This window comes from Halichoerus grypus, chromosome 5, assembly GCF_964656455.1.
Source record: "Halichoerus grypus chromosome 5, mHalGry1.hap1.1, whole genome shotgun sequence".
Taxonomy (NCBI): domain Eukaryota; kingdom Metazoa; phylum Chordata; class Mammalia; order Carnivora; family Phocidae; genus Halichoerus; species Halichoerus grypus.
The window spans coordinates 141,106,559-141,178,647 of record NC_135716.1 but is presented as its reverse complement, the minus strand read 5'-3'; the positions used below and the strand labels follow the sequence as shown (position 1 = coordinate 141,178,647).

The following is a 72,089-nucleotide window of genomic DNA, read 5'->3' as shown; positions in this document are numbered from 1 at the left end:
GACAAAAAATAGATATCCCCCAGCAGGTGTCTTGCAGACCGTTGGGTTCATTCATTTGTTCATTTATACTTTCATCTGGTCCAACCACCTGTTCCACATATAAGGTACCTGAGAGCCAAGGAGATAAAAGGATTTTCCTGGATTCATACAGCAAGATGCTTAAATTTGAGAGTTCTTTTCTTTCTTTCTTTTTTTTTTTTTCCCATTATACCTCAGATAGAGGACTCAGTTTTCTGGATTTTGCCATTGCCCCAAGTAGTTATGTTTTTACAAGATTCAGCATGTGAATGCCAGTTAAGAAACTGCCCAGAATTTCCCCCAATTCCTGGCTGTGGCCTTTCTCTGTTACTTTCCAGAGACTCCAAGTCAAGCTTTCTTGTCCTGGCTTCGATGCTGCTGCCTGAGCTCAGTTTCTCCCCCAGCGGCAAATGGGCTCGGGAGGCTGTGGGTGTGTTACGATGTGTATCTCAATAATGATAGCCCAGAACTTTGGAAAAGCAAAAGGCTCAGGGAATTACTGTTATTAGTCCTTCTTCAGAAGTCGGAGGAAAGGGATGTTATTTCACTGGAGAAGTATGGGCTGTGCCAGGAAGATGGTCAGAGATGATGAGGAAGAGTTCTTTCAACAAGTGAAAATTCTGAGTTTGCAAAGGGATATAAAGCCCACTGGGCACGGGAGTCCCACAGCTGTGCTTTGAAGCTCGTTTTCATTCCTCAACTTCACAGAGCAAGAGCCTGAAACTCAGAGATATGAAATGACTTCCCCAAATGCCAGACCCAATAATTTACAGAGCAGAATTCAAACCCATGCCTTCTGATTTTTAATCTTGGGCACTTTTCTCTAGGACAGCAGGTTCCAAACATCAGAGCAAGGCTGTCTCAACAGGAATCTCTTGTGGAGTTTATTAAAAGTGCTTTCTCAGCTCTACCCGGAAAAGGTTCTGAATCAATAGATTTTTGAAGCCCCTGAAACAGTATATTTATCAAACACCAGTCTTAGTCAGATTGAGCCACCATAACAAAATGCCATCAAGTGGGTGGCTTAAACAGTGGACATTTATTTCTTATAGTTCTGGAGGCTGGGGAATCCAGGAGCAAAGTGCGGGATCCATTCCTGGAGAGGGCCTGCTTCCTGGCTTGCAGACATGGCCTTTCCTCTGTGCATGTGCACGGAGGAGAGAGATCTGTTTTCCTCCTCTTACAGGGCACTAATCCCATCATGGGGATCCCACCCTCATGACTTCATCTAAACCTAATTACCTCCCAAAGATGTGACCTCCACAGACCATCTTGTTGTGGGTTAGGGCTGCAACATGAATTTGGGGCTTGGAGCACAAATAATCAGCCCATTTCAGTGCTCTATAAAATCTCCTGTGCAGCCAGGATGTTAACTAAGCCCCCACCATGCATACATCTATGTATATGCTACATGGGATCTAAGAACTATGCAAGGGACAAAATTATAATGAGCAATTGTCTTCTGTGTGTGTGTGTGTGTGTGTGCCCCTCCGGGGAAGTTTTATTGATGCCATTTGGAAAAGGCTTTTCCCATCAGCCCGCATGGTTTTTTGCCTTCCGTTTGTGAGAAGGCAGCCGTGCTCTGGGCCTGGTCCCCCGGGCCACGGCACACTCGGTCTGCTGCAGCTACAACACGTGTGTGACCCTGTGGTGCGGGTCCATGTGCAAGTCTGTGCCCAGCCCTGGAGAGCAGGAGAGGGTGAGGAGAGCCAGGTCCAGGTGTGGAAGCTAAGCAGGAACCTGGCTGGCCACGGAGATGTGTGGGCGCAATGAGCAAGCCCTGTGTACACCCCAGCCCCAGTGCTTACTGCTGTGGCTAAAGCTCAGGGGTGGGGATGGTACAACCAGAGATCCCTGAGGCCAAAGAAGCATGTGGAGCAGGCAAGGGCAGGAGCCCAGGGGTATTTCAGAGGGACCAGTGTGTGTGTAGACAGTCCAGGGTTGAGGGTGCCATGTGCAGGGGGGCCTTTGGTAAGTGTATGGCTGTGTCTTCCTTCCTTCCAGGATCTGCCCGCCTGAGTCCCTGCTCTCCTGAAGCTGAGGGAACACACCAGGGGGTGGTGATCCATAGTGGGGGGAGGTTGGGAAAGAGACTCAGCTGGAAGTGGTTTAGGCCTCAGGCCTCCTGTGGGAGAAGCTGTCAAGGGGCCAGGCTGTCTGTCACAGTCCTCAGAGCTGCTAGAGTGACAGTCCTTTAGGGGCAGAGATGGTTGGGTCCTCCAGGAGGTGGGGTCAGTCCTGCCAGATCCCTGGTTGAGCACCACCCCCAACACTGCCATCCTCCTTCATTGGTAGCAGCAGGGAACAAAATTGACAGTTTCTACACTTTTAGTCTTTTAGGTGAGGTAAACACATAACAAGCATAAAAATAAATAAGATAGTTTAAAATCGATAAACATAAGAAGGAATAAAAGATGATTAGAAATTTAAACTATCTGATTTAGGTAAGGTCAACGGGGAAATTTCCCACAATAAAATGACATTTAGGAAGAGACCCAAAAGAATGAAATGGGTTAGCCAGGTCAAAAGGGAGGTAGGGATTGATCAAGGCAGAGAGAAGAGCATGAGCCCATGGCCCAAGGTAGAAAGAATTTAATGTGTTATAGAAACTGAAAGAAGGCCAGTGTGGCTGAAGGCTGACGAGCAAGGGGAATGAGACTGAGGTCATCACAGCGGATGAAGACTGGGTAATCCAGGGCCTTGTGGACCATGGGCAGAGATTTAGAGTTTTAAGTACAATGGGAAACCGATTGAGGATTACATCAATAAAATTTGCATTTTCAAAAGATTTGGGTCAAGAATGAGGAAGGGGGGAAGGGTAGGAGGGGGTTCGGGGAGGTTTGTTAGGTAGTTACAGCAGAAACCCAGGTGAGAGACAATGATGGTTTAGACCAATGTGGTTAAAGTAGAGGTGGAAGGAAGTGGGTGGATTTCAGAAGTGTTTTGATGGGAGAATGAACATGGTTTGGGCAATAAGGGAATGGGAATTATCAAGAATGGCCCTGAGTTTTTATCATGAGTAACTGGAGTGCCTGCCAGTGTTGAGAGCCCCTTGTTGAGCTGGGCCATTGTGGAGAAGTTTATTTAGGGACATAGGAAGATAGAGAGTCTGGTTCCTGACATACTACATTTGAGATGTCCATTGAACAGGAGGTCAGGTCTTGGCTGGAGACACGATTGGAGTTGCCAGCACAGAGATGTGGCCGTGGAAGTGGATGAGATCACTTGGGAAGACAGTGCATGGGGAGGACAGGGGAGACATGACAGAATCCCAAGGAATGGACTCATGGAGGGCTCCAACACGTGGCTCCCCACTGAGTGGGGTGACGTTGCTTCTTAATCCGGAGAGGCCAAAGTAAAAACAACTGTCACAGCCCTTGGCACCCTACAGTTAACTGTCTGTTTATTTGTCTAAATTGCCCAATAGACTTTAAGTCCTTCAAGGGTGAAGGATGGGAGCATGGGGTTTTTATTCTGAAAAACCCAACACCTAGCACACTTGGCACCTAAAACGAGCCATGCACGCTGCTAAGGGCTTTATATTCATCGTATAATGTAATGCTCTAAAATGATCTTAACTTCATTTTATAGAAGAGGAGACTTGAATTAAGAGAAGTTAAAACATTTGACCACACTACCATACCCAATTAACGGCAAGGCCACACTTAGAATCAGTCTATCAGACTGACCAACACAATCTTCAAAGTCCAGGAGAAGAGAATTTTTGACAGGACCCTGTGCTAAGTGTCTTTTGCAGTACAGAAAATTTGCCCCTGATGGTGTCCATTTTACCAGTCTTCATGTTGAGGTTTATGCATTGTGTCCTATTTAATTCATCCTCTCCTACTCTGATGTCATATAGATATTCTCTTGTATTGTCTCCAAAAATTTTTAGAAATTTTTATCTTTAGTGCATCTGGAATTTGTTTTTGTAAATTGGATAAAACAAGCAACTAGTTTTATTATTTTCTTGTGTGTATCAATACTAAACTGTCCCAGGACCATTTATTAGATGTTCTTTTTAAAGGACTCTCTTCCTCCAATGAATTAAAATGCCGCATCTGACACTCATTCATTCAACAATTGTGTGTTGAGAGCCTACTATATGCCAGGTACCCTTCAAGTCTCTGGGGAAAATGTTGAAATGCATAAAACGAGGGAGAGCTAGACACAGTTGTAGAAACTGGAAGGATTTCAGTATACCAGAACAGTTATAAGTATTTTGCAAAATATCTAGATCCAATTTTTAAATTACATAGTGTATAAATAAATAAACATGCACTCTCATTGTTTAGGCTTCACTTAGGCAGGCCAATTCCAGGAAGCCTTCTAAGAGCTCCCCACACTAGGTTAAATCCTCTTTTGGGGGAGTGGGAATGTTCTTTTAGCACCGTATCAAGTTCCTGCTATAATATTAATCATGTTACATCACTGCCTGTTTACTTATTTTCCCCAACAAAAATCATCTTGAGAACAGAGCCCCTGTTTTACTGAGTCAGATCCTTGGACAGGGCCTTGCTTCCAGTCCATGTTTGTTAGGTAAATGGATTAATATCTAGTACTTTGGATATACCTGTTTAAACTCAAGGCTGTGAAGTACCTTACCAGGAAGAAAGCCACCTGGCTATTGGCTAATCACAAAATATGGAATCCAGAGGATGTACAGAGAAAACTTACACCCCTCTCTGCCAAGTTCCTTCTTTAAGGATGTGCCCCAGCAAAACTAGGGAGACAGAAATAGAGGGTTTTATCCGGAAGAGCATCAAAGAGCATTTCTCCTATGGTAGCTGTGCAACAGGCCCAGAGAGCAGTCCATGTAGTCTGAAGCCAGAGGACAGAAGCTTCTGGAAAGAGGTCTCCATGTTGGAACAAAGAGAGGAGGTAATGAGACCAATGAAGTACCCAGTACGAGAATGTTTGAAAACCATAGTCAAAGGATAGGTAGATGGAAGATCTGATGAGGAGTTCGAAAAAAAATTAAAGAACTGGATTACATAGTCATTATAACGTAAACCCTGATTTTTCGATTTAACTGAAACTATGGGACAGATGGGAGATGGGAGGTTGGTATAAGGAATGCTAAATGTTTAGATCATGATAGACAATAGATAATGTCTAAATTTGATAAAATAGGAGATAGTAAAATCAGCACACTATTTAGGAATACAGAGGTAACTGTCCGGTGAGACAGCTCCATGAGACAAGCAATGTTGCCTTTGGAATGTGGAACCAAGGGATGGTGAAGGGCTTGCTGTGTTTCATTAGAAGCCTTAGGCTACTTTTTTTTTTTTTTTTTAAACTATGTGCCTATATTAGTTCAATGAAATATTTTAAAAACAAAGTGAACCACTGATCCACAAGAAGAATATCTGAATCGACTTCGCATCTGGCCACCTGGAAGCACACTGACAGAAGACTTGCTCATCTGGGGAGCTGGCTTCTCCTGGCATGTTTACTTTGGCCCAGGGAAGTCATTCCTCTGACTCCCTGCTTCTGTTTAGAAGTGGAGGGAATGTCAAGTGACCACTTTTGGCTAATGACAGTGGCCCCTGTGAATGGGTGTCTGATTGACTCGTGTCTAATCTTGACAACAGCTCTTTAAGGTGGGTATTATTATTCCCATTTCACAGATGAAGAAACAGATTCAGAGACATTGCCTTGCCCCAGGTCAACAGGCTAAGTGAGAGGTGGAGTAGGGACTTGAACTCAGGTTTGCTGACTCCAGAACACAAGCAACTCTGGAGAGCAAGCTATCTCTAAGGTCACATCCAGATGTGTCCTCCGCAGTGCCACCTTCCCTATCAAATCTGCTTCGACCCCTTCTCTGTCCATCCCGGCACATGGAATCAAGGCCAGTTCCATCCAGCCCTCGCACTGCTCCAGCATTGCCTGGGCCCCATCAGCCCTGTGGACTCCTGCCCACACAGTCCCCACTTGGATGCATATCCTTCCACTTACCTTCTATCCAGATGCAAACAGATGTCTTTTAAAATAGGTGATATCACATGATACATATTGTCCTACCCTTTGCTGTTTTTCTCACATGTCTAGTCTCTCCACATCAGTTCAGGTCATTCCAGATCATTTCTTTTTCACACACAATCTACACTATTCCACAGCATAGATAACCTTACTTCATTTAATCTCCCTTTACATTTCTATAGGGTCATTTATCACCATTTTATCATTCTGATTCTTATAGCAACACTTTAGGCAGGGCTATTACTATCCTGGCTTGTAAAGATGAAGAACACAGGGTTAGGCAGTTAACTCTTTGGTTTCAGCCACTGGCTTGACCAGAGAGGCTTGACAGGAAATACCCACGGTCCAGAAACAAACCCAAGACTCCAAAAAGTGCCCCTCACTGGCATCGCCCTTGGCCACACGGAGCTGCTTCCCTCCTTCCCGGCGGTAGCCAAGGGCTGATGTCTGGCTGATGCAGGGATACAAGAGTCCAGTCCCCTTTGCCTCAATTGGACAACCTTGAAGAGTTGCCTCGAGTGCAAACTCACTGGAGTATCTGCTGGGGGCTCAGATGTAATCACAGATCAGATGTTCAACCTCCTCTCTGCCCAGTCCTGCTGTCCTCATTTTCTCACGGGTGTATTTCCTCTGAGCACCTCCCCATCAACCTTGTGCACTCAATCTCAAGCGCCGAGTGAGTCTCCAGGGCACTGAGACTAAGACACTACTGTTTTGGAATTTAGATGCCTCCATTCTTTAAATCGTTCTTCCTATACACTCTCTTTACCCTTGTTCATAGCATTTACCAATATCTGATATATTATGTATTTATTCATTATTTGCTTTCCTGTGTCCCCAGAGCATATGCTCCATGCAGACAAAGACTTTGTTTTGTTCTCTATTGTATCTCCGGCACCTAAAACTGGCCTGGCACTATTTAACAATAAAGGATTTCTGGGGCGCCTGGGTGGCTCAGTCGGCTAAGCGACCGACTCCTGATTTTGGCCCAGGTCATGATCTCAGGGTCGTGAGATGGAGCCCCGTGTTGGGCTGCATGCTGAGCATGGAGCCTGCTTGAGATTCTCTCTCGCCCTCTCTCTCTAAACAAAACAAAACAAAAAAACCAATAAAGGATTTCCAAATTAACTGAATAATTGATTCCTTTGAGAGTTGTGGAGGCAGCACAGAGAAGTGGGTAAGATCATGCTCTTCAGTAGCAGACAGACTGCTCTATTTCAACCCTGTGACCAAGGGTAACTTTGGGCAAGATTCTTAACCCATCTTAGGCTCAGTTTCCTCATCTATAAAATACGGTAAGTAGGACCTACATCACAGTGTTTTTGAGATAACCAAATGAGATAATGTACACAAAGCCCATGGTGCCAAACTCAAAGTTAGCTCTGAAACCTGTGAAGTGATAATTATAATTCTGAACAGATTTCTCAAAAAATGGTAATTATAAAAATCACATTTCTAAATTATTTTTCTAGACCATTGTGTTAAAATACTGGGGAAAAATACAATTAGGCAGTAATTATCTCTCCAACCTGGTGCAGGAATATTTTCCCTAATTACAATGTAGATTTCATAGCTGGTTCTGCAACATTCAGTCCAGGACACAAAAACCCCATTGGACAAATTACCACCTTGTACTCACCAGGCACAGGGCCCTTCATCTGAGCAACTAGAGCTCTCCAGGTATATCATCATCATTGGTAGCAGCCTGCAATGGTAGGTGTAATTTGGGAAATCTGGGAGCTTGGAGAACTGGTTTCAAAGCTGGGTAATACAGAAGTAAGAATATGGAAAGAAGGTTTGACTTTGAGTCCTTGTTACTTCATCTGTGGGCCATGCCAACTTGAACAGGAGACCTATCCATCCATCCACCCATCCATCCATCCACCCATCCATCTACCCAACCCTTACTAAGCACTTATACGTGACAACCACTGTGCTAGACCCTGCAGATAGGAATGAGCAATTTCAGCCCTCAAGGAGCACACCCTCTAGTGAGAAAGAGAGAAAACAACTTCACATCCAGGGAGTAAGCATTGTAATTAAGTGGAATATGCCATGATGGGGCCTAGTCCTGTGTTGGGACCAGGGAAGTCAGGTGAAGCTTGCTGGAGAAATTGATATAAGTCAGTCAAGATTCCAGGCAGAGAGAATGACACAGGAGTAGGGATGGAATCTTGAGAAATGAGGCACATTAGCAAACTCTGAATAGTTGAGTAAGACTGGGATATAGAATGCCAGTCAGGGAATGAGGGGTGATGGATCCAGAAAGAATAGCTGAGTTAAAGACAGAAGGGAACATGATAAGCTAGGGAATTTGAAATTTGTGTTAATGATAGGGGGATATTTTGTGGTGTAAAGGAGAACAGGGATGCCATGCAATTGGTATTTATAAGGATCATGCTGTCAGCACAGCAATGTCTGGCCTGGAGGGGCAGGGAATTAGAGCCGGGGTTGGAGAGGAGCGAGGCTGGCAACACAGGAGGATGAAAGAGCATCCAGGCCACACATAAGCCAGGAGAGGTGATCAGGGCCTATGCCAATGCAGGAAGAGTAGTCTGGAGAAGAGAGGCAGAAAGGTACTCAACGGACTGGGGCACATGGGACAGGAGGGGTAGAGGCTGTCCTGCAGGTTTCTGGGTGGGTGATGAGGAGGGTGGTGGTGCTGGGAACAGACATGGGCAAATCTGGAGGGTGAACAGGGTCTGGTTTGGATCAGTGGGGATGGGAGCTCGCTGAAGCCCTCTCTGGATGTGTGGTGTCTGGAGCCCTTCCTTGTGCGTGGTCAGAGGAGATGCTCTACAGTTGTGGGAAACACAGAATGGAGCTCAGAAGAGCAGCTGGATGGGTAAGAGGCCCTCATGGACAAGGAGGAGCAACAGTACTTTTCTCGCCAGGTCACCTTGAGGATTGAACAGCACAGGGGATGTGAAGGCATGTTGGAACGTGAAAGGCACTCCGCCATTTTATGAGAATGAATAACGGGCCGCTCAGTGTTAGGGTTACTTTACAGACCATAACTGGGATCTACAAGTAATGACAACCGACTGTGCTTCGTCCTCTACAGGGTGGACCCCAAGTCCCTGTCCTATTTCTTTCCCTGGGGGAGAAATCACTACTTGCGGTGACATTTTCTCGGGGTCCCTGTAGGTCTGAGGGAGCCAGGACACAGCCCCACTTCTCGCCTTCTCCGCCTGGGGTCGGCCTTCATCTCCGCCCGCCTCCCACCTTGTTGCCCCCTTGTCTACCTCCTACCAGTCAAGGCTTATGGGGCTGCGCATGGGTATTGGGACGCTACCACATTGGGGGTTTTGCCCCCCCCGAGACTGCCATCTTCCAGATCCCCACCCTCCGTGCTCCCTGGACGTTAGAATGAGGGGTTCTCAGCTCCTGCATGGGGGATGTTCCTGCCCTCGGTTTTGTCAGGCCCCGGGTGCATTCGACTGTGTGGGGTGCCTTGATCTGCACATTCTCCTCTGGGCACCAGGCTCCCGTTACACGTGCCTCGGCTGCTTTCGCCCCGCTGCCCCGACCGCCAGCGTGGCTTCCAGCCTCCGTTACGGGAAAGGTGGTCAGCTCTTACCTGGTGGGCGCCAGTCTTACACTGGGTGCTTTCCTTGACCCCATTTATGCATTTCATGCTCTGGCCCCTGGCTTCTGGCCACACACCGCGCACTGCAGCCTCGCAGAAATCTTCCTTTCCTCCCACGTGGGCTTCTCTGGTCACCGCTCCCACTGCTCCCCCAGCACCTTTGGCCCAGAGCACCCTTCTTCCCTTCTCCGACTGTCCAAACCCTGCTCTCCATCTCACAGGGAAATTTCTTCTCCAGAAATCCGGGGCTCCTACCGCACGGCCCCGCCTCTCTGCAAAACCAAAAGACCCCGCCAGCTGCATGGCGCCTTGCGGGACGCGGGGCTGGGCTCGGTGCGCGGGGCTCCGGAGGAAGAGCAGGTGCACACCCGAACCATGGGGCGGGGCAGGATCCTTTTCTTTTTCCTCGACAGCCAGGAGAAAAGCCCTCCAGATCTGCAAAGGCCTATTTTGGTTTGGCTGTTCTGGTTTTTTGTTGCTGTTATTGTCTTTCCTGAGGAGGAGCGGCTAACTCCGTCCGGGTCCAGAGAGCCGGGTGGGCCCAGAGCACACGCATGCGCTCCGTGCACCGCTGGGCAGGGAGGCCGGGCGGGGTGGACTGCCCGGCTGAAAAGCTGGTGCGCAAGCGCATCGTTCACAGTGAGGAAGGGGCTTGGACGGGAGCTGCGGCTGCCTTTCCTCGTCTGCTCGGCCAGCTGTGAGGATGCAGCCCTCATGCTCCCCGTTGGCCCCGCGTGCTCAAAGAAGGCAGAGCCCATTTCACTGCCTGACCTCAGATGACCGAGGCACCTTTGTCATCTTAAAGTGGGCGCTACCTCAATGCCTGCTTTTTAATTCACGTTATTTTCTCTATGTGGAGGTGCCACAGGAAGGAACGCAAGGTGATGGATGAGCATGTCGGAGCACCTCCCTCCCCCAGCTTGCAGTGATAAAAAGACCCAGGAAGTAGAGTGCTAACACCACGGGAGCCTCAGAACTATCCAGCTGACGGCGCACTTTTGATTAGAAAGCGCCACTACGTCATAGCGTTCCCATGCCACCTGCCTTGGTGATTTTGAGGAAACAGCAGAACACATCTTCTGGAGCAAGCTGCCCTCGCTCACCAGTTGAGTAAGTACCAGAAGCTCGCACTGCTCTTTCCCTAATGAAGACCTGCTGCTTCTCCCAGGCTCTCCGCTTTTGCCCTAACTTGGGGGCTGGTTTTTCAGAAGAGAGTCCTGCTGCAGTTCTCTCCTCCTTTCGGTAGGAAACGAGAAAATCTGACATCCGAGTGTAATACAACTGGTCTTCCCCCAAAGGATCTGTCTTCTGTTCTTTTTGTTTTCTGTCATTCATTCAATGATCAGACTGCCATTAAATGCCTTCTTAACCTACGCTAGGTATACTGTTAGGCACTGGGGATACACAGTTTTAAACGGCAGGATCCATGCTATTCAGAAGTTCATAGTCCAGTGAAGGCAGCAGAAACATAAAGAGACAAGGAAAAGCCAGTGTGCCCCGGGGCCGCGATGGAGGGCTCAGCTGAAGGGATCTAACCCAGTCTGGAGTGGAGAGTCAAGGCAAGCTTCTAGGTGGGAGGGAGGCTTGAATTTTGAAGGTCACACAGAAGACAAGGGTGGAACTAGGGGACGTGTTCCATGCAAAAGCAGAGGAGTGTATAAGCCTGCTGGGCAGAGCTATGTGTGTTAGGAGTCACCAAATAGTTCAGTATGATTAGAGCAAAGAGTGCATGTGTGTGCATGTGTGTGTGTTGGAAGGGGAGGAGGACTAGCATGAGGTGAGACTAGAGAACGGATGAGACACATCCTAAGAGTCTTCTAAGCATCTGTGTTGGACCTGGTGCAGAAAGCTTGGCGAGCCTTTGGAGAATCTTCAGCAGAGTACTTAGATGCTCAGATTTGTGCTCCATATAGCAAACAAAACAAAACAAAAAACACCCACATCTGGCTGCAGTGTAGAGGGTGGAAGGAGACCTATTGGAAGCAGAGAGATTACTTTTGAAAATGCGAAGTGTTCTTCCTACGAATTCAGTTCTTGGCTTGGTCATAATGGGAAAGACAGAGAACCACGTTGAAGCAAAATTTCTATCCGTAGGTCCATTTCTTCTGTCTAGGTAATAGACTAATAATCCCATGGCTTCACCTACTGTGTTGGGGTATAGCATGGTGCAGGATCTATGAGCACAGGAGTTTTGGGGGTTTCCCAGAGGAGGCAGGGATTCCCATGAGGTGTGATCCAGGAGCACGGGCAATGGGAAGATGCTGATCTTCCCATTCTGGCCTTGACTGAGTCTGTGACTTAGACAAGTCACTTCTCATCTCTGAGTATCAGTTCTCTCGTCCAAAAATGAGGAGATTTGAACTAAATTGTCCCTTAGGTTCTTTCCAGCTTGAAACCAATACTATGATAGTTTGGTGAGCTGATTTTAGAATCCTATGGATCTCAGTCTGAATTCTGTATCTGTCACTGCTGGCTGCATGACCTTGGATTAGTTACTTAAACACTCTGAGGCTAAGTTTAAAATGGGGATAATACAACTTCTTGCCGGGCTCTTGTGGGGATCAAATGTGATACTGTACATAAAGTGTTTAGCACTGTATTTATCTATAAATGGATGGATGCTATTAGGATAAAATACCTTCACGAATGGAAATGGCCGACCCGGAGAGACCATGAAACAAGGAAACTCACCCCTAGACCACACAACGTCAAGGAACTAGACAACAGAATGTTTCACAACGTTCACAAATTCATCTATCTGGGCAGTGTTTTCTGATGGTTGGGCCGGTCAACCTTACAGGGCTGAGATCATCGTGCTCATACACTGTGACAGAGCGCCCTCTGGTGGTCTCGGATTTAACATTTTCATTAAGATGACTGAAGAGCAACTGTAGTTTTGTGGATTTATAAAGCACACAGCAAGGATTTGGGGATTCGTTAATTTTAGATCGAGCTAATATAGCTAATCTTAGATAAAGCTAGTAAAGTACCATTAATTATATCCCTTCTAATAGTAATTCTTTAGTCAACTTTTCCATAAAAGTCATGTTCCAGGCATTTATTAGATCTTGCAGTTCTAAAAGACAAAATTACATTTTAAATTAAAACATAAATTATATCAAACATTTGAATCTCACATAAAATCTTCACAGTAGTTCTTTGTGCCATGAAATTAAAAATAATTTGGCATCACTCAAAAGGATGGTGCAGTAGCAAAACTGGGGTTGACTCGGGGTAGTCTCGCTACAAAATGGGCTGTGTGACTTTGGGCAAGGTGCTTCATTTCTGGGGACCTGTTTCCTTATATTAGGATATAGGACTCTAAGCTCAAACGTTTCCAAGGCCCTTTCCAGCTCTCAGATTCTTTGATTTGAGGAAGATATGTTTTCCAATTTCTTTTAATATTAGGGCTCTGGCTTCAAACAAACTTGATGTCAATTTTTCTTTATGAACTTGTGGGGGGGTCTCAAGCACAGTAGTTTAGGGCCCATTTGAAGATGAGTTTATAACATTTTATAAAATCAGCTCTAGCTAACTGTAGCAGAAATGGCTGGTCATTAGCCAAGATTCATGTTCTCCTTCCATCGGGTAGAATTTTGTGCAGAAGCAGCTGCCCCATCAGGACTCCGCCGAGCAGTCCCTCTTTGCATCCAGGTGGGACCATATGATTAGTTCTTGACCAAGAAATTATGAGCAAAAATGATGTGTGTCCTCCAAGCCAAGGTAGTTAAATATCAAGTGTGTTCCCCCATTCTTTCTCATTCCGCTTGTCCTCAAAGAGATGACACTTGAGCTACGTGGAGTCACAAGATGACCAAGCCACATGGGAAAGTACTTGGGTACCTGAATTACCTATTGGAGATGTGCTGCCCAGGAGAGCCACCCAATCAGATCACCTGCAACAGACTTCATGTGAGTGAGGTTTTACTATGTTCAGGCACTGGAAATTAAGGGTGGTTTGGTATAGCAGCTAGCTTTAATTATCTCAACATATTCTCCAGTTGCATGATGCTGAAATCTAATTTGAGGCATTGTATCAGAGCAAACTGATCTCATAAAAGCTCTCTCTCTCTCTCTGTCTCTGTGGGGGGAGGGATGGGGGGAGGAGAAGGAGTTAGGAAAGACATAGAATTAGTTCACTCAACATTTTTCTGATTAGGAAAATGGTTCTGTTCTGAAAAAGGTCTTTTCAAGATTTCCTTTGAACTATTTAATTTTGTTACACAAAATGGGCCCGATGTAGACAATCTTTTGGTTATGGGTGGGTCTAGACACTGCAATTACTGCTGACTCATATCTGTCAGGTGTTTGGGAACAAAACGAAGTCCAACAATCACTGATCTAGAAAAAATTAACTAAGTAGTTAAACTGCTTTCTGAAACTTTCCAGTTCTTCTGAATTTTGAAGTGAAAGGAATCACTGATTATACCCAGTAACAGGTATCAGAGTAATTAACTGATAAGTCTTGTATTTGATAACAGGAAAGATATGGGAAGACAAAAGCAAGGGTTTTTAATTTTTTTTTAAGTAGGCTCCACACCTACTTAAAAAGGTGGAGCCCAATGCAGGACTCAAACCACAAGATCAAGACCTGATTGAGAGTCAGATGCTCAAATGACTGAGCAACCCAGGAGCCCCCAAAGCAAGTTTTTTACTCAGCTATATCTCTCTGCAAACACTGACAATATTTTATTTAAGCTAGCACTCTGTGGGAAGATAATTGAGAATCAGTGATGTAGAAACACATCAGCAACAATAAGAAAACCCATTACAGTACAAATAGGATTGTGGGACAATGTTGGTCTGCAGCTATTGGCTGAGCATGATGCTGGTCACAATCAGAAAATTAGAGCAAATGTTTTTAGCAAGCATCCATAACAGCTGCACAAAGGAATGAACTTCCAATGAAATAAATGTCTTGTGGAATTAAAACTCTTAGGATTTTATTGTACTTTGCCACCTAAATTATATCATTTAGGAGCCTTGAGTTCAAACTGATTCTGTAAACAAAATGATAAATGTGGCTGTATTACTGTGAGGAAAATTAGTTTATAGAAATGGAAGATTTTTCTGCAGATACTAACAACATTTAAAGGGTACATAGATCTTGATCTGGCATCTAAGCTTCTAGGAATCTATTCAGAGAAATATTAAGTGTGCGAAAAAAAGAGAATTATTTTTCATAGAATAATGGAAACCACCTAAAGTTCATCAATTAAAAACTGATTGAATCAATGATGGCAAATCTGTACTGTCGAATCCTGTGTACCTCTTACAAAGAATGAATAGATATTTATGTGCTGTTATAAGAAGAAGTCCTCAGTGAAAGGACAGAAACCGAGGATATTTGGTATGGCCCTGTTGGTCCTTGTTATTTTGTGAATAGGTAGTGTAACTGGGACCCAAGGGTGCAAGAGCACCTGGCTCAGGGGCCCCCAAATACATCAGGTTTGTTTGGCTACTCGCCACTGACAAAATCCAAAGGCAGAGAAATGGGTGGTGGTGAAACAAGAAAGGAATTTATTTCTGGGAGGCCAACACTGGAAAGACAGTGGACTAAAGTCACAAAGGCTCTCTCCAAAGTGCTGAAAAGACTTCTAGGTTTATATAAGGAAAATTGGGACAAAGGCAGGTGGGTGCATGCAGCTGAGGCAGTAAAGGTCATGTCGATCGCTGCCTTGGGGTCAATCACGTGGGGCCTTGCTGGTGTCGGGGCAGTCCTTATTATTTGAGGGGTAGTTTCGGTCCCCATCATGGGATGCTTTGTCCACAAGGTCTTTTGCCTGAGTTAAGAAATGAGCGAGAAAGAAGAACTTCATTAATTAGAAAGTACAGATCGAGGTCAGGTTGGAGGGAGTTGATGACGTCTTTCGAGGGCCCACTGTCAAAACACCATTCCATTTCTACAGAAGGAGAAGGGAGGACAGCCATGTCTTCTGTAGCTACTTTCTGCTGACCGGGATGACGTAGGGATTTTGGAATGGAAGACTTTGACAGGTAGGAGAACTTCATTTCTTGAGTCTCTCCTGAAATAGACACTAAGGGCATCTCCAAGCTTGTGTGAATAGCTCAGGCTCCCATTTAACAAATACACAAATTCAAACAACCACCGAAAGGAAAAAGAACAAGAAATACAGCAATGCTTAGCAGAGCATATTTCCATTTGGAAAGAATCGAATTTAGCCAACTGCTAAAAGGATCTCGAGCTGGGGCATCTATAGCAGTGATGTGTTTAAATCTTTCATGGCTTCAGTTCCATTTTTCGAGTAATTTGGAATATATACACAACATTCTGTTTTAATGAGAGCACCGCTTCTTCTTCGGACTGCAGTCAAGATATTGTGGGCCATTTGGTGGTGGAGGACTAGTTTTCGAATTTGTGTGGTTGCCTCATTTTGGAGGGTGACTGTATGCTGGGTTTGATTAAAGGTGGCTACTGGATGCTTGGCTAAAGCCTCTACATTCTACACCAGGAGAGGCGGCTCCTTGGACAAATATGGTTGAGGGATAAGACCATCAAGAAGCCTTCTTTGCCTCCTGTCTAGCTTTTAACAATATCGCATTACAAGGAACCACTGGCAAGTGGGAGATGACTCATCTTGGGGGCTATCTTCAGTCTGTACTTTCTAATTAATGAAGTTTATCTCAAGTATCATCCAATCTGATCTTCCATTCACTATTTTCATGAGTCCACAGTGAACCCCATAAAGTGGGGGTATGCTCTGAATTTTAAGGAGTAGTTTTGCCATCCCAGCCACATAGAATCAGTCAAGGTGACAGCTGAGTTACACCATTGGGGGAGTCGATCTCATAGTCCAGCTGTTGAAATAATCATATGCCCATGGGGTCCTTTTATTATCCCGACAGAGTAACGGGGATCATCTTTACATGGACTATTGTGGCAATTTCTCTGGAGTTTACCTCAAGTTGTCTAGCTTAGGCAAACAACAAACATTCAAAGACAATTAGAACTAGCATCTGACTTCCACAAAGGTGTGTGTTACTGAAACATTAATTTTTCTCTCTAAAATCACCCTCATTTCCATCAAAAATAGCCAAATTATGACTAATTCGTTGTAAAACAAGTCCAGTTTTAACAAACTTGGCCTAATTATTTACATATCACAGCAAGATTAGTGATTGACGATGTAAGTTCTTTTTAAATATGCTTTGCTGGAACTTTTTATAAGGAATTTCTGATTGAACTTTTAAAAGCCACTCAAAGCCAGAAGCCACGCCAAATGCTTGCCATCAGATTTGCCTGCAATACCTGTAGATTTGGGTGAATTCCTCTTCTCGAGGTCCCCCAGAATATCTTGAGGTTCCTGCACCTGCCGGGAAGTGACATTCTTTAGTCACTGGTAGTCACTGCTGGGAACCCTGTAAGCAAGGTGTCAGGCCGACATCTCGACAGGGCTCTATTGATTCCATAGAGTCAACCTTAGTTCCTTAAAACTGTCTGGTCATGTCTGTCTATGCACGTCTCTTTCAAATATGACTTTCCAGTCAAAGCCTTGGTAATATAACCAGTGTTTCCAATGGTGTCCTGTTACAAGGAGAACAGATTCTTATTGAGCTTAGGCAAATAATTATAACTGTCATGAAAGAATACTCACTGAGAGTTTCTGAATTCTGGAGGGTTCAAGTAGGGAGAAAAGTTAAATGTTTCAATTTGTTTACAAAGGAATATTTTATCATATTTCTGTAAATCATAGATATCTTAAGAGAAAAAGTTTCCTTTAATCTGGAATCTGGGAGAGCAAACATTAGAGAATCAGCAATGTTTCACACAAGAGTCACAAAAACAATAATCATCTTCCTCAATTCATTCAGTCCCATGTTCCTAATTCTTGTTCTGGTTGAATGCAGCTTTCCCTCTAGTTTTGGAAATTCTTACTCAGCTTAGTTTTACCATCTTAAAGGTATCAGAAAACTGTATTTGTCAAAAGTCCTTTTCATGCATCTCCTTGAGGATGAAACATAGTTTGCAAGAGCATCAGAACAAGAACTATAAATGACAAAAGACCCAACCATGGGCATGGTTAAAGATCTGATGAGAGTTTATTATAATGCAGTTGACAAGGAAGTCCGCTTACTTCTGTGACACGCATTTCAATATTTAGAATGTCAAGTGACCTTAGATCAGGACCTATTAAAACTTCAGGGATTTCATATACTTTCTAGAACAGTTACAGCATTTACCCATAGAATATAACCCAGGAAGGTTTATCACCATTTGTTTAACAATGTTTCCATGTAACTTAACATACCAAATAAACAAGCCTCATTGGTCAAAAAGACTCCCTTTAGAATTTGAAGCTTGGGAAGTTTGTTAAAAACCTCAGAAGGTTTTAAAGCACATGCTTACATAGGATTCAGAGAATTATAAAACTCAATATTTAATTATTTAACCAAGGTGGCAATAAGAGAGAGATTGTAAAGATAAATACAGAAGGTTACACAGTTGTTAGCAAAATGTAGCTCTTTCAATACAGAGCCGTTTTAACTTTTTTTAAGGAATCAACAACCTGATAAAGACAACATAGAAACTTTGGTTTTCTAGGCAGATAAAGAAAAAAACTTTGTTTACAATTTCTTATCAAGAACAGACCAACAATCCAAGAGAACTTTGTCTTTTTAACCGAGAGAAAAACCAAATCCCAATCTTATACTAGTGTATTTTTAAAAATTCATTCATTTCAATCTCAGTCCTGGCCACACATAAAATTCTTTTCCAGAGATTCCCCTTCACAAACCTTCTACAACATTCTTTTTCATTCAGATTTTGTCCTTTCTCTCTCTAAATAACCAGTCTCATTTTAGGACAAAATTACTTTCTTTTCAACAAAAATGTATTCCCGTTCCTCATGCCTTTCTTATCAAAATCATAGCTTACTTTCCTTGCATACAAAGTTGCTTTCTTTATAATTTTCTGGCAGTCTTAATTATGTTTATCAGAATTTTTACTTAGAAACCTAAGTTTCCAGTGAAAACTAAGTAGTGACCGACTGTGTACTATTATACCAGAATTCTTTAGATCAGAAGTTTATGAATACATTTCCTAATTTCTAGAAACATGTGCTTCTCCATAATATAATCTTTCAATTAAGCATAAAGCTGAATGCAGTGTCTTTGATTTCTCTGTAATAAGAAGCCAAAAGCAGATAAAGCTATGTTTAGTAATGAATGTTTCAGTATTTTATCTTATTTGGAAAAGATTTAGCTATCCACTGAGTTCAAACCAATTTATTATTTAACCTAGCAAATCTTCAAAGTTTTAGGTTACCAAAGATGTTGAAAACTATAAACCTTTTGTCAAGCTACTTGCTCTTCACAATTACCCATGAAAGCTTTATGAAACACACAAAGTCAACCATCATTTTAAGTCAAATTGCAACAGATAAAACATGAATTTAGTTCAGGTAGAAGAGAAGTTGATTCTCTGTATTATATTCGATGTTGATAACTCCAAAAGGCATGCCTATTTTAATTAAACCAGCAAAGTTAAATTAACTTTGATGCTGATTTGTTACACCTGTGTTCAATGTAAGTCAATCTATTCTCCACTGTCAATTTTACCTGGGGCCCTTGCGGGGTAATCTGAAGTGGGCAGTTTGAGCCCCTGGGCCCCTTCCTGCTGACTTGGGAGGTGCTCCAGTCTGAACCCCATAAGGAGGTGGCCTGCCAGCTTGGGGTGCTTTTGCTCCACAATAGTGATGGCAGGAGGAGCAGGAGTGATCGTGCTGGGGGCACGGAGGATGGCAGAGGGGCCAGCTGTGTGAGAGGCACAGGTAGGAGTGCAGACACAGGGCGAGGGGCAAGGGCGCCACTGACAAGGCTGGAGGTAGATTCAAAGTTTGGAGCGACACTCCTTAGTCTGTCTCCTGTCTCTCCCTCCTGCTAAAAAGGCTGTTTCTCTGGTTGATTTTAAGCCCTTTGCACCAATTATTCAAAATATGTCCTAATGCACTTTCTTTGGGAACAGAAGGCATATTCCCCGTCTTCCTAGGCAAAAGTTCAGGAAGGACACAGAAGAAACACGATTATGACTAAATGAAGCTCAGAATACCTGTGTTAGCATTCATTCTTCCCCAAAAGTCAGAGCTTCACCAACTGAACCGAACGGCTTCCTAAACAAACTAAGAGAGCCAAACCAACCCTGCCCACCCACCCATTTGGAGGTAACTGAATGAGAGGAAGGAATACCAGAGAGCCATTCAGTGGCCATCCTTCCTCTGAGCTTCACATACATGGGCCAGGCAGTGTTGCAATAAAAAAATCATCTTCTTAGTCATAGGGTTATAACTAAATGTAGACCAGTCAGCCAGTACTCTCCCCAGAGGGCTTTGGGAGGGGATAGTTAGCATCTCCCATCTTGTACACACACACACACACACACACACACACACACACACACACACACACACACACACACACACACACACTCACTCCAACAGAGATCTGCCCAAATGCGTACCCTGGCTTCCCGTTAATCTCCCTCACGTCTATTCCTTTTCCCAACGGTAACTTCACAAATTAGAACAGCCCCTGCCACAACTCAACCGACACAAGCCTGGACAAATAAGTTATGAAAACCCGAAACAAATGGTTCTTTTGAACCAACAGCAGGGAACCAAGGAAGGATGGGATCCAGTGTGCACTTATGGGGGGAACTTACCAGGAGACAAATTTCTAGGGCCCACTGATTCTTCAACTCGTATCTTCTGCTTCACCAAATGCAGTGAAGGCAGTCGATGCAGTTCAGGGCAAGCAAGAAAGTCCTCACAACAAAATAGGTTTCAGCAGCTGCCCAGGACTTCCTGTCCTCCGCATCTGGGTGGACTCGCCATGAGTAGCTGACTCTGACCAACCACAGCCAATGGCTCCGTAAACAGCTGAGCCTGGCGTGCTGCCAGGACCCACTTCCAGAATCCCCAGGGGGCTGGGCAAACTGAAAATACAGCTCCTGGCTGGCTTGCCAAGAACTGCAACTGTGGGGGCGGGGCGCCTGGGTGGCTCAGATGGTTAAGCATCTGCCTTCGGCTCAGGTCATGATCCCAGGGTCCTGGGATGGAGCCCCACGTCGGGCTCCCTGATCAGTGGGGAGTCTGTTTCAGCCTCTCCCTCTGCCTCTCGCCCTGGCTTGTGCTCTAATAAAATCCTTTAAAAGAAAATTGCAACTGGGGCACAGGGGTGCAAGAGCCCCGGGCTCCGGGCGCCCCAAACAGACCAGGTTTGGCCACTCGCCACTCTTAAAATCCAAAGGCAGAGAGACAAGTGGTGGTGAAACCAGAAAGGAGTTTATTTCAGTGAGGCCACCACGTGGAAGACAGCAGACAAGCGGCTCAAAGTCTGTCTCCAAAGTGCTGAAAATACTTCTAGGTGTCTGTCAGGAAAATGTGGAGCAAAGTGGGTGGGTATGAGCAGGTGGGCAGTAAGGGTCAAGACAATCATCATCTTGGGGTCAATCATGTGGGGTCTTGTTGGTGTCAGGGCAGTCCCTATTATTTGAGGGGTAGTTTTGGTCCCCATCATGGGATGCTTTACCCACATGGTCTTTTGCCCGAGTTAAGAGATAAGCAATGAAGGGACAACATCAATTAGAAAGCACAGACTGAGGTCAGAATGGAAGTAGTTAAAAGTCCTCCTTCAAGAGGTTTTGTATTTGCTAGGAAAAAAGACTGGAAAGTTAAAGACCAGTCAATGAGTTAATTCTGATTTTAAGGTGAGATTTTCTCTTATTTTATACCTTCTGTATCCTTAGTTGACTCAATGTGAATTACCTAATGAGCATCTCCATATACTCTACCCTCTGGCCAAAGACTCACCATTCTCAAGTATTTCTCACTCCTTATCTCCATACTTGTGCTAAGGACACTTCTCTCTGGAACATCTCTCCCCAAATGTCACTTAACTAAACCCTGCTAGGATGTTTAAAGGTAGCTCTCTTCCAAGAAATCAATCTCACCCCTCACATTCTAGAGAATGATTTCTCATTTGTCTAAACACCTATTCCCGGGGCGCCTGGATGGCTCAGTAGGTTAGGCATCTGTCTTTGGCTCAGGTCATGATCCTGGAGTGCCGGGATGGAGCCCCACGTTGGGCTCCCTGCTCAGAGGGGTGTCTGCTTCTCCTCCTGCCCCTTACCCCGCTCATGTTTTCTCTCTCTCATTCTGTCTCTATCAAATAAATAAATAAAATCTTTTAAGAGAAAAAAAACCACCTATTACCCTTGAAGTCTTTTATAGGCATTTATAATCAATTCCAGTTTGTATCTTAGTGTCTTATGTTGGGTTTTATGTGTTTCCCACTTACTTATTAGGTAATGGGCTTCTTGTGGGAAAAAAATCAAGATTTACTCATCTTTGTGTCCCCTACAATGCTCAACATAATAGACACTAAACCAATGTTTGAATTAATGGGGCATATTTGCAATTCAGTGTGTATGCTGCTAAAAATTTAGAAAAAGACCAAATGATTCACCACTTTTTTCAAAATTTTATTTATATAGAATCTTCAGAATGTTTCTCTTTAATTTTTACCACAAGCTAAAATCTCAAAGCTTAAAATCAGATATTTTATGTCATTGTTTAGTACAAGGAGAAGAGTTCAACCATTTCAAGGAAAAGCTTTCATAACTGTATAAACATTAATATTTACAATATTCTTTAATATAGATTTAGACAATGTGGCATCATATTTAAATGTACAAAATAGTTTAAGTCATTATATTCCATTACAGAACATTTCAAAATTCAAAGTAATAAAAGAAATCCATAAACACTAGTAACATTTGGGGAAAACAACAGCAACAGGTTTATCAATAATCACAGTAAACTTATATACTTATACATAATACACAATTTACAATTTACACGTCAAATCCACAAATTTAAAGATCTATGACCAGTCTATTTAAATCATGCTGGATTCTAAATACTATTTTATAATTCATAGCTCAAAACAAATGTTCTGTGGCAACCTATGAAACAGGAGTACAAACTATGAAACCATATTTAACATTCTTCTTAAATCCTAAGAGACTACTCTAGGGAACTTCAAAGACAGCACATAAGGCATTTTTCCCTGAAATTAAAGTTCTTATGAATATATTCATAAATATATTCAAAGGAAGAAAATACAAAAAACCCAGATATCATGAGTTAATTTTACCTTCTCGAAATTAGTTTGGTATACAACATCTGGTATAATCACAGCTTCTCTGAGAAATTTTTATTTTCTCCTGATTTAGGGGGCTAACATATTTATTCTCTGCCTTGTTCCAGAAGGAATTTAAGGTGGCTTACAAGATTCAGAAAATGCTGGAAAGCACAAATTACAGGGCAAATGAAAAAACAGAGAAAACAGTTTGGAAGAATAGCACACATAAAACCATTTAAGAAAAGGTCAGGAATTGAGTAAGTTAAAGTATATGACATTATTCTCCACAGTGATTTTCTGGAAGTATTGTAAAATATGATCTTAATTTTTAAGAAAACTATTTAACAGCTGGTAAACTGGGGATACTGATCAAATCTGTTAAATTTTGTATTAATCCTGATAAAGATGATGACAAAAATGTGCTTTTTCCTTTGTGCTTGGGTGAAGTTAACTTTTCCTAAATACCATGATGTATGACTCCGGACTTAAGTCTCTTGTTATTGGTAGAGGACAGTGTAGGTGAAAAAATACAAAATTTGGGTACCCTTACTTAATTTCTGAGAAATTCATCCACCGAATGCCTGTTGCTGACCCGAGGATAGGGAGCTATATGTCAGGTGGTCAGGTGTCCCTAGGTCTCCTTGTCCCTATGCAAAGCATCAATCCTGGAGCATCCTGCCTACAGCACTTCCCCCAAGTCCTCCAGCTCACCTCGTTAGGACCCAGCAAGACAAACAAGAAGGCCAACTGAAGAGCAGGAGGCCTGCTCAGGCTGGCTTGTCGAGGCTGCCATTGCCCTGCTGCCCAGGCAGCTGCAGAGGTTCTGACCCTGCTCAGTCTGCACATTACCGACCTCACTCCACTTCGGTGGGGGAGGAGAGTTTTGGAGAAAAGGCTGGGGCAGCATTAATCGACTTCCATAAAATACGAATGGATCTGTTCAACTCTATCCTTCCGACCTTGCTTTTACTAAATGCTAAATGAACCATCTTGTACCTACATTCTGAGAGGTAAGTAGAGGGAGTGGGGAAAAAGTAGGGAGCGGGGCTTGAGGGAAATGAAAGAATAGGGGTGGTAGGATATGTGGCATGAGTTTCAGAACTATAAATTATGGGTCAGAACAAAAATATCTACCTGAAAGCTAAAACTAATCACGGTCTATCTTTTTTTTTGAGGATGACTGTTTCCAAGCAACACTCCTAAACTGTGGTCAGGTCAATGAAGAACGAAGTTCAAGTCTAGAGCTCTAAAGCCCCAGGCATTGCAATGTTCTTGGCTGGGGTGGCAAAGCGGCCCTAGGGTTTGTGAGATAGGTTTTACAGGGGACAGGGTCATGACTGCCGTTTTTCCAGTGATACCCTTCAGAATACAGGCAGGGCCACCTTAGCTTTCAGACACTGTGCCTCCGGCCCACAATACTTTGAAGGCCCATAAAAATGTTTTCATTTCTTTTAAATTCAGAAGGAAAAAACACAATAGGAAGTTTTCAGAAGGAAAATATACAATATTAGATTCATTGTATACAAATGCAGTTGTAATGAATTAATTTTTAATATTTTCTGAAAGAAGACATCCAAGAAGGCATAAGTGTCTAAGTCCTACCTAATGTGGCTTTGAAAATAGTTCAAGAAAATAATGGAGGGGTAAGGAGAGTCTGATCTTGTTGATCTTATTCCACTGATTTTTCTTTTTTGAATTACTTTGGGATTAGATTTTTAAAAGAGCTAAGTCTAATATTGGAGAAGTACTAGTGTCCATTTCCACTAGCCAAGCAGGAAAAGGAAAAAAAATTAAGTTCATTATTTTATTATCATTGTGCAATCGTAAGAATCGAATCAGGATGAAGAGATCTGGGTGTTTGCAGGTCCTGTCTCCACTCCTGTAAACAATACCAGAGGTAGGTTTTCCTTTGGGTCTCTGCCTCCGGAACCTCCTATATTACACTGCCCCTCAGTTCCAGACTTCTGTGCTTCTCCAAGGCCCTAGCTCTGACTACCCTAAGTAGCCGAAGTTGGCAGTGACAGGAATGTGGGCACCTGCAGTGGCAAAAATGTTTTAAGAATATGATAAGAGAAAAAAGGAAACAGGGAGAATGTACAAGGGAGGAGGGGGGTCCAAGGGGCACCTGGGTGGCTCAGTTGGTTAAGCGTCTGCCTTGGGCTCAGGTCATGATCCCAGGCTCCCTGCTCAGCGGGGAGTCCGCTTCTCCCTCTGCCCTGCCCCCTGTGTTCATGCTCTCGCACCCTTTCTCTCAAATAAGTAAATAAAATCTTTAAAATTGCGGGGTGCCTGGGTGGCTCAGTCAGTTAAGCGTCTGCCTTCGGCTCAGGTCATGATCTCAGGGTCCTGGGATCGAGCCCCGCATCAGGCTCCCTGCTCAGTGTGGAGCCTGCTTCTCCCTCTCCCTCTGCCTGCCTCTCTGCCTACTTTGCTCTCTCTCTCTATCGAATAAATAAATAAAATCTTTAAAAAAAAAAAAATTGCATGGTCCAAGAAAAAAAAAAGGGGGAAGAATTTATACTAAAATGTTACCTGTGGTTTTCTAGATAATAAGATTTATATATTTTTATTTATGTTTCTGTTTTTTAAAAAATATTTTGAGATAAATCTATCATCAGAAAAAAACACTCAGTAAATATTATTTACAAAATTGTGCTCTCCAAACTCTAAACTCTGAGGATTACCATCTTTGAGTTCCTCATGGTATGGCTTAGGTTAGTAAATATGGTTAACTACCGGCATGCAGGGGACCCAGATTTGAGAACAGAATTTTTAACAATTTCCATTATTTTCTATCACCCAAATTAATCATTATAGGGAAATGTCAATCAAGAGCTAATTCATACCAACTTCTAGGATGTGTTCCCCATGTACAATGAGGAAAACATGTCAAAAGGAAGAGTACAAAGGAATCAATTACTACCTTTTACAGAATTGCAGACTTTCTGTGCTTGGAAGGAAAAACGAAGTCATAAAATTTAGACCCGTGGATTACGGGTGAAGAGCCTGAGGTCCAGACAGATTATGTGATGTTATCACTGCTACAGAGCAAAGCTGATAACAAAATTAGGATGAGGACGAGGACTCGGGTTTCCTGATGTTTGGTCTGCAGCTCTTACCACCCCCGGTCCCAAATCCCAAAGGTAACTGTGTTATAAGTTATGTGTCATTGTTTATCCTAACTACATATAGAAGAAATGCATTTTAGACCTGGAAGGTTGTTAGGAAGATAACTTAGACCTCATTTACACAAGAATTTAGGTTCAGAGGTCAACTTATATCCCCTACCCTCCACCCCCACCCCCAAGTCACAGGGTTGAGCCAAGATGTAGGCCATCTAGAACTGGCTCACTGCTCCCTCAGACACTGCCATATTCTTCCATGGCTAATGGTTACAACCAAAAAAGGTAAAAATACAGAATCATATCTAGATAAGGTGTAATAAAACTGTTATTAGTAAGAGTGCTTGGAGAATGGGTGTAAATCAGTTCTATGGCTCACAGAAATAAACTCAAATCTATCTGAGTAAATCAGGCAGCATGACTGCTAATTTTACTTGAAAATATATTTAAATGTAAATCATAATTTTAAGTTTTGTTGTTGTTTGAAGATGATGTAAATAAGGCCTTTCAGTGTCTCAGGTTCATATACCTGAAAATAAATTATAAATGTTTGTAATTCTCTAGAGCAGAGGTTGGAAGATAATGGCCAGCAACCCATTCTCTGTGAGGCTCTTGAGGTAATAAGAATGGTTTTACATTTTTAAAGGACTGTAAAAAAATACAACAAGGAATGCCTGATAGAGACAGTATGTGACCTGCAAAGCCTAAGTTTTTGACTAACTGTCCCTTTACATAAAAAGTTTTGCTCACTTCTGTTCTACATTTAGAAAGTCTATGAAACTGGACTAGATGTGTAATATGTCCTGGAAGGCTTTTTTGTTTTTAAAATTAAACCTCTGATTTAATATTTAAGCATTATTAAAATTTGCCTCTTTCTCCTGATAGCAGGTAGTAGAAAAAAAACTAGTTTGAGAGTTATGATTATCTGTGTTCCAATTAAATGAGGTTTTATCACACATACTAAGTGGACATATAGTTGAAGCTAATTATTTTATGTATCCAAAATCCATATTAAATGTTTCAGCTAGCTGAGAAAATGGCACAGCCTGTAGTATTATTGCTGTAAAATAAAATGGAAACAAATATCTATAATGAAAAACTGGCAATTTGATTCTCTCCATTGGTCTCTTCTCTATGTTTAAGATTTTCTCCTTAGGCCTCCCCTGGCCTCCTACAGCGTGTTGTTAGATTTATTACACCACTAGTTCTCAACCATGTTCATTACCTCAGTGACCATCCGTCCACATCTCATTTGCAACCATAAATAATATTTCATCAAAAGACGTGGAAAAAATGGAAGTGCTCCTAATGAGACACAGATGTGAGGTACCGAGAGTAGGATGACTAGTTTGGAGAGAAATAAATATTAGAGATATTGCATTTATCAACCTGAATACAACAAAAAAGCAGACAGCCCCTCAAAGTCTCCTGCAGCACTCACTGGCCGGTTGGGGGGCGGGGGAGGACCGCAGACTGCAGCAGACCCTGCTTCACACCACACTCTGACAATCACTGTGTGAAAACAAGTGTCATAGGATTTATGTGGCAAAGTTTGGATTTTGTGAACTAGAGAAAAAATATTAAAGTTGTGCCACTATTAGCTAAATTACAATAATTTCAAGAAGGACCTACTGTGTCAAGATTAAAAGGTCTTCCTTTAAAATAATTACATTAACAATTCCTTTGGACCCACAGCACAGTTCTCTTCAGCCACTCCATTCTCTTGCTTGCTTTTATAATTGGAAAGGAATAAATTTTCTATTTGAGTTAAGAATTCTTCAGCAATGAAGCAATTAGTCACTTTGCTCAGAGTTTTCCTCAGACACTCCAAAAGCTAGTTGAAAACAAAAATTTTATATTTAAAATACACAAAAAGTATAAGAGGGTTTGCATTACTATCATTATTGTATCCCTTTCCAAATCTCACATTTTCTAATATGCAAATGAGAAACAGTCTCCTTAAATGTGGTTTAAGATAAATTTATGATCAATAATCATACAGCCAAAGTGTAGAAGTCACTGTTGAGAAATGTTTAGGCTAGTTCCTTTATGATTTTGTATGAAGACACAAACCTGAGATATTAAGTGTGATGCTTTCTACTTTGGACAAATTTGTGACTTTGCTTCTTTTTTTTTAGTAGTTACATTTACAAAGCAAAATAATCCTGTAGAATAAAAATCTGTGTACATACACAGGACTCTACTATTTCAAAATTAGGATGCGAGATAGAGTCTGTTTCCTAAAAAATATGCATATTAATCTTCCAAAAGAACAAAGAGAAAGTGGCTTTAATAGAAGGGGGTAAAAACTATTAAAAAGAAACTTAGTATGTTTAAATTTTCTATTCTCAAATTGCTACCAAGAAAAAAAAAAAGGTGTTGCCATACTGGTCTTTAACTCTTTATACTCATGGAAACAAGAAGTGAAATAAAAGAACTCAGGACTCTTATATCCTACCAGAAAGTTCAATAAAATGACCACTTAAATGTAATTATTAGATTTGTAATACTGTTCTTGAAAATGATCAATTGTTAAACCTAAATGGAAACATGGCGCTTCTGAATTTAATAAAATCAGAAAAATGTTCTCTACTGTGCACATTAATCTGCTAAGAAATTTATCGGCCAACACAAATTTATTCTAGAATAGTATTATTTCTATATGCAAGTGTGGGCAACAAAACGCATTACTAATGATCTCTTAGAAATTAATTTTTGAAAGGAAAAAGCAATAAAGAAATACACAGAAAATGTATCCACAAAGCATCTGGCATCATGGGAAAACACATCAAGATGAATAGCTTTAGAATCCATGAACAATAGAACCAATTAAAATGAAACCAGCTTACTTTCTGCAAACAAGTCAGGTCAGAATCCCGGCGAAAGATTTTATCCATAGGGACACTGCTGTTGGAAGAAATATGAAGACAAACTGGTGAAACAAATACCATAAACTAATCAGTTTTGTAATAAACTGTCACTGATGCCATATATCATAATTTTATATTTAACTTGGGTTTTCTCTAAAACCTAATTTAATGAGAAACGCTGCAGATGTGCAACCATCTCAAAGCACAGTACATACCTATGGGATAACCGATATTTTTCTATTATCCATCTCGTCTTTTCAAACACTAATCCCCACTGAGGTTCTTCCAGCATCTGTTGTATTTCAAATTTGTAAGGTAAACCTAGAAAAGCATAAAGAAGCAGATTGTCATCAACTATTTCTTAAATCCCCAATCTCCTTTTAATTACCTAAAATCCTCACCCCGCAACTTGGCAGACCAGCTGAACAGCACTTTAAACATAGTGGGCATTCATTAAATATTTACTGCCTGGCTGAACCTGGTCCATCAAGCACATTAATGCCAAGCAAGCAATTAATAATAATAAAGAAAAGTAAAAGTACCATTTGCATGACAATTATATATATATATATATATATATATATATATATATATATATATATATATTGTAAGGAACTGAGAGGCAGGGTGATTACATAATTTATATCCAAACCAGGAGACTTTCTGAGTGAAAGGGGGCATTGTTAAAGACTGTGCCAGAACCATGGGCTTAAACTGACACTTAGCTATGCAAAACAAGACATAGTCCATCCCAGTGATTTTTATTTTTACACAGATTAAGCTTGCAGCAATGCTATAAGGTAGGCAAGCATTATTCCTATTTAACAGACAAAGAAACTGAGGCTGAGACCAGTGAAACAACCTGTTTAGGCTGGTGAAGTGGAAGAGCCTGGGTTTTAAGCCCCAGCAGGTCGGCCTGGCTTCTGAGCCCACATTCACTTTACCACCCTGTAGGTGCTAATCTAACAACAGCCAGGGAATAGGATTAACTCTGGAGAAGCAGCAACTGCACTTCTCTGTCAAGCTAAACTCTGGAGGAAAGGAGCCCAAGGGGTGGATACCATGCACACAGCTACAAAGGAAAAATATCAAGGATGAGCCTACTTGGAAATTTCTCATGTAACCTTCAAAATCCCCCTGTAACTTTATTTGTAATGTATTAAAAGAAAAGCTCAGCTGATTCATTACCGAAGGTCAATACCATAAAAATAATAGTAAAACTTACATAAGGCTTACTACATGGCAGGCTTAAGGTGCTTTATATACGTAAGGCCACTTAAGTGAACTAGCTACCAGTACTGTCCCCCCATTTTTTGGGGGGGAGGGGATAAAGACATAACCTGTTCATCAGCATATATATAATTATGAAGAGGTAGAGCCAGGATCTGAACCCAGGCAGTCTGGCTCGAGTTTCTGTTATTAACTTTACAATATACTGCCTCTCAACTGGGTTTTTGTTAATATAAGGCTTTTCAAGTAAATACAATGCCAGCAAATCAGAAGGCATGAAAAAAATGAAAGGAAAAAACATCACGACTACACTTCCTTACAATATAAGCATACTTTGTCAGTATGTTCTAAAAAGGCCTTTACCCCCATTTTTTTCAGGTTGATCTTTTTTTTTCATTTTTCAATTCTCCTCCATTTCACTTTTTCCCTCCAAAAACTTAAGAAGAGTGACACATTACAGCACACAAGATAATAAGCAAACTCCTTTTGGTGATATCAATAATTTACTTGATATGCTTGGATTACTTAATAAGCACAGACAACAGTATAATCACAACTACCTACTGAAGATCTATTATTTCCTAAGCACCTGACATATATTACCAGCAGTTTTTACAACTCCCCTGTAAGCAAGGTAGTAATTTTTATTAAAGAGAGCGTGAGCGCACGAGCGGGGGTGGGGGGGGCATGACGGAGAGGGAGAAGTAGACTCCCTGCTGAGTGTGGTGGTGAGGACGCAGGTCTCCATCCCAGGACCCTGAGATCATGACCTGAGCCAAAGTCAGATGCTTAACTGACTGAGCCACCCAGGTGCCCCAGCAAGGTAGTAATTTTTTTCTCATTTTATAGATGTGGCAAAAGGGAATGAGCAAGGCTAAGTAATATGCCCAAGGTAAAATAACCAATAAATGTCAGAGCTGGGGTCTGAATCCAGGCAAGCAACTCCTACTCTTAATGAAAGCCAGAAATAAGAATAAAGAATAATGCATTTCCAGTCTGTGCTGGTGGAAAACCATGAAAACACACACACGCACATACACAAACTATACAGCTGTTTGGTATTAAGAATATTTTTCTAAGTTAAAAAATGGCACTAAAATCAGTACACATTTCCTTTTGTACTGAATATTTTTAATCCATTAAAATATCAGAAGAAAACTAGTCACTAAGTATATTTCCTGACTAATACAAGTATAGAAAATGCTTATCCATTAGAGACATTTTAAAGGTAGAATTTGGGTATATACCTAACAGGAAAAAAGAAAGGACAGGCCACGCCAGGAAAGGCGAGGAAGAGAGAACCTAGGTTAAAAGTACAGTAACACAAGGCATCCCCTGGTTTCTAGAGAACTTTAATTCTTGAACCAGAATGTTTCCAAGAAGAGCAAAGTGAAGAGCCTAGGACTAAGACCGAGTAAGCAGTGTTAAGAGGCACTTCGGCGACAACTCTGCCCAACAGAACTTTCTGCAATTATAACGTTGAATCCTGTGTGCTGTCCAATAGCAGCTTATGAGAGCATCCAGTACTGTCCTCTCTCATCCTTTCAAGTGGTTCCTGCCCCTGACTGGGGTACTTTCTTCCTCACATGCACTGGTCTGTGTTTTCTTGCAATACTAAATTCGTACCTTTGACAAATCTCCAGAGCCGGGCTCTCCATGTACTTTTCTGCTCTCGGGTCCCCTGTCCTGCAAATTTAGTTGCATTTGTCTCTGTCACCTCAACTCAGGCTGCCAGCCTCTGGGTAGGGTTCTCCTCCTTGTGTCATACCTGGAAACTCTTAAGTTGGTAAGCAAGCTAGGGTAATTCGGGGCTCTCCTCATTTGTTTCCCGTCTCTCAGCAATCATGTCCCCTCACTGCCTGACGTTATGACCTAAACACCATTGTCTTATACATTTGTCCAGTTTTGTGGTTGTTTCAGGGAGGTCTTTATTACTTCCTTTGGGCCAGAAGCAGAATTCTAGGAACTGAATTTTAAATTTCATTTAATTCTAATTAAATAGTCTTATGTAACTGGGAGCTACTGTGTTCTCTGTAAACTCATACCATCAGAGTACAGGCTCACTCCCTAAATCTAGCAGACTGTGAGATTAAAAAGATGACTTAAATTGAGAATAAATTAATTGTGATTACTCCTTTTGTAACTTTTTATAAAACTATATTGGGCTAAAGAATGTTGTATACAAATGTTATGTTCAAAATGGGCATTTTGAACTGAAGTCAGTGTCAATACTATTCATTCAATAAAAACCAACAGAGTGCTGACCACTTCCTAGGTTCAAGGCAATTGATGAGGTGTTGCTGGGGCTACACAGACAAAGACAGTTTGGGCTCTCTGAGGTTCACATTTTAGTGAGACATGCTAGAGAGATACATTAAAGGACAAAAGCACCATGAAGGCAGGAAACAAGTATTGCAGGTGTACAAAGAACAGAGCAACTAATTGCAACGACATGGGGATAATGGTAGGGTCTTTACCAAAGAGACGGGATCTAAGTGACATCATGAAAAACAAAATTAATTTGTTAAACAAACATTCACTCAGTACCTACTTTATGCCAGGTCTTGTGCTAGAGACCGAGGATAGAAAAACCGATCTGGCATCACGCCTACCTTTAAGGCGCTCACGAGCTAATGGGGTAGAGTACGGTGTGCAGTGACAGCACCAAGAGAGGACAGAGAACGAGCAGTGGTGGTAAGGACAGAGAAGAGAGGATAAATATCCTACAGATGTCACTGTTTCTTCTAGTCTGTTCCTTCCTGTACACACTCGCCTCTTCCTCTCCCCTCCCTTCCCTAGTCTGCCACACCTATTCCCTGTCCAGCCAGAGCTGACTGGACCACAAGTGAACATAATTCCCAAATGAACCGAATCATATGATGGCCTAAGCCCAAGAAAGCACAGTCTTTCTTGGGACAGAATGGAAACTAAGAGAAGGAAACCAGTCAGGCACTGTTAAGCCTAAAACTGAGAGGCCATGGAGAGCTGGTGACAGGGTGGTCATTTTTCATTTTTTTCCCCATTTGAATGCCATTGCAGAGAAAGTCAGTCTGCATTCATAAGAAATTTCCTGAAAACAGAGACTCTGTGTATTTTGCTTACAGGAGCATCTCTAATACAGGCATACCTCAGGTTATTATGCTTCACTTTACTGCACTTCATTTCACAGCTATTGTGTTTTTCATGAACTGAAGGTCTGTGGCAACCCTACGGTCAAACAAGTCTACCAGCAACATTTTTCCAACAGCATTTGCTGACTTCGTGTCTCTGTGTCACATTTTGGCAATTCGTGCAATATTTAAAATTTTTCATTATTATTATATTTGTAATGGTGATTTGTGATTAGTGATTATGACTCGCTGAAAGCTCAGATGATGGTTAGCATTTTTTAGCAAAAGTATTTTTTAACCATAGTACGGAGTAAACATAACTTTTATATACACTGGGAAACCAAAAAATTCATCTGACTAGCTTTACTGTGATATTTACAATATGGAGCCAAACCTGCAATATCTCGGAGGTAGGCCTGTACTTAACATGGACATTGCTTGGCCCAAACTTTTCTCCACGTTGTAATCCTTTTGCCCAGTGGCCATGGTAACAGAGTAGGGGCTTGAATCTAGAAGGGTATCACCAAAGGGAAGAGGATGGCTGCATTACATGGTGTGCAAACAGTGATCCCTAGTTGAGGGTACAAACTTTTCCATCACATAGTTTCGCATAATTATAAATTCTTTAATATGTAAGATTCAAAGAAATGATGGCAGAAATCAGGTGAAGTTGTTTTTGTTGAAAACTTACGGTAAGAGCCATCTGAGCTAATTTCATCACTTATAACCAGGCAGGTAATCTGGGAATAAGGTAAAGGATTGCTCTGATTATAAGGACTAACAATCATTCCAATGAACTTTGCACCGCCTCTGGAGAAGTAACTCTACAATTAAAAGAAAAATATAATTAGTCTCGACTGCGTAAGTTTAAAAATCAGTATTTACCCATACCAACATCTTAAACACCTAATGGTTCGGGAAAAAGGAACAAAAGGTGTGTTAAAAACTTCACATCCAAAAAGCAACTAAATGAAATATGTATCATTCCACACTCTAAATTTTTTAGGCCAAAATGTGCTCAACCCAACCAGAAGTGACCAGAAATGACCCCTTTTAAGGGTCATCACCTGGCCTGCAAAATCTGTATTTGCCATGAACATGTTTACAAATTATTTTCACTATGCTTCAGCTATAATCTTTATCAATATGGTAATAATTTATTAACAGCTGCTGACAGCAAAAACATTCATCTATTTAACATAAACTGTTAGAATCAAACAAAACTTCATTCTTCCCAGAGATGTAAAATAGACTGGTTCTGATTATTTCACTTATACCCAGTCCCTATCCTAGCCAGTCCCTATCCTAGTTGTTCCCATCAATTTTTTTTTGAAGATTTTATTTACTTTAGAGAGAGAGAGAGCTTGAGCAGGGGGAGGTGTTGAGGGGGAAGGAGACAAAGAGGAAAAGAATCCCAAGTAGACTCCACGATGAGGGCGGAGCCCGATGCAGGGCTCATCTGAGGACGCTGAGATCATTACCTGAGCCAAAATCAAGAGCCAGACACTTAACCGACTGAGCTACCCAGGTGCCCAGTTCCCATAAATTTTTAAAGGCTCTGGCAGTACTTATCACTGTTACTTAGATGGTTTGTCTGAACTAAACAAATAGCTCATCTCCCAAATGTTTAAATAAACACGTATTACTCTTGTGATCAGAAAAAATGCAAAGTTATTTCAAAACTCCAGATGTAAATAATATTAGAATTGCAATACTTTGCTAGAAATGTTAAAAATACATTTATTTAATAGAAAGCAATGAAGGAGGAGAAAAAGTACAATTATTTACATACAACGTACACATAAGACCTAGAAGCCCACCTGGTATTTGGCTTGAGTGTCAATATCTCGTAAGGAAGGATTTGGATCAAAGGCAGGATGAGAATGATACCACCCAATAACACTATAACCTCTCACAGCCAAGGTCTCTGAGGCCTGTGTTTGTGAGACAGGATCCATCTCACACTGCAGTCCTGTACTCAGACTGTTACATGGCTCTGCTGCACAGACCTATAAAAAGATTAATCCTTATACGGTTACACTGAAATCCTGTTAATTCTATTACTTAAAGTTTTAGTTCTTCATACGTAGATACAGAAACTTTTTTAAGCCAATGAAAGTACTTGACAGTATCACAAGCAGCCTTTAACTTGCAATGAATGACACTTTCTAAAAGTGCAGTTGTATATAGGAACTCAGAATCCATTTTTCTACTCAAACAAGGCCATAATAATTGTTGTTCTCCAAGTTAGCCCATATAATATCTGTACAAACACAGTCTTCCAATGACTCCCATTACTTATGATAATAATTGCAACAGAGAAGTTTCAACTATAGGGTAGGTGCATGTTTCCTGGCTTTAAAGTAGTTGTAGCTTTTTATTGGTGAAGGCAATGAGGAGGCCTGGCTGGCAGTGCTCCCTCTTTCTTGATGGTAAAAGGAAACTGGTGCTCAATATAATGCTAGTTTACTCCTGGGAATATCTAACCCACATTTGCATAGTCTCATTTATATCACAGGTAAAAGTCTGTATTTTAATTATATCCACTGAAATCTATAAAAACATTTGGTATGGCAGCAGTACTAAATAATTAAAAAAATTTTTTAAAGGTGAGAACTTACTTCAACTATCTTATCAACTTCTGAGTATCTTCCTCCTAATAGACCAATCACTTCTGCCATAGAAACATGAGCATGCTAAAAAGAAATACAAAATAGACTTAGCCCAAACATACAAATCCATCTGACAAAAAAATCAGAATAAAACTCACTTATCACACGAGAGTCATTTATAAGTACGGTGACTATGCTTTTCTAAAATAAAGTAGCATAGTGGAGGAATCAGATGCTAGGCTCAGTGCAAAGAAATTTAGGATTTCAGATTTATCTTCACTGCCAGCTGAGAAGCTTTGAACCAAACATTCAAACACTCCAAGATGCTATTTTTAAATTTACAAAATGAAGATACCATTTGTTTTCCTTACTCAGGAAAGGTATCATATGGATATAATAGAAAAACGTCCTAAACAGACACAACTATTGGAGGTCTCTGGAATTTAGTGCAAACAAGGAGCCTCCAAATTGTAGTTGTGCTTTGTTGCAGTTATCTAGAAGGCAGCAGACAAAGGATACCAGGAAATGAATATAGGGTTAATGATGATAAACAGTCTGCAAAACTCACATTAATTTATTTTCTCTAAAATATGGAAACATGCAATTGTTTGGCTTTTCTCCAAAAGAAAAGAGTTATTTTTAGATTCCTTGTAAAAGAGGATAGTTAAGATCCAAAATACACGTCTTCCATACTCTCTCTTAAGCCTGCAATAAAAATACACAAGAATAGAAATCAGAGTAAGTAAGCACAATAGATTATCCTTACCAAATCCATTATTAAAAGTGCTTCTGAAGCCACTTTCACCTGAAATGGCTCCTGAAATATAAAAAAAAAAAAAATGGGGGAGCATAAAAATAGAGATTTTGTTCTTCCTCACTGGAATGTCCACCCTTTCCTCCTTCACATGTTACACTAAGTTCTCATCACCAACCAAGGCTCAGCACAAACCAGAGATTTTTAAAATATTATCATTTAAAATCCTAGCATGGAGAAATGCTCTTTCATTTCCCATTTGTATCACTCATTTGACCCTTAATGTACCCTGCCTTATCCAATCTTTCATATATATATATATATATATATATATATATATATATGCCTTGCACACACAGAAAAAGAAATACTTCATGTCTGACAGGGGGGCATTATTTATGGCCATTCACTGATGCATAAATAGTACCTGCTTTTCTTCACTGAAAAAATTACAAGGTATCAGTTGGAAGGGATCAAATGAGCTGGAAAAGAAAAAAAAAAATCATTTCTAATATAATCTCAATAACAAGATCAGGAAAATCACATTCATTTAAATTAGAAAATGTGCATCAATAATCTAAACCCCAATTCTCAGAAAAATACTAAACTAGGAGAATTTCTTAAGGACGTTCCATACAACCCTTCTGAAAGAAGCACTGTTTTTTTGGACTCAATAAAAGATGGGAAATGACAGGACCTTTGAGAGAAAGTAATTCTGTTGCCTTAATTTCTTTTAACACCCAGAGAGAAGAACATTCATTATAAGTACCCACACATGTGTCCTACATTGAAAGCAGGTTTCAAAAAGTTTGAAGAAAATGTAACCAACTCCCTGACATGACATGGGTAAGAAAATTCAAGAAAGAGCAAAGTTTCTCAAAAACACTTGTTAAGTACCATATCAGCATAGAGTAGGTACTCAATAAATTTTTGCTGAATGAATAAACAAGAAGCAGTTCTGCTAAAGAAATTAATGTATATAAAAAGCTCTATGATAAACTTATTTTAAAATGAAAGAGTTAAAAAAAAAAGACAAAAAGAGGGGCATATAAGCAAGGGTAGAATACAAAAGCACGTATAAATCTGACAGAAATGCTAGAAAGGCTTTTACCAGTGAAGAACTGAGGTTTGAGAAAGATATTAAGAATGATTAATAAGGTTTTTTTAGGCTATGTTCAGAGAAAGAAAAAACCCAAACAAACAAGGAATATGTTCATGTTAATAGGACTGGAAAACAGCAGGACTATTCAGTTCCCATTCTACCAGAGACTGTTAGTTCCAAAAGTCAGACACTTTGCATCCCAAGTGCCTAGAACAGTGCCTGATACATAACAAACATTCAGAAATATTTGTTGAATGAAGGGGAAAGATCCTCAAATAAAAAAGTGCTTCATCAACATGAATAAAAAGAATAGAAAGACAGTGTATGCATCCCAGAGCACTGAAGAAGCATGATGTGAAACCCCACTGATCTTGTTGGAGGAACTGTACAGAATGGAAAAATTAGTGGAGGACTATGAATAGGCAATTATTGCAATGGCTTGTTTTCATTTTATTTATTTTTTTAGAGGGAGAGAGAATGTATGCATGTGTGAGCGGTGGAGGGGAGAATCCCAAGCAGGCTCCAAGCCCAGCACGAAGCCCAGTGTGGGGCTCTAACCCGGGGCTCAATCTCATGACCCTGAGATCATGACCTGCCACCCAGGTGCCCTGGGCTTGTTTTCAAAACACACAAAAAAGCAGACTTTAGAAGCAGAGAAATTAGATGTAAATATTGGAAAATTCTGGAAAAGATTATTAAACAGGTGATTTTGAGCCTTTAGCAAGTGAAGAGGTGACTACTAAGAATAATAATAATGGATCTATGAAAATATAAGTCATGATAAGTAAATCTAAATTTCATTTCTGATACGACTGATCTGCTAGAAACTAGCAGACTCATAAAGATTCAAATATATTCTATCTGAATATAAGCAAGATACCTGCCAAGATTTTTCTTCTGCATAAGATGAAAAAACACAGGTTAACTGTAGCAATGCACAGCTGATTGAACAATGATGTCTGAGGCTTACATTTATCTCATTTAAACATTTTAATCAGTGGTCAATGACAGAAGAGGTAAGCTTATTGAAATGTTGATGATTCAAAGCTACGAAGGCTAATTGAGAAAAGTGGATCTGGATTCAGAAAGATCCTGACAAACTGGAACAAGGACCTGGAAATCACAATAAATATGTCTCACATTTAGATTCAGAAAATCCAATGTCTGGATACTAGATGAGGAGTCCTAGCTTAGGGATGACTATCTTTTTTACATAGTTTATCTCATTTAACTTACTCTCACAACTGTAAGTTTTAATTTTTATTTTATAGAAGTGATATATAATATAATAGTTAGCAGTATGGATTCTTAAACCTAACTGCCTGGATTTAAATCACAGCTTCGCCACTAACAAGCACGGGCAAGTTGCTCAAGCTCTTTGTGCCTCAGTTTCCTCACCTATAAAATGGGAATGATATTAACTACTGCATAGGGTAGTTATGTGGATTAAATGAGTTAATATACATGAAGTGTTTAAAATTTAGCTAACTAACAGTGTTAGCTATTATAGTTACTATTTTATAAATGAGGACTGAAGGCTTAAGGCCTTATGTAACTTACCTGGGGACATACCCCTGGTTAAGCATCAGGGCTCTTTCCACTGAATATGACTTAGTGCCATTGCTAGATATCTTGTTTTAAAAGGGACACTGACAAAACTATAGTCTATTCAATGGGGCATCTGCAGAAACTAAGGGTCTAGAAAATCAAGACATTTAACTTACTTGGTGACCTTTACTATTACAGGTTATAAATATCAGATTATTCAAAAACAAGAAACCTTGCTAACAATCCGCACCAACTAAAGAAAGAACTAGTCATTTCAAGAGGTTATCTATTTATAATGTCTAAGGAGTTGAATGACTACCTGTCAAAATTAAGGCCCCTTTACAGCATATGTTGGATCCTATGATCACTAAACCCAAATAAATTTAAAACTTTTGCTCAAGGTCTTCCAAATTGATAACCAGTGAAATAAAAAATTTCAAAAATTTTAGTATTTTTCAACTTAATATGAATATAATGTTATATCAGATATTTTTTCCATTCATTTCCTAATCATTTGTGATAAATTAAAAAAATTATAGTTATATAACACTATACCTTTTTGTTGGTCTTGGTACTTTTGAGGATTTAACAGGTTTACATTTTTCCTCTTTTCTTCTTGCCAATTCCTCAGCAGAGAGATGCTAAAACATAAAACACAGGTTGATCAACGAGTCCATCAGCCACTGAGAGGCAGAATTAAAACAAAAACAACTCTTTAAACCATATTTAAAGGCATGTGAGAATGAGATCCACTATGTTGATGTAGATGTGTCTCCTTCTTTCTACTAACAAATCGAAATGCTGGATAATATATAAAAAAAATTGTTCCAAAATCTACAGCCACACCAAGCTTAAAATTTATTCCTTCTCTTGTTTGGCCTATTTCAATTAATGGCACCAGTCACCCAGGTTCAAAAACTTCAGAATTACCTGAGTCCCTCCTCTTACTTATTCCCCATTTCTAGTCACCAAGTCCTACTGTGTTAAGAGTTTTCTTTCCCAACCAGGAGACATCGCAACATAATGATAAAGAGCACAGATTCTGGAGATAGAATGCCTGGCTCTGCTACTTACTGGGTGACGACCCTGGCCAAGTTACTGAAGCTTTCTGTGCTTTAGTTTCTTACCTTTAACATGGGAACACAAGTAGTAATAACAACAATGTCCTGGTGTTATTGTGATGATTTGATTAATGTTTATAAAACCCCGATAATAGTAAGTACAGAACACATCTTTCATCCCACTTCTACTACCACTCTTATACTCTAGTCCAAATGAACTATGCATCTTTTCTAGAATATGTCTGGTATTTTTCCCCATCTGTACCTTTGTTTATGCCGCTCCCTTAGCCTGGGATGCCCTCATGTACTAATTCTCCTGGCTCATCCTTTATGTCACAGATGAAATATCACATTTTCTGTGATACCTCCTCTAATCACAACCTTTGGGGAAGACCTGGCATTTCTTAAGACCAATCTTATGTAACTTATCACAGGTCATCTTTCCTACTAGAAATTAAGTTCCTTCTAGGCAGAAACCAGGCATTAACTAATGTTGTACCTAGACTGGTGCTCAGGTGTAAGGTTGAGGACAGGGAATGGGGAAGAGAAAAAGAGGAGCACCTTTTTTTTTTTTGCACTGAAACCCAGGAGGAAAAGTAACATTTACTAATTGGTATATGCAAGGCTTATTAAGTGCCTAGTACTAGGACCTCCACACATTTTATCCTGTTTACTTCACTTAATTCTGACAACAATTCTTTGAGAGAGATATTACCCACACTCTACAGATAAAAATCTGAATTTTAGTGAGGTTAAGGAACTGTTCAAGGTAACAAAGCCAATAAGCACCCATTCACACATTCTTTCCATTCTACTGCACTAGTTGTTCACAAACAGAATACACACACACACACACACATTCATTGCCTATGTTTCTTTTTAGAACCAGTTTCTATTAGTAGAAATACTTTAATATTTGTAATTCAATTTATGTCTAATGTGTGGGACAATATTTTAAATGGTCTATCAGAACATCATTCTATAAATGTTTACTGAAATGAATTAGGCATACCAACTTCCTGGCACATTGGCAGATTATTCTTGAGCTAGAGACCAGAGTGCAGAGGTAGATAATTAAAATACAGAAAATTAATCAAACTCCTAGTTAAGTGTACCAATGCCTTTATTTTGTTATTTATTGGTGACTTCTAGACAAGCAAATTAACATGGGAAGGATACACACACACACACCAACACAAACGAGTGTAATACATGTGGCATTAAGATATACAAATATAATTGACAGAACAACTTTCACTAATGAGCTATTTGCAAAGGTCAAAGTTACCTCAAATGTTTGTCCTTCTAAGTCTTTTGCATCGCACCAATTTCCCCATGGGTCTCGGACCCTACGTCTCCTTGTGCGCTGGGGTAAGATTAAAATAAAGCAAAAGGTAACAAGGTTAACTTGAAGAAATCACAGCACATTAATATACAACACCAAAATGATATTTTTCTAAAAATCAGTTAATTTCTTCATTAAAATATAATCTCTGATCGGCAATGCCTGACAAAATTTTATTTTATTAATTTATCTTTAATAGCACTCTGCTCAAAAATAAATCAGTAATGATTTTCTGAATTTTACTTGGATTTCTTCTTGAAGTTTAATTTCTCTTCACCTTTATGAGTTAAACACTAGGACAAAAGATATTTTTAAGACCAAAAGAACCACCAAGAAAGACTTCCCTTTCAACCACTTGTGGTAGAAAACTTGCAAGAACCCACAGCAAGAGGTAGGTTACTGAAAACTAGAAGCAAATTAATTATTTCTCAGCCTTAGAAAGGGAAAGACTGCCTAGTGGATACAATTAATAAAAAAGTACAAAGTCAGTTGAATTACTAATACCCAGTTTTGTAAACCTCAATACTGAAGCCTTTAAAATGCACTGACTCAGAAGCCAGCATATAAAAAGCACCCTTTCCAGCAACCATATCTAAAAACATCTTTTTTTACTACAGTAAATCTAGGTAGAAATGGTTTACGGCCTAAATACTCTGAGAAAAATACCCACTCTATTATCGGCACTTTTCTTCATTTGCCTCACCTATTACCAATTTAACCTATTTTATTAGTAAAACCAACAAGAACCCAGTATGACTCTGCCTTTTAGAGGACTTGTAGGATTACCCATTTTTAAAATAAGACTCAGATGGGACGCCTGGGTGGCTCAGTTGTTAAGCGTTTGCCTTCGGCTCAGGTCATGATCCCAGAGTCCTGGGATCGAACCCCGCGTCGGGCTCCGGGCTCCACGGGAGGCCTGCTTCTCCCTCTCCCACTCCCCCTGCTTGTGTTCCCTCTCTTGCTGTGTCTCTCTCTGCCAAATAAATAAATAAAATCTTTAAAAAAAAATAAAATAAGACTCATGAATTGTAAGAAAGTTTAAAACTCACTAACCTCAAGAATTAACAAAGAAAGCTTACAATAGTTTGGATAGCTATTCCAAAAAGCTGACTCTCAAAGGTAAGACTTTTAAACTAACAAAGTAACTGAGGAGGACAAAAAGAGTTTAACTGTATGGTTGTAAAAGACACACTAGATACAGAAACCAGAACCAGCAGTCTAAGACCATGCTAACAAAGCACAATGCTTCTGTGTCAAGTCGGCCAGTGACCCGTGAGGTTTTTTTGGTTTTTGACTTTTAAACTAACGTGGAACTGAATGGGAACCAGGAAAGTGAACGGCTAAGGTGAAATACAAGAGAAAACCAGTTCGTCCACTAAACGTCCACTTGTTAAGCAGCTGGCGAGAAGGAAGCACACCTCACTTAACAGGGCAAGGAGCACTCTGGAGCGCTGCGCTGGCGAGGGTGGTTGCTTACCGCAGACTGCAGGCGCCGTGCAAGCCGGTACGCTTCCCCTGTAGCTTTTCGGTCTCTGACTCGTCCTTTGTCAACTGGTTGTGGCCTGTTGTACACAGCCTGTTCTATTGGAATTCAGGAAAAACAAAACACTCTATTACTTTCTGAAACTCATTTCTTACCTAGGAAGACACATCTACACTGACTGTAAGTTGTAAGCCAATGTCTAAGTTCTGTTACACCTGAGCATCTATCTTACTCTACAATCACTTGGAAGTTCTCACGTAAAAGACTCTTAAGGAAATCCCAGTAAAATGGGGTATTCGTGAGATGGGTAATTTAATTTCTAATTAACTGAGTGCTAAGGCCACTTTGCTGAATTCAAAGATCTAATACTGAAAACATGATTTTTCTTTTGTGGCTGAGGAAGCTGTGACACCTTAGCTTTCTTGACCAGTCAGTCCCATATACAGTGCTTGGGGAAACAAAGACACTGAAATGAAGGACAGACCACAGGGCAGACTGTGAATTCTCTCTCTCTATGAAATAATCTCTGAAAGGAAACATTCTGGTTAGCTGCCTTCCCATACACATACAGTATAGAATATACTCCTCTGAAACCATGGGTTACAAAGTTCTAATTACCTTATCACTTTGCAACTATTGTTATTATCTTTCTTCAAAATGTTTGTGTCACGTTAATTCAATAGAAGTGAAGAAAACATTTAAAATCATGCATATTCATTGACTTTAAATTTGAGAAAAACTAGGGCGAAAGAAACTTTCTTCCATGAAAAATATTTTGGCACTTTTATTACATTTAAGTGTAGGGGCTCATAAATTATTTCCTTTATTTAAACACTGCTAGACAGTATTTCTAGCATTAATACAGATTTCGCAAATTAAATGGGCTATTACTACATTTTTCTTAAAATGACTTTACTTTTACTTGACAAAGAGCAGCACTGTTAAATTATTTCTACTACTTAGACTGAGTATTTTTCCCTTTCATACCACCAATTTTCACTGTAGGTTACAGGAAAATATAGTTTAATCAACAGAAATCTGTTTAAAAAAAAAAACCTCAATAATACATTTATTTCATAATGTCATAGCATCTTCCTCAATTCTCTATCTATACTAAAATCTGCTTGAATTCTAACCATCGAAGAAGTTAATGGGTGCTCTAAAGATAAAAAATGTTGAGTAAAAGATGTTGTTGGGTTTTTATTTTTACCACATCCAAAATTGATTGCTCCTATCAACTCGAGGTATGTATGAATCCGTCCAATACAATTAACATCCCCACAGTTCTTCAGGCCAGGACGTACTGAGGTCTTATTTAAGTATTTCGGTTTGCATATCTCCCTAATTAAGAGATGGAAGTACAGTTATTTTGGATAAATAAAAACATGAAAAAAAGATTTCTGGGGAAAACTTTTAATATTTGAAATATCTTAAAAATTTACCCCCCTCAATCTGTAAATGTGTAGTAAAAACAATGCTAATACATAAAACCCAAATTTTAAATATCTTTAAATGATACAATAACTTATGAGTATAATGTGATTGTTATTAAGTATTATTTCTTTCCCATATGAAATGTAATAGATTCCAGTTATTCCAGGATTTTAAAGTTAGAAGCTTTGTCTACAGATCCAAATTCAAGCCTCATCTTTGAATAAAAAGGGCACTCTGATAATATATCTAAAGTATTTAGTATTAGGCTTTTCTTATTTTTTAATATATTACTTAGGTTCATCTACTTTTACTTTGCTGGACAGTATCTTTTAATTATAAGCTACCTTACAAATACTTAAAAGTTTATTGGTTTTTAAACATTAGACCAATAAATATCAAGTGCTTAACTCTCCATGGAAAACAGAAATAGATATTACAGGGGATTTCAAAGGAATCAAGAAATGCCCAAAGACTATGAAAAAATTAAAAAGTTTACATAATAAAACACATATTTACCGAATATACTTATTGTGCCACAGCAGATACAGGTTAAGAGTAATGGAGAACTTACTCATAGTAGCAAACAATTACTGAACACTTATGCCAGTACTAACAGTTATACAACCTTAATCCTCATAACTCTACAAAGCAGCTTTTATTATTCTTACTTTACAGATGAGAAAACAAGTCAGGGGGATTAAAGTACTTATTTATGGAAGTTAAAGTCAAGATTTTCATACGGACGTTATAAACCAAGTATTCATATATATCATATAAAAGGTATTTATTTAATCTTTATTTTATTTTACAAATATTTATTTTGCATCCTACACCCCAGGCACTGTTTTAGGCACTAAGGATCCAGAGATAAATATAAAGTTCCTGACCTTACATGCTGATAGAATATATATAATGAATTATATTATATGTACATAAAATAAATAATATATATTATAATGGCAGGTAGCAACAAGTGCTAGGAAGAAAAAGTAAGAATAGGGGATAGAGTGAGAGAACTAGGTGCAGACTATTTTAGACAGGGTATTCAGGGAAGGCCTGTCTAAGCAGAAACCAAATTTAAAATCATTAATTCTACAGACATTCAGGGAAGGCAAAAAGTTAACTTGTGATGTTGGAGGGGCACCTGGGTGGCTCAATCGGTTAAGCATCTGACTCCTGGTTTCCGCTCAGGTCACCAAGATCTCAAGGTTGTGAGACTGAGTCTCACATTGGCCAGTGCTCAGCAGGGGGTCAGCTTGGGATTCTCTCCCTCTGCCTCTGTCCTTTCCCCCACTCGCATGTGCTCTCTAAAATAAATAAATATAATCTTAGGGGAAAAAAAAAGAAATTCCACTGAAAAGTTGAGGTTTCAGTGTTTTTTCACTTCAACTTCAGTGTGAAAGGAAACAAACTGTACAAATGAAGCCAAGAGAACAGGAATAAGCACAGTGTACCAGCTACCAAAAATTTACAGGAATCTAAAAACTGTACTGATTTAATTAAAGATTACCCAAATCAAAAGTCTTTAAACAGAGCTCAGCACTAGCATGATGCTGAACAAACGGAAAGGCCTCTAGGGGCTCCTGGGTGGCTCAGTCAGTTAGGCATCTGCCTTCAGCTCATGACCCCAGGGTCCTGGGATGGAGCCCCACGTTGGGCCCCCTGCTCAGCAGGGAGTCTTGCTTCTCCCTCTGTCCTCTGCCTCTCCCTTCACTTGTGTGCACTCTCTAATAAATAAAAAAAATCTTAAAAAAAAAAAACGGTAAGGCCTCCAAAGATACCTATTCATGTTTCATTTGCACCATCTTTTCCCCTTAACAAATAGAGTGCCTCTGTATTTGCTTAGAACAAACATTGCCCTAAGCACTAGGGGTGTAACAATGAATAAAACAGACAAAAATCTGCCCATGTGAAGCCTGTATTATCACGGGGAAGGAGGAGTGAAGAAGGAGACAATACACAAATAACATAATATTTTCAGTAGTAATAAGTTCTATGAAGATTAATAAAATACAGAGTAAGAGAGTGGGAGGCAGAGATGTGAGCTATTTTAGATAGGGTGGTCAGTGAAGTCCTCTAATTTCCCTGGAGCAGACCTGAAGGAGAGGACGAAGCACAATTCATCAAGATCTGGGGGGCAGAGTGGGGGAAGCATCCAAGGCAGAGTGAAAAGTCTGGGTGAAGGACCTGAGATGAAGTGTGAAAATAAGGAGTCAAGACTGCAAGACCCTGAAATCACCTTCCCCTAATGTGACCTGGAACAAGTTCCTTTTCCTCTCCGAACCTCATTTTTCTCATCTTAAAAGGAGGACAAGGTTGTCAAGAGGACTGGAGATGATTTAAATACATTTAAATACATCTGGTAGGCATTCAATAATGGTATTGGTTCCTATCTTAATAAAACATACCCCTAAACAGGGAGTCAGTTGCATGTGTTTTTATGGAAAGGATCTTTTAGCTACAAACAAATCTAGCAGGTCTTTTTTATTTTAAAACTTTACTCTTCTTTTTTTTTTTTAACACCACCTCCAGTCCCCTCTTCTATTTCTGAAGAGAATAGTTTTGAGTTCCTGTTCAAAACATTTCTTTCTGCTTTCATACTGTTTTGCTAAATCACTATAATGAAACAACATTTAACTGGTTTTATGAACTAAGGCAAATGTCATTAGGAAACTACTGCCATATAATTTATATCATCAATATAAGTTATTCTGCCTTATTGAGAATCCAAAATTCAAGTAAGTGAAATTAATTAAAGCACCATTAGGTCACTCATTGATGATTCATACAGATAAAAAAATTTTGAGATATTATTTTGTAGTCCTTCAATTTTGGCCATTCATCCTCTTATTTCCAAAAACAAAATTAGATACCCATAGAGATCTAATTTGATTGGTCTTCTTCAATAGTGTGAATGAACAGGCAATGTGAAATAATGGAGAGAGTGATAGACAGAGTCGAGACCTCCACATAGGTCCTTCTGTCAGTAGCTGGTTGTATAATTAAAGGCAGGCCCCTAAACGTCTCCTGACCGCAGAATCTATCAAACACAGAAAATACCACCTGCCTATTCTATAGGACTGTTGTGAGGAATCAAACAACATAGAAAAGCTTTCCGTAACTGTAAAGCACTATGCAACTATCAGTTGTTCCTTATAATTCTTCTTTCGTTTGATACCACCCTTACCCAGAAATTTTACTTTTAGCCATCTCAACCATCAGTCAGTCAAGAACAAGAACAAAAGTCCTTCATTTAGGATAGAGCTATCTTTAAAAGCCAAATTAATATTGTGTGGGCAATGAAGGTTACTGATGTAATAAGCCTGGTTATTTGTTTTGCTTGGGCAATCTTCCTAAGTTACAGCAAAAGTCCTCTGTAATGGGATACACAATTCAGTATCTCCTGAAGCAGTAACAACAATTATGAATGTTTGATAATGTCTTAATTAAAATGTTATGAAAAATTCAAATTATCTGCAGAGCACTTACGCTAATAAGGTGGGAAGTTTTTTGGTTTGTGCCCTATCCAATGCTAAATAATTCAAATTTTGACAATTTACAAGATAAACTTCACATATCAGAAAATTCCTGCATCCTGAAGCTGGATGAAGGGATTATTAACACATTATGTTACAAGATCAAAGCTGAAAGAAAGCATTTATAGCAATTTAGAATGGTTTCTGTAATCTAGCCACATTTAATGACAGAAATACCCTTCTGTCACCAAAATTTTCTTTTTGTACTTACAAGTACATGATAAACTAGGAAAGACATTCTCCCCCCTTTCCAGTACAGTAGTGTTTTCTGTATCTTCCTAACACTGTCCTTCTTTAAGAAACTGCTTCTTAAAGCAAATTATCCTTTTAATCCAGGACCAAATACTCTTAATGAATAGACAGATGGGCTGAGATAGCTAGAGATAACAATATCTACCAAAGCTTTCAAAGAAAATTTCACTGTGAGAAATTTTAAGTCTTGCCTATTAAAATATATTCATATGTTCAAGCTCTCTGCATCACTAGCAATGTAAAACACTAAATTCTGCATAGGCCTAATTAAAATACTCTAGAGCATGATAAGTTTTACAACAGTATCTAAAATATAATTCTTCCTTACCACTGATCCAAAATGTAATTCCTAATTTTCAAATAGCGTTCTGGTGTTTTAGCTTGGCGCCCCTCAAAGAACTCAGGAATTGCTTGTTTTTCTTCTTCTTGAACGGTATTTCTATCTATTTCTACTTCTTGTTCTGGTGGCCTCAGCTCTTCTTCCTCATGGCTCTCCTCCATTTGACAGGAAGAATGAAAAAGCACTTCAGTATCACTCAAGTCTTCCTGAACTTCACAACGCTCTGGAGAAGGCAACGGCCTGGCAGCATCTATTATTCCATTTCCATCATGTTTTTCAGAGTTTTTCATCAGTTTATTACATTTCTGATCATTTAACTCAACTGATTTTTTGTCACTAACGCTCTGTTTTTCAGTCCAAAATTTACTTCCTGAGCTTGAAAGTGCTTCCATCTCTCCCTGCTTTATATTCTGAAAATACTCCTTGGAAGATTCAGATACAGAATCTTCCTGGTTGGAAGCAATAAATTCCCCTTGACTGGTTTCATGACTTTTACTATTAGGAATGTTTAATAAGACATCATTGCTAGGATTCTTTTGGGGAGCTTGAGAAGTCAACTCATCTGCCTCATCTGTGATGTCTACTTCTTCATCATCAGATAACTTTTCAATTTTTATAGCATTCAAGTTGGGATCAGCACGTCCCCTTAAACCTGATGGCGTCCATGCCTTTGTGCCTTCATCTTCATTTTTAATCTGAAGGTCACTGCTGCTCTTCTGATTTGGTGTTTCCTTCTCTGGACCATCTAATTTTACCTTATTAAAAATCAAGATAAAATCCCCATATTAACATTTAAAAATTTAACCACTGGCACACATATAATAAATACTGTATTATTAAACTGAGTACACATCAATGGTATATTACACCTTTATTGTGCTTTTCTTCTAAGGATTTACAACTGCATTTTAAATGTAAAATGTCATCATTTCAAATTTCTATCACTATATTTGACTCATTCATGGTATTAATCAAATAATCATGACCTATGACCTGTACAACTGCTATTTGTTTTTCAGTATTAAGTTTAAAACAGGACTGTCTCAGATCAACCACAGAGAATGAACCAACAACTGTCATACTAAGGTATTCTTTAAGATATTAAAATATTTTTAATGGCTAATTTCTTAGAATGTCAGATACCTCAGCTGATTATTTTTTATAATGCTAAATAGCCCATTATTTAAGGGAATCTATGTCACGTATCTTTATTTAGTAAATTAAATTCATTTTTCATTTAAATACAGATATAATAGAAACAAACTATTTTGCAAAGGTTCATTTAATGTAGCTCCAATATTATACAGCTTATAATTTAAGGCATGACATTATCTTCCATAGGTACTATTATAGGCATAAATATCTAGTCATGGAGAAGAAAATGACTATCAATGAATATAAATGATTTGAAATAAAATCTTCACATACACGGTTTTTGAAAAATTTTGTATGTGACTGGCATACCCAAGGGATGACAGCTCTTAAAAAGAGCTTACTTACGGATCCTGTATCACAACAGAATCCTAGGGTCTAGTATTTGAGGTTAATTGGCTTATTATGTATAGAAGAAAGGGAAGCAGGAGAGAAAAGGAGATTTGGACATATGACCTGGAATAGCCTTTAACAACCTTGCTATTTACTTGAAGTCTCTTGTTTTTACCTTAAACATTCAGATAAGATTTCATATTATATTTCATATGAATGTCTCTTTTAACATCATGATGTATCCTTTCACCCCAAGTCTTTGAGTAAAACTGACACCCCAAGATGCTCTGCATGTTCCAGTCTGAGAAGCATGGGGACAGGAATAACCAAGTTAAGCTTTATTCTCTTCCAGAATACCTTAACCTTGCCAGGCTGCCTTGAAAATGCGTTTGCTTGGTTAAAGGGGGAGCAGATGATTGACGTATAATGAATCCATTCCATTCTTTACTTCCTATGCTCAAATGACACAAAGTTCTATAAATCTTGTATGCAGGATAAAACCCATTATTTGCATTGAAAGAAAATAGCGTATTTCACTTAAGACCCTGTCAAATTCTATATAATTATGTTCCCAGAACTCAAGCAGAGAACATATTAAAAATTACTAAATATCAAAACTACATGGTTGAACACAGCACAGATTACTAGAAAGATTAAAGAACTAGACCATAACTATGCTGTTCTGAACACTGCAACTTACAGAAGTTTTCATATAATTCCTCATAAAAATTATAAGTTTCATTGTTATTAAACAGATTTTAGCATGATGTTAGCATTTATGGTCCCTAAGCTCTAATCATTCCTAAAAGCTACAATGCAAATCTTTGGACAGAAGTTCTGAGGCTACCATGATGTCCCGGGTGCCTGCAGGAGGAGGCCCAGCAGAGAAGTAGGCTGGAGCCACAGAGCATGGAGTCCTGAGAATGTAGTGGAAGCTGCCGCCATGAGAATGGAGCAGGAACAAAACAGAGCAGGAGCCAGTCCAAGCTTTTGGAACATCCAGTGTCAATTTTGCTATGAGCTTTAAACCTCCAAGTAAAATCCAGAAACTTCCCCAGCCTCTCTTGCAGCCAGGACAGAGGTAAGCTCTGTGCCCAACATGGGGCTTGAACTCATGACCGCAAGATCAGGAATAGCACGCTCTGCCGACTGAGCCAGTCAGGCACCCTAACAATGTGCATTTTCAAACACCATTCTAGAGCTCGTGGGCTTGTTTTTCTGGACTGGGTCTTGTACTCACATATTGAAAAGACTGGTTTTTAAGTCAAACTCTTCTCAGAATTTACAAATAGGCATCTTACTAATAAAAAAAATAGTAATAAAAACAAAAAAAGCTACAATGCAAATCTTTAAAAAGAAAAGATATTTTCCAGGAAACAATGACCTCTAATCGCAATACTCAAAACACTTAAGCTATGCTTTGAGATTTTTGAGGATAAACATGTGTTGAGTACTTTATGAATATAAAATATTTTCACTATGAAAACTTTGAACATTGACATTAATGCCCAAATTAAAGCACTATTTTTGCTTCCTAATTTTATTTATTGCAAATATTATTACTAACTAGGATATTTATATCCTGCTTACCTTATTTTTAAAGTATTGCCTGGCATAACTCTTAACTTGTAAAACAGTGCGACTTCCAATTAGCTTTGCAATTTTGGTCCACCTTCGGCCAAATTTAGCCTAGTTATCAAAATGGAAAAGAAATTGATTTTGATTAACTTACTCGTTAATAGTCCAAGCAACTGCACATTAAAAAAAAACCTAAAAGAACAACCCATCTTTATTTATTTTCTAAAGTACACAATGAAGCCACATATATAAGCTAAGACTCTTAAAAGCAAAGCCCATACTCTTTTGGATTCTCGACGTCTGAAAACTGACCAAAATGATTTAGAAATTAGTTTTCTTTTTACAGCTATCTAAATGAAGATCCACAACTTTTATGGATTCCTAACCGTATGTATTCATATTGCACATTATGATGTTCCAAATCTAAAAAAACAAGTGCCTGAAAAAGAGGCAGGTTCCATTTTCCATTTATAGAATCAACTGATTACATTCTGACACTAATTTCAAAATATCTTTTTTTACCCAGATTCCATCTGGCACAATATCCATTACCTGTCCCATAGCAGATACTTTTACTCTACACAGGTATCACAGAAAACCGACTTCGAAGAACAAATGAATCACAAATGAAGCAACCTGCAACCAACACCTTCCTATACCCCTGTACTGTTAAAGGCTTATGCCCGCTAATGACAAAGCTGTGGTGGGGAAAAAACTGAAACCCTGAGGGAGCTCTGGTGTTTTCTGAAGTATAGAAAGGAATGCAATATAATTTTAAAGCTAAAAGGAATTTTTGGGTATCAAGTCTATTATTTGATACATAAATCTTCACCATATCTCCACAACTCAGGGAAGCTGATCCCAGGGCCAGATTTACACGACAGGTTATGACATTTACAGGTTACAGTGGCAAATCATCTTCAAAACCTGACCTAAATGATAAATTAATTATATACTTATTTCTGAGATTCATGAGAATATCTGACATGAGAACAATTTCTTAAAACTGAAAGCATTTCTAGGAAAATTCTTAGTAAATATAAATTAATTAAGATTGTTATTAACTAACACCTAGCTAAGATCAACTTACTGAACAATTATATTTATTGTGGGATGAAGGCAAATGAGTAACTTCATAGGATGGAGCACTTTTGGACACATCAAAGATCTGGACAAAGCATAACTAGTTGTGATTGTAGGGGCTTGAGCATTATGAAAATTGGAGAGGGTACACTAACAAGAGGAGCGAAGAAAACACTCACCAATTTCAAAATAGAGCAAAAAGACAATTCTATGGGCGCCTGGGTGGCTCAGTTGGTTAAGCAACTGCCTTCGGCTCAGGTCATGATCCTGGAGTCCTGGGATCGAGTCCCGCATCGGGCTCCCTGCTCAGCGGGGAGTCTGCTTCTCCCTCTGACCCTCCCCCCTCTCATGCTCTCTCTATCTCATTCTCTCTCTCAAATAAATAAATAAAATCTTTAAAAAATAAATAAATAAATAAATAAAAAAAAAAAGACAATTCTATGCCCAAAAGGGAAGGAAAAATTTTCCTTCATCATTCGGTACCAGATAATTCCTTTCTCTAAAGCCTGAGAGAATTCAGTGTATAAGCAAAATATATCAGTAAGTTAAAAAGGCTGGGAATACACATATGATCTCACTGATATGAGGAATTCTTCATCTCAGGAAACAAACTGAGGGTTGCTGGAGTGGTGGGGGGTGGGAGGGATGGGGTGGCTGGGTGATAGACATTGGGGACGGTATGTGCTATGGTGAGCACTGTGACTTGTGTAAGACTGTTGAATCACAGACCTGTACCTCTGAAACAAATAATACATTATATGTTAAAAAAAAAAAAAAAAAAGAAGATAGTAGGAAGGGAAAAATGAAGGGGGGGAAATCAGAGGGGGAGACGAACCATGAGAGACGATGGACTCTGAGAAACAAACTGAGGGTTCTAGAGGGGAGGGGGGTGGGGGGATGGGTTAGCCTGGTGATGGGTATTAAAGAGGGTACGTATTGAATGGAGCACTGGGTGTTATACGCAAACAATGAATCATGGAACACTACATCAAAAACTAATGATGTAATGTATGGTGATTAACATAACATAATAAAATTTAAAAATTAAAAAAAAAAAAAAGGCTGGAAATACAACCAACAGTTCCTTCTAGTTTTGTGGGAAAACATTCTAGGTTTAAAATATCTGTTTATGTATATAGATAGATACCTACATATGTATATAAATAAATACATATTGGCATATACAGGGACAAATATCTTTGGAAGGACACGCAGAGAACAGATAACAATGGTTACCTGAGGCAAAGAGAACTGAAGGCACAGACTGGAATGACAGGGAGACTTAACACCTATAACTTTAAATACCCTTTGAAGTTTGAGCCATGCAGACATAGCCCCATCATTCCAAGTGTCAACAATAACCTAAAAATTCACAACCCACTTTTGTATGTGTGTATACAAACACATACACACACACACACATACATATATAGATAGCCTTTGGTAAGGGGCAAAACACCAAAGTAGTAAGCAATCTTAAGTAAGTGACTGGTTAATTAAAGTTAGGTTATAAAAATGACAATCATGCAACAGAATGAAATACCAATATAAAAAACATTAACAGTACAGGAGAAAAACCTGAGGAGGAGATAAAACCTTCAAGATAGTTTATTTATTTATATAAAGACATCACAGAATATATAGATGTCATGGCGATATCTATAAAAATACAAATACATTTTATTTCCCATCATCCGTAAGAAATGTTAACAATGACATTTCAATTTGCATTCATAAAACCCACATAAATATTATATAAATATCCTATATGTAATATATAAATTATATGTAATTTCAAAATTAATTAGTGTAATACTGGGTAACATGTACCTTACAGGAAAAGATATAACCTACTCCTAATAATTAGAAAAAAAAATTCTGAATATTTTCTTAAAAGTTTCTTCATATTAATAGGAGAATTTTCAGAATTACAAACGGGCGTACATTTTTTTTTCTATTACGTAACTTATGGATATTTAAATAGATCTCAGTGAAACATTCATGCAAAAGAAATGTTTCTGGTTTTCAACTATATCCACTAAAAAAATATTCAGACTGTGTGCACTATGCCAAATATCTGAATAAAAAAGAACTCAGCTGATTATGCAGACAGTTCCAAATATCAAGGGTTTTTTTTCTGTTGTTTTTTGGGGGTTTTTTTCCAAGAGAAAACATCAGATAACTAAATAATTTTGCCTTTTAATCCAGGCAGTTGATGTATACAGACAGAGCTTAATATCTTGGGTTTTATTATTCCCAAAAAAGGGGGGGGGGATGAAAATTATCTAAAATATTGATCCAAATGTATTTTAATCTTTTAGTAACTTAGATATGAGTTAAAAGGAATTCTCTTGTACTACAAACATCATTACTACAGAAAAACTGAAGATGTGATCATTAAAAGAAATTTCTGGTCTCCACAAATTAACCTTATAATTCTATCAATACTGGCTTCTAGAATTATTTTACTATAAATTAAAAATTGCTCTATTTACCAGCCCTTGTTCAAACAGCTCTTTTTCTTCTATCTTCCACTTTACTGAGTAACTGGCTGTTTTTGTAGGAGAGTGTGCCCTGAGGGGAAAAAAAGGAATTGCAAAAAAAAAGTCTGAAATGGAACATTCCGTATTTATGCAGCTCAAGGTTATAGATAGCCATAGGCTGAATTCAATACTGTGAGTCTAAGAGTTAAAAAAGAAGAAAAGGCTGCAGCCTCTACCTGGGGGACAGATTTACCCTGTCTTGTATACTTCTCTAGCTCAGGATGATAGGAGCCCCAAATGACATAATCCTTGGGTCTGAGTGAAGATAACACTAAAAGACATCAAAGGAAGTCAATGTGATAACAAACAAATAGGCTTCCTTAGACTGGACACAACGCGGCAGATGTTAATACATTTCCAAATCCTGAAAGGCATGTTAAGTGTTTAAGTTGGCTCCAGAAATATTAGCTCTTTGATTCTTCCGTATAATCTATGTAAATATCAAGCCAAAAAAGAAGTAAAGAAACTATGGCATTATGTTTATTACTTTTGAAATGCAGTCCTTATGAAATTATAATAGTGATGAAGCTCATTAATTTAATTCAAGCAAACCATTACTCTTCTCGTTAACTTGTTTGCTGTTATTTATTCAGCAAAATGCAAAAGCCAAAGTCTGCCCACTGCTCAAACCCTTGGCAATGGTAAATCTGTAAGTCTACCCTTTGAAGGATCATAAACATGAAAGTTTATTAACACTAAATAACATCAAATTTTCTTCAATTATAGGGAAAGGATATTTATAAAATAGTTAATACTTGATTTCTCTAGATAATTTTTGAAAGCCACAAATTCAAATTAAATTTGTTTGAAATGAGTGAAAATTAACTGACAAGGTAATAGAAATCAAGCCAATTCCTAATATGTTAGATAGCAGCTTTAAAAAATTTCCCCACAAATCCTTAGGAAGCCATCTTTTCCATAATCCAGTGGAATAGCTTAGATAGGACCACAAAAGAAATTCTGACATATAAATAATGTCATAAAATTATCTTGTGGCATTCCAACAACTGTATAAGAAATTTTGATTTTATATTTTTGTACAACCCAAGGTCAAGAGTTTTTCCACAGGCCAACTATAATTTTTTAATTCTCCTATAATTTTAAAATATAAAACATGTAAGTACATACATGATTTTTGCTGTTTTCTGTAGACTGCACCACATGAAAAAGAAAATAAGGAAACTTGTGAACAAGTTTTTAAAAATATAGTTCAGACTTCTAAGAGTATTAAAAATTGATTTTACCTCTTCATGTATTTTTTATCATCTTCCTTTTGATCAAGCCAGAATTTTTCTGGAAGTGATTTTTTAGATAAGTAATACCTGTGTAATTATTAAAGAAACTTTTAAAATAATAATTAAATCCTATCATTTTTATGTGACTTATATTAAGTAGGTACTCACATCCATGAAAATCATACTTGAATCCTAGCTAAATCAATTCTTCTTAAAACCTTTTCCAGATCTGCAAAAATTATGATAAAAATATTTATACCTCACATGGCTATTATATGGATTAAATATTACAGGTGAAATCACATGAACACAGCACCTGCACAGAATGTGTGCTACATAAATGTTAGCTTTTCCTATATTCCCTACTAGAAGTGGTTAAAAGAAATAGTCTGTGTTTCATTTAAATCATTTTTCCTAAAACATGGGGAATGTAGGTGATGAATTTGATTGGCTGTCCAGGATTAACTGGGGAGTATGTTTTCCTAGTTCTAAAGGTAATAGAGTTCAGGGTGTTCCCTACATTAATACAAATAACTCAGGTCGAATCTACCACGGAGCTTCCCTCTCCAACTTCTTAAAACTAGCCTACTGCAATACTCTTTAATTAGTCTCACATGTTCTTCCCTTAACAAATATTGACTATATATTGTCTATGTCAGATAATATGCTACGTACGAGGAGCTGAGGACAAAGATGTAAGATCCCCGTCCTCTAAGAGCTCACAAAGCTCTTACTTCATTATTTCTGCTTCTAAATCTGGAAGTGAACCCGTTACTACTTAAGTATTCATTAGTTGAGACTTGCACTGTTCAATGTATTCGCCAATACCACATGTAAACAAAGAATGTAAAATACCTCAATAATGTCTATCGATTAAATGTTGAAATATTATTTTAAATATACTGGCTTAAATAAAATATCTTATTAAAATTAATTCCACCTGTTTTAAATGTGGCTACCAGAAAATTTTAAATGATATATGAGTCTTGCACTATTTTTCTATTGAAAAGCAGGCTATAGCTGTATGTTTGGGGAAAGAGAGTAAGAAAGCCTTTAAAAAGAGTTAACCTGTGACAAAGGTACACAGACACTCTGAAATCAACATAGCAATAACTGGGAATAAAGGGAACAGAGAAATTCTGGCCTAAAAAGGAGGTAGAGAGCCATAAAATACAGATGAGAGAGCTAAAATAAACCACTATTTATTAGACTATTATTAATAATCTTTTAAAAAATCATAAAATCAGAAATCATTTTGTTCAATCCTTTCATTTTATATACAAGAAAATGGAATCCCAAAGAGGTTAAGTTGCCATCATCAAACAGATGAAAGAAACAAGGACAAGAAGCTAGTGACTAAACTGTGGATAAATTGTGTCCCTGGGTAAATTAACCATCTCTGGGATTTAGCTTCTATAACTGTAGATGGAGGCTCAGACTAAATGATCTTGGATATGGACTAAAGGTTCTCACTGATTTAAAACATTCTATAATTTCTACTCAACATTCAGACAGTATAGAGGTGGCTGAAAAAAGAAACTCAAACATATTGAGTTAGATCTTAGACTGTGCAGTAAAACAGAAACAGAGGAATAAAATGCTGCTTTTTTCATAGGTAGCTAACACATTATGTAATTGCAGTCTGGGGCCAAATAAGGCCCATCTAGTAATAACAATGATCTCTTTTGTAAGTCTTGCACTTAATAGATTTTTCACCCTGAAATCTTTACTTTCCTCATAATCATTAAAGGATACTCTTCTTCCAACAACATCTTCTCAATGACAGCTCTGTTCTCTTCACTGATGGTGCTATCCAGAGTCCAAGGCTATTAAAAAAGAATGTATATTTTTTTTATTTACTGCTTTTTGAAATTATCTTCTATGTTTTATCAAATGAAATACATGATACAATGATTATGAATAATAAAGCTACCATTTACTATGCCCAGACATATCTGATTGCCAGGACAACACTGTGGGACAGGGGTTATTGCTTCACCGATGCAGCCATAGCACCGCAAGTGTTTCAAGGGGAGGAGGAGAGACTTGACACACAAGACTGCTGGATTCCAAGGCTCAGGCTCCTACCCACGATAAAGTCATAATGGCTAGCATGTATGAGACCTATCAGATAGCAAGCATGTTGCTAGATATTTCACCTATTTCCAAAACTCACCACACTTCTTTTTCCCTTTAAGCCACAATCTCTCCTTAAATGATCATACTCATTTTCAACTCTCAAAACTTAAAAATTTTCAGCTCAGGTGTCTTCTCTAAGCTCTATCTAGACTGTTTTTTCCAATTGCCCACTCCCCCATGTCCACTTGGATATCCAGTAGGCTTCTAAAAGTTAACATATTCAAAACTCACTAACACATACCTTCACCTGTTTCTCCCTGTGCTTCCACCTTTGTAAATAGCATTATGAGTCACCTAGTTATTCCACCTAGAAACCTAGGAATCATCTGGATTCCTCCCTTTTTTCTGAATCCTATAACCAATCTACCAAGCAATTCTACATCCAAAATATAATTAAAATCTATCCATCTCTGCCACAACCTCTGGCCAATCTACCACCAACTCTTGCTTAGATTACCACAAATGTTTCCTAACTGGACTCTGATTCTGCTCTTGCTTCATACAAGCATGACAGAGCTCTGGTCTGCCTCTCCAACCCTGTCACAGCTGCCACTCCCCACTTTCCCACTATATTCTAGACACTGGCTTTCAAACAGAGACTTTGTGCTGCTATTCCTTCTGCCTAGAATGTTTTTCCTCAGCTTTTCACATATCTACTCCTCTCTATTACTTTTCAACTGAACTGTCACCTTCTATTTCCCTCAATGACAACTTTATCTAAAATAGGTTCCCCACCCTGTTACTCTGAGCCAGCATCTTGGGTTCTTCATGGTCTATACTTAATTTGTCTACCTGACTCCCTTTTAGCATATAAGCAACTTGAGAGCAAGACTATGTCTGTCTCGATTGTAGCTGTATCCCCCAAACCTGGGTCCAGCATCTGACACACAGTAAGAATTCAATAAATAACCACTAAATGAAAGAAATGAACCCTGCAATGATCCCCGTCTTTTAGATGAAGAAACAAAGGTTCACAAATCTGATAAGTCGTAGAGCAAGGATTTGTACCTAATCTAGCTGGCTCCAAAGCTGTTTCCCAACAGACCATTTCAAAGTCAAAAGAAATAAGAATAAGTTTCTTTTATTTTTAAAGTAAGAAAAATGTTTCCAGTATATTACCTCTGTAACTGCTGAGAACTAGCACCAAGTAAAAAAGAGGTACTCCAGGCAATGAGTAATAGCTTATGCACCTGATATTTTCATAAAATACTTACAATAAGACCATTCTCAGTTCTCCACGATGAATCAAGATAGTGATCTTGTAAAACAGACGCTGTATTTTCATCACTTCTGTAATAATTAAGAAAATGGGTAAAAAGTGGTATTATACCAATTAATAAATAGCATTCACACAACACAGGAACTGGCAGGGTATGGATGTTAAGCAAATGTTTCATTTCCTTCTTCCCTTAACAGACTTAACATTGCAGAAATGCCTACTCTATTTCTTTAACCTATGGAATATAGAGTAGCTTTAAGCCATCCTTTTTAGCTCACCCTATCTCAACTGCAACCAGCCAGTCTGTTCACTTCTTTTGTTCCCCAAGAATAAATAACTTCATGAGGAAAAAAGTACCCCAAAGCAGCAACCACACATGCTCTACGGCCATGAACCAACACTTCAGAGCTTTTTTGATGAGCATCCATATGTATATAGGAATTCCACTTTATAATCAATTCTTTTAGTTATATCTAAAGCATAAAAGCCATCAATAACAGCAATGCCCTCAAAATGAAAAAAAAAAAAAAATAGATCAAAGAGTCAAATTGGAAAATACTCGACAGTAAAGTAAAAAGAAAATCTGATGTTTTAATAACAATTTGTCTAATAAAAAAATTAACTTGGGTTATTTGGGGCCTTTTCTATGTCCATGGGGGATTAAACTTTGTTAATTCTCATTCTTTTCACTGAACTAATAAAAACTCTCTAAAGTCACGCTGCTCACTACTCACATAAAAAAGCTGAATAGTTAAGTTTTGGAAGGCTGAATTAATGATATAGTTAAATTCAATACTTGCTTTTTTATATCTTGAAGTTATAAAGTTTCCTAGAAAATTACTGACTTTTCCCAGACCTAGTCTAGTGGTAAGAATTTTGTACCTCTTAGATTGCAAAAAGGTTTATACTTTTGAATCTTCAATTAGTTCTACAGTGGTTATAAAAAATTGTGGACTATCTACAATAAACTAAAAGCAGTAATTTCTCTCAGCTGCTGATGGCAAAAAGATTTTAATTCAGGTGTTAACTCTGATTTGGTAGAGGCTGCCAGGAATGCTAAATAAAGGATTCTGAGACTTGCATCGGCAGAAGGAAACCTTTGCTTATGGAGAGGTCTGCCAACGGTGCAGAAGGGGGACTAGTACCACTTCAGGTATGTTTTGTTTTGTTTTGTTTTAAGATTTTATTTATTTACTTGAGTGGGGGCGGGAACACAGATGGAGAGGGAGAGGCTGACTCCCTGCTGAGCAGAGAGCCCGACATGGGTCTTGATTCCAGGACCCCAAGATCATGACCTAAGCAGAAGGCAGACACTTAACTGACTGAGCCACCTGGGCGCCTCTCACTTCGGGTTTAATGTCTTTTATAGTGTTCCTCAATAAGGATTAGCAACTTCCACACCTCTGGTGTATGCATCTGGACACCTACCTGAATCTCCACAGGCGGCATAAATTAACATGTTTAAACCTTAGCTGAGAAATTCCTCTCAAATCTGCTACTCTTCCATTGTTCCCCATCTCAGACAAAGGATATGCATCCCCCTACCTGCCCAAGCCAGAAATCTGGGCCTGTCCTTATTTTCCTCACAATGTACATTCAATTGGTTGCCAATTCTGTGGCTTCCTCACTTTTCAAATCCAGTCCTTCCACTATATCCATGCTGACCTCTGAAGTCCTGTAGTTTCAGAGCCACTTTTCCAAGATAAAGCTAACATGCCATCCACTTTCCCTTCTTTATCTTTTTCCACTTACCCCCATCTGGCCCATTGTAAGTTTTACTGTGTCTTACCCAATAAGAATGTTAGTTCTATGAGAGCAAGGAGTTAGTTTGATAACTGCTATATACCCAGGCCTTGGCACAGAAAAGGTGCTCATCAACATTTGTTTAATGATTAAATGAACAAGGTAGGTGGGGCATGGATCATCCAGGTCTGCAGGAGGAATGAGGATTTTCTCATAAAGCAAATCGGGGATTGAAGGGAATAACATGATGAGATCTGGATGTAAGAAAGGCTGGTCTAACTTCAGTAAAGAATTTAGAAGAGGGCCAAAGAGATAAGGAGCAGTTAAGAGGAAGTGATTATATAAATACTAGAGAGGTGACAATAACTTAGACCCAGGGAACAAGCAGTGTGAACAGGAAGAAGTGAATACATTTGAGAGGATACTTAGAATCAATAGACCTTTAGCAACTTATAGAAGGGGTAGAAGGAGAGAGGTAAGGAAAAGGGATAAAGTCTCTATCTGTGCCTTGAGTTACTGGGCGGATGGTGCCATCTATTGAACTAGGGAACTTGAAGGCAGATGGCAGGTGTGGTGGGAAGTTTATAAGCTGAGATTGAGGTGCTTGTGGAACATCCAAGAACAGATAGATTCAGAGAATTAGATAAATGGATCTAAAGCTCAGGAGAGAGATTTGGGTTGGTGAAAGATATGGAAAACATCAGTATGTATTAGGTGGAATTTTAGGAAACTGCCATTTTTCTTATGGTCAAAAATGGTTGAACATTGGCAAAATTGTATATGATCCAGCCTAACAGACAGAAATTTAAATCTTGAGAGATGGTATAACCAGGGACTGTGTGGTTAGTTAGAAGTCTTATGACAAACCCCTTGGAACACGGATTTAAAGGACAAGCAGGCGAAAAGGAAGATGAGGAGGAAAGGCAGAAGTGAAAGGGAAACCAAAGTTTCAATGCCACCTTCTAACTTTGGTACCTAGAACTCAGCAAGTACTTAAAAGTGTGCTTTCAGTTAATCCTCAACGTTTCCACAGATGTTATCATTAGCTCTACCTACACACACTTCAGGGGGCACCATTCACCAGAATATAATGTTAATGATGCTCCTTGGAGCTGGGTAAGGCAAAGGCTCTGACCATCAGGAACCAATAACCTTTGTAATCCAGCTTGCATGAGTCTTAGATGATCATAGGTACCACCTGTAGACCTAAGGCTTGAGTACAATAGTAAGAGAAAGGAAAGAAAAAGAGAAGGCAAAAAAAAAAAAAAAAATTAAACACGATCAGAAAAATAAAGAAGAACCTATGGAAAAGGGGCAGAGCCAATGCTCACAGATGATCTTCTGTGTTTCCAAAGCCAACTCACTTCTCTCTGGACTCCAGGTAAGCATCCCTGCCTACTTAACACATAGACTTACTGTGAAAAGTAAATTAAATCATGCATGTAAGAGCACTTAGTCAAGATTAACTTGGTAACTTGATCTACACAAATGTGAACAACGATTGTTAATAAAAGTTCCCTATTCATCTGTATAGCTTTGGACTGCTTTGTCTAAAGGTCTGGGAGAGAATGACTAAATGAATTTAATTACTCCTCACATTTTTATAGTGCTTTAGAGTTCAGTAGAACTTTAAACCCACTATCTTAATCCCTCAGGGCAGGGTGGGTACTGTTCTCCATAATTTACAGAGTCCCTAACATTAGGTTGGACTGTATGAAATTGCCATTTTGTAAGTTAAAAATGGTCTAAGATTGGCAATTCCACATGGTTCATTCAACCTAACAGACTTCTAAAGAGGTTGTTCATATTTATAAGCACCATAACTGGCTAAGTTTATAACTGAGGTCTTTTGATTCCTGACCAGTCTAGGCCTCTTCTAATTCTAAAAGGTGACTGGGGAAGCACATTTTAAAAATAGTAGGTATCAATTTCTTATTTGGAAAGCAAGCAGTCAAAGGGCTAGATCTCTCAAACTGGAGGATGCTGCTTGAAACCACACTGGCCTGTTCTGCAGGACTCTGTATTAAATAAACTGTGACCCCTCACTAGGTCTTCACAATAATCTCCACGAGGGTAAGGAGATGGTGAAAAACAGAACATTTACCTAGCTCCTACTGTATGCTATAGCACATCCCATAATTACTTCATTTGATGTTCACAATAACCATGACTGTCAGTTTTCTATGAGCAGTCTGAAGCTCAGGCAAATTACCTGTCTGATCCAAGGTCACACTGCTAGTAACGGACAAGGCCGGCCCATGCTGGAGAACCCAGAGCTGTCCAACTCTAAAGTCCTGTCCCTTTCCTTTAAGTCAAGCTGACTCTCAGGAAGTTTTTCACAACTAACCCCATGTGGAATAAGAAACCTGTCAGTAGGGATGAAACGACACGCCCAAGGTCACACGGCTTACAAGCGATGGAACAAGGATCCCTGAGCTCAGGTCCGTTCAGAGGCCGCTCTTGTTCTAGTTACTGTCCGGAGGGGGCAAAGGGGAGGGGGATTCTGGGGTTGAGATTATCACAGAAGGAATCTAATTGTTGGATAGAGTGCAACGTGCTCGGCGAAGTCGGCGCCCTCAGAACATCCTGGTAAAAGGTGAAACAGCCATCCGACACCAGCCGCGGGTACCTACGCCCCCTGGGCTCAGGAGTAGCTTACAAGCAGGATGGGCGCGGCACCTCCCCGGCCACCAGGAGACCCTGGCCCAGCGAATGTGCTTCCTCTCCCCTGTTCCTTGCTGAACCCGCAGCCTTTCCAAGGTACTTTCCTCGCACGCGCGCTCCTCCCCATCCCTGCGAGACTCGGTCTCTACGCCTCACCCTGGCTGTGCCGCGGCTGGCACCACGTCCCCTTCGATATCCACATCCGCTTCTTCAGCCGCCATGATGGGACCTAATCCCATCCGTCCTCCCGAGAGATCCCGCGAGAGGTGGAAGACTTGGGGGCGGGGTCGCATGAGTCACGGGGCGGAGTTGAAGCCTAGTACAGCCCCTTCCGCGAGGGGGAGGCGGGGCTTTCCGAGAAAAGATCACCGCGGTCTTCTGAGGCTTGGTGCTTCGGTCTTTTGTTGGTATGTAAAGACCTTGGGAAGTTTCCCGGGCTTGGGCTTTGAGGAGATCGTGCTCTTGGACAGATTCTTGGCTCTTCACTTCTCTCATTGATAAAATGGGGATAATGGTAAATATCTACCTGGAGTGCTGAAAAGATCAAAGCCAGACCTGCTTTGGACTGAAAGGTGGCTGGTTTTCTTTTTTCTTTCTTTCTTTCTTTCTTTCTTTCTTTCTTTCTTTCTTTCTTTCTTTCTTTGCTTTCTTTTCTTTCCTTTCTTTTATTTCTTTTCTTTCTTTCTCTCTTCCTTCCTTCCTTTCTTCCTTTCTTTTTTCCTTCCTTCCTTCCTTCCTTCATGTTTTAAGGAAAAGGATCATTCAGGGATTATGTGAAGTACTAAACAACTTCTATTTTAAAATTCAAAAAACATTTAAGTATGTGACTTACTTTAGATCTTTGCAATTAATTAAAAATTCACTCTCATGACCTTTGATCTTTACAATAACCCAGTGAGGACTGTTATCATCAGTCACACTTTACAGATGAGGAAACTGAGGCTCAGAAAACTGAAATGACTATCAAAGGATATATAGCTAGTCAAAGAACTGGGACCAGAATCCGGGTCTTTTGACCCCGTACTGAGTGCTCACCCTCTACAAATCATGTTGGCAGGATAAACACCATTTCTCTTAAAGAATTTATGACTTCTCAAGAAATTAGATATTGGCCTTGAGTAGCATATACTAGCATTTATTGCTCACATTATTGCAACTGTTCATTCACTTGTCTGCCTCCACCGTGAGACTGTGAATTCTTTAAGGACAAAGGCTCTGTCTGCTAGTCCTTATACTGGTCCTTATACCAGCAACATTCAGCATGGTGTCTGACACGTCATAGGTGCTCAATAAATATTGAACTGATGAATGAATGAAACAATTTAAGTGTGCTCATACAGGCTTCTGTCTTAGGCAGCCTTTCCAGTGTTATACCTCCTCACATCACTTTTTGCTAAATTATACAAAGAACAGAGGACAAAATGACGAAATTTAACTGAGATATCTATACAATTTCATAGTATGTTCAGACGAGATCAAGTGCATTCAGGGTGGTATGGCCGTAGACTCATAGTATGTTCAAAGGAGTTTTCAAGTGATCATATGTTTAGATTTTTCCCACCAAAATGAACTTTCATAATTATTCCTAGTCCCTTTAAATTTAGTTATTTATAATACCTAACAAAAATTTTAATTCATGATGGTGCTCTGCTTTCCATAAACTGAAACTGAATGAATGTCAGAATAATTTTAGAGCAGAAAGGGAGGAAGATGAATTACAAACAGAGAGGATGGGTCAGGGCTAATATGAGCACCTGTCATATCCGGAATATTATATAAGGTAGAATCCCTTTTGGACCTCCCAAGAATCATGCAAGGTAAGTATTATCAACCCACCCCATCCCACATTTTAGAGGTAAGGAAACCAAAATTCAGAAAGTTACAGTTAGATAGCTGAGTACTAGAGGTGCGATTCCAACCCAAGTCTTTATTCCTCTATACTTACTCTATTATATTTTAATTCACAACAAAAGGAATAGGGTCTTTCGCAATACTACATGAATTGGTATTTTCTCATTTGGTGTAAGAGTAAATCATAATCAGATAATTTTCTGATTTCTTTGAGGTGCTTAAATCTAGAAATGAGTAGAAAGTGTATTTCAAAGGTTGGAAACTTATCTTGGGTTTACAGATTCCTTCTCAGTCCCACATTAATACACTTTATTTCCTTCATTGATCCTAAAACAGAATTTGCAAGAGGTGCCATACCTGTAAATCCTCACGAATGTTGTTAGAGGAACATTCAGTCAAGAAAGTGTCTGACTCACATTTTAACTGCACTGTGTATGAATCCACTGGAGAGGCAGTTTATTCATTTCATTTCTCCCTATTTCTGGTGAAAAAAGATCACTGCATTTTTATTGAAAAAGCAAAGTATAATTGCAATATTAATCCATAAAAAGCTGGCATGTTAGCATTCATGCTAATTAGCTCAGATTTGTAAAGTGCTTTAAAAGCAGGAACTGTCACACAACTGCTCACTAATGTTATTGTTACATTATGATCCAAACTGTCAGCTAAATGATTGCCAGGGATTCAAGTGTTCCCATTTTAAAAATAAAATGGCCAGTGAGTGGGGAGGAAAACCACTTTATCTATGCAGAGGTGAGATAATAGATGAATGCAGACATAGACTTAGGGGCTACACTTGGCACGCATTGGCTGTGGCTTCAATTGTTCCAGGAAAACAAGCTGCATTTTATTTTATTTTCCCTCCCCAGTTCCCTGAAATCACATAAGGTAGCTACTGAAAAAGCTGTTCTCAATATGTTGTAAGGAACGTCTGCCAATGCACTTCTTACATTTTAATTACAGTAATGCTACATCCATCTGACATTATGCGGAAGGGAAAGAAAAGATGCCAACATTAATGAGCTCCTACTGTGTGCCAGGCATTTTACAGACTATTTCTTTACAGCCCTTTGAGGTAAGGGATTGTTATTTTCACTTACAGATGTGGTAACTGAGGTTCAGAACAGTTAAGTGATTTACCCAAGGAACTGTAGCTTATTGTTGTTTTCCTTACATCATGCTGTCTTAGCTTAGGTTCTAATAGCATCATTCAGAATTGCTTCTCAGCAACCCCCAGTGGAAGGATTAGGCCTCTTTCTCAAGAGCTCCAGGAGGATGGGTGTTGGTGGCCGGACTTGGGTCACATGCCATCCAAGAAGCCAGGTGGACTCAGTTCCACCAGCACCACGTGGAAGATGGAGGTGTGATGGCTCCCCAGAGCAAAATAAGGGTACTGTTTCCAGAGGGAGGAAGAATGGATGCTGGGTGAGGAAAACAACAGATGCCCCGCTGTACTGTTCTATGTTGCCATTTCTCTCTGTTCCCCCAGGCCTTTAGTATAATCCATTAACAGCTATGGGCTCCTGTTAGCACTGCACCAGGCACATTACTCAACCCCTCTAGATGGCCGCTTCTTCACTTGGAAAATGACCTATGAAATAATCTCCTCCAGAGGTAAAATTCTTTGATCATGTTCTTGTTCATGTCGCAGACATTTCTGAACACTGTCACGGGCAAAACGGGGATGGAATTGTCGACGTTTGCATGGGTTTGTATATGGTTGGCTGCTTAGTGAAGTATGGGCCATAAATAAAATATTCCTTCTGCCTGAAATGTGCAACACTTCCCACGTTCCAGGCCCCTCCACGTTCAGGGGCGCTCTGCCTTCCGTGCTCCTTCCCCCTCCTCTTGTTCCCTCTGAAAGGGCTGGTTCTGACTCAGCTGTGGTCAACTGTTGCCATTTTGGATCTCAGGCTCAGAGTGGCCAGGTCTTTTGATTTTTCTTTTAAGACAAGCCAGAAATCAGGATTAATTTGTAAAAAAACCATTCAAAGTTTTAAAAAACACTGTTGAGGGCGCCTGGGTGGCTCAGATGGTTAAGCGTCTGCCTTCGGCTCAAGTCATGATCCCAGGGTCCTGGGATCGAGTCCTGCATCAGGCTCCCTGCTCCGCGGGAAGCCTGCTTCTCCCTCTGCCTCTCTCTCTCTCTCTCTCTCTCTCTCTGTCTCTCATGAATAAATAAATAAAATCTTTAAAAAAAAAAACCAAACAAACACTGTTGAACCGAACACACAATTATGTGGGCTACATCTGACCTGCAGTTCGGGACTATTGCCCTAAATCCTTCTCTCCTACTACATGTAACACTTCCATGTTCTTAGTTTTTCACAGTTCTGCCTACGGCACTACTGAAGTCTTCTTCAGGGCAGGGAACGTGTTTCTGTTCCCCTGTGTATCCACAGCATCTAGCTACAATGCCTGGTACATTATAATCACTTAATAATTGTTCGTTGAGGGGCGCCTGGGTGGCTCAGTTGGTTGGGCGACTGCCTTCGGCTCAGGTCGTGATCCTGGAGTCCCGGGATCGAGTCCCGCATCGGGCTCCCTGCTCAGTGGGGGGTCTGCTTCTCCCTCTGACCCTCTTCCCTCTCGTGCTCTCTGTTCTCATTCTCTCTCAAATAAATAAATAAAAAAAAAATCTTTAAAAAAAAAAAAAAAAAAAAAATAATTGTTCGTTGAAGGAATGAGTGAATCAACTAGAAAAAAAGTAAAGCCAGAGTTTTTTTTTTTTAATTGAGTATAGAAAACTTACTTTATAAACACATAATCAATGGATATTTTAAATGATAACTATATAAATATAAATATAAATATACACACATGTATATAACAGTTGCATTATGATCCTGACAAAAAATACACAACCCAATAGAGAAAGGAACAATTACAAACCTAAATAGAGTCCCAAAGTCCCTTCTCATTAGTGAAGGAGAGATGTGTGATGTTTTATTGCCTGCCTCTTTATTGTTTTGGAGGGGATTCAGGGGAGGCAGAAGGCAAGTCTCCAACTTGAGGGAAAAATTCAGTCTGTATTGATTCTGAAGGGCTGTGTAAGACGAAATGTAAACCTGCGCTGACTCTCAGTTCTAGAGCTCACACATGATCGAGTATGTATGCACAAAATCCTGCCCAGTGTCCTTCCCTTTGTTGTCTAGGTAGCTCCCTTTCTATATGAAAAGTCAGCTTCAGCATTGTGCCCTTGCTTATCTTCCTGCCCATTCACACAAACCCCCTTCTCTGCGACCCTAGAGTCACAGTGCATGCTTATGTCAGAGAGCCCAACACTGGCCGGTAATTGCCTCCACACTAGCCTGGGACCTCCTTGAGGACAGGGATCATGTGCATGTTATCCACATCTAGCACATAGTAGATGCCTTACCAATGTTTGGATGAACAATATGTCCTCTATATTAGGAAGCATATTGTTATCTCAAAGCTTCAAGACATTTCGTTCAATTCAGTGTTTACTGAGTACCTACTATAGAGCAGGATATGGATCCCGAGAGTTCAGAGTGGTGGAGGGGTGCAGGTTTTAAAAAGGGGGCTCAGCATAGGACTTGTTGGGAAGGTGGCATTTGAGCAGAGTCTTGCCAAGCTGAGGGAGTTGCCAAGCTGATGTCAGGAGAAAGTGTTCAGGTGGAAGAAACAGCCAGTGTAAAGGCTCTGGGTGGGAGTGTGTCTGGTGGTGGCCAGCACGGTGGAGGAAGGTGAGCAGAGGGAGAGCAGGAGGGGAGGAGGCCAGACAGGTAACAGGACCACAGTTTGTAGAGCTTGAGGTGTCATTGTAAGGACTTTAGTTTTCATTCTGAGTGAATCAGGGAGTCATTGTCGGGAATCTGTTGAGATTAAAGGTAGATATTAGCAATACGAGTTCACTGAAACTTATTTAGGATTATATACCGAGTGGTTGATAACATGACCCATATGATGTTTCTTTTTGTCAGGTTTCCTGAGGAAAAAAATCCCACAAAAGAGAACTGATACTTTTGTTAAAATAATTCCTTTTCCCCAGTATCGTGGATGAGTACATCTTTGTCTACGCTGGTTTTTGTGTTGAATTCACCTGACATATTTCTCCTTTTTTCACACTGCATCCTAACTTCTCATTTGAACAGTCATATCGACTACTTGAGAAATAGACTGGCTGCCATAACGTTTCCCATTCATTTAAAACGTGTGTTTTTGCCACATTGAGGGGTCCTAAGTCCATATGCTGCTTGCTGTTGACTCTGCTGGGTTCAGTGGCCTCTGACGTGAACAAGATCTTGTCACCACTGATAAGGAATTCATACTCAAGGGGCACCTGGGTGGCTCAGTCGTTAAGCGTCTGCCTTCAGCTCGGGTCATGATCCCAGGGTCCTGGGATCGAGCTCCGCATCGGGCTCCCTGCTCAGTGGAGAGCCTGCTTCTCCCTCTCCCACTTCCCCTGCTTGTGTTCCTTCTCTGGCTTTGTCTTTCTCTGTCAAATAAATAAAATCTTAAAAAAAAAAAAGAAATTCATACTCAATATATAAATGGATCATTAGAAGCAACAGAACAAAGGCCGTGAAGCAGAGGTCTGTGCCTGGCACCATGGAGGACTGATGGGGCAAGGCTAATTCTGTGCCCCTCTTATGCTCTGCCTTTCATCCTCTCTAGGTCACCTTTTGCTCCAGCGATTGCCATGGCAACCAGCTTCACGCAGGTGTAACCTGACAGCACCACACATCTACTTTCTGCAGCAGAAAGTGCACTCTTGCACAATCCGGGAAAGCAAGGGTGTTAACACCCCACAAGACAATGGATGACCAATGGGGAGCAAATTCCTATAGCATGGAGCCCCTTTGTTCACAGAATGGAATAAAGCAATAACTTACTCTTGAATTGACTTTCCCTCCTTTACTGGCATGCTCTTTCCAGTCCTCCTTCATAATCCTTGGGACTACTTCCCAAATAAATTAGTGTCTGAAGCCCTGGTCTCAGACCCTTCTTCCCTGGGGAAGCCTAAGATAAGACAGTGAGGTTAGACTTGGGTTTTGAAAGTTGAACGAGACCTTTCCAAGTGTAGAGAGAGGGAAAGTGCATTCCAGGCCAAAAAAACCAAAAAAACAAAATGCAGGAGCAAAGACAATGAGGCATGGACGGCATAAGGCAGGGCTGGGGATTTGCAGCGACCTTCTGTGGCTGAAGCATAGGATATATGGATGATATGAGGAGGAGAAAACTAGTGGGAAGGTTTGTTCATTGAGAAATACCTGTCAGATACACTAAGCTGAAAATATTGAAAAAATCTTCCCCCAAAGTTTTGTTTGTTGTTTGTTTCTCATCATAAACATTCACATTGTTTTAGGGGCACCTGGCTGGCTCAGCCAGTAAAGCATGCAACTCTTGATCTCAGGATCATGAGTTCAAGCCCCACATTGGGCACGAAGCCTACTTAAAAATAAAATAAAATGCTATTAAAAAAATAAGCATTCACATTGTTCTTCATTTCTGGGAAATCAATGTCCCATGGACTGAGTAGTAACTGTGAGCCATGCACTCAAGACGAAATTGAATATTTGGGTGAAAGACCAAATTCTGGAAAACAAAACTGCTCTTAGTGTGCATATTATCAGCAGGTATGTAAAACAAAATTTATAGTGACCAGAAGAGAGGAGATCCTGAAAAATTTCAAGGAAGCAAAGTAAATAGAAATGAACTATATAATATCCATTACTATTAATTAAAGTTATATAAAATAGCAGTGCATTTTCAATGTTTTATTATTATGAACAAAATAATTTGTAAGTGCTTTTGTGTAATCATTCCTACCTTATTTACCATTACCCATTAAGGACTTAAGTTCTGAAGGGATGGTATGTTTAGGTTTGAAAGGAAATTTTGGACCTCTTTGTTTTAGCACTATGTTCTGTCTTACACAATAATTACCATAGTTCATTGAATCTAAACTTCATTTACATGGATAGTAAGTTATTCCATTATTTTATGTGCCATTAAAAAAGAAAAAGTGCTGCCAAT

General features: G+C 39.5%; 1 protein-coding gene and 1 long non-coding RNA gene across 9 annotated transcripts; one reads left to right on the top strand and one right to left on the bottom strand.

Moving 5' to 3' along the window:
* Positions 1-15,086: 15,086 nt before the first annotated feature.
* MYSM1 (Myb like, SWIRM and MPN domains 1) lies at positions 15,087-64,491 on the bottom strand. Of its 6 annotated transcripts, XM_078073075.1 has the most exons (21): positions 64,395-64,491; positions 59,827-59,902; positions 58,229-58,299; positions 56,483-56,560; positions 56,367-56,390; positions 55,191-55,269; positions 51,625-51,723; positions 48,538-49,304; positions 44,198-44,328; positions 42,982-43,085; positions 41,448-41,525; positions 39,654-39,739; positions 36,876-36,930; positions 36,461-36,511; positions 35,704-35,778; positions 34,903-35,091; positions 33,774-33,906; positions 28,958-29,063; positions 28,722-28,779; positions 27,505-27,706; positions 22,068-27,384 (listed from the first exon to the last, which is right to left on the bottom strand). In XM_078073075.1, the coding sequence occupies exons 1-20, from the start codon at positions 64,475-64,477 to the stop codon at positions 27,539-27,541; spliced, it is 2,511 nt and encodes an 836-aa protein (XP_077929201.1). In that variant the 5' UTR covers positions 64,478-64,491; the 3' UTR covers positions 22,068-27,384; positions 27,505-27,538. The 6 variants fall into 6 exon arrangements, 5 of the variants coding, with proteins under 5 accessions (XP_077929203.1, XP_077929201.1, XP_077929200.1 ...); XM_078073077.1 differs by lacking the exons at positions 22,068-27,384; positions 27,505-27,706 and adding an exon at positions 15,087-15,372; XM_078073074.1 differs by having other exon boundaries at positions 22,068-27,706.
* A 65-nt stretch (positions 64,492-64,556) lies between these two features.
* Positions 64,557-70,952, top strand: LOC118535487 (uncharacterized). Of its 3 annotated transcripts, none has more exons than XR_004917201.2 (4): positions 64,557-64,645; positions 67,053-67,164; positions 67,579-67,703; positions 70,728-70,952. It is a non-coding gene; the product is annotated as an uncharacterized LOC118535487 (long non-coding RNA). The 3 variants fall into 3 exon arrangements; XR_013448169.1 differs by having other exon boundaries at positions 64,600-64,752; XR_013448168.1 differs by lacking the exon at positions 64,557-64,645 and adding an exon at positions 64,655-64,810.
* The last annotated feature ends 1,137 nt before the right edge of the window (positions 70,953-72,089 follow it).

Bases quoted from the DNA above. Each gene is read 5' to 3' on its own strand.
- MYSM1 (XM_078073074.1), bottom strand. From the start codon at position 64,477: ATGGGATTAGGTCCCATCATGGCGGCTGAAGAAGCGGATGTGGATATC. The intron at 56,561-58,228 runs GTATCCTTTAAT...ATAATTACACAG, and splicing joins AAGATGTTGTTGGAAGAAGA to GTATTACTTATCTAAAAAAT. The intron at 44,329-48,537 runs GTAAGGAAGAAT...TCTCTTAATTAG, and splicing joins AATTACATTTTGGATCAGTG to GGAGATATGCAAACCGAAAT.